The sequence below is a fragment of the Phascolarctos cinereus genome, unplaced genomic scaffold (genome assembly GCF_003287225.1).
Source record: "Phascolarctos cinereus isolate Bilbo 61053 unplaced genomic scaffold, phaCin_HiC Scaffold_726;HRSCAF=1367, whole genome shotgun sequence".
In the NCBI taxonomy this organism is placed as follows: Eukaryota; Metazoa; Chordata; class Mammalia; order Diprotodontia; family Phascolarctidae; genus Phascolarctos; species Phascolarctos cinereus.
The window spans coordinates 205,808,757-205,880,845 of record NW_027556098.1 but is presented as its reverse complement, the minus strand read 5'-3'; the positions used below and the strand labels follow the sequence as shown (position 1 = coordinate 205,880,845).

The 72,089-nt window shown below is 37.1% G+C and overlaps 1 long non-coding RNA gene across 7 annotated transcripts; it reads right to left on the bottom strand.

The window, feature by feature from the left end:
• Positions 1–34,526: 34,526 nt before the first annotated feature.
• LOC110221707 (uncharacterized) lies at positions 34,527–54,605 on the bottom strand. 7 transcript variants are annotated; one of them, XR_002328199.2, is made up of 5 exons: positions 54,262–54,546; positions 52,194–52,282; positions 42,382–42,665; positions 37,002–37,039; positions 34,527–34,836 (listed from the first exon to the last, which is right to left on the bottom strand). It is a non-coding gene; the product is annotated as an uncharacterized LOC110221707 (long non-coding RNA). The 7 variants fall into 7 exon arrangements; XR_013483031.1 differs by having other exon boundaries at positions 36,739–42,665; positions 54,262–54,604; XR_013483032.1 differs by having other exon boundaries at positions 37,002–42,665; positions 54,262–54,604.
• Between the last annotated feature and the right edge of the window lie 17,484 nt (positions 54,606–72,089).

Below are 72,089 nucleotides of genomic sequence, written 5' to 3'. Positions count from 1 at the left end.
GACCAACCTATGGACCATATGTTCAGTTATTTTTCAGTCATGTCCAACTCTTTGTGAGCCCATTTGGGATTTTCTTGGCAAAGAGAGGAGTAGTTTGCTATTTTCTTCTCTGGCTCATTTTACAGATGAGGAAACTGAAGCAGACAGTGTTAAGTGACTTGCCCAGGGTCACACAGGTATTAAGTATCTGAGGTCAGATTCAAATTCCAGAAGATGAATCTTCCTTACTCCAGTCCTAGCACTCTACACACTGCATCTTCTAGCTGCCCTATGGAAGCCACTTATTTGGACCATTCATCAAACAATGTATTAAGAATCTGATCTAGAACCTATAATTATCAATTATTATTTGTTATTATTAATTATTATTAATTACTAATTAATTATTATGTATTATATTATATTATATATTATAATTAATTAATATTAAAATGAAAAATATTTTCATTTTTTCTTCAACTGGACTTGTGACTTTATTGATGTAGGAAACTCTCAATAAGGAAATGCCCTTCATCAATGCCATTTGGCAACTGCTTTAAGCATTAAGAGTCTTAGAAAGTTGCCTGCTTTATTCCTATGGGTAGATTTTTATGCAAAATGTATATGAACAGCTTAGAGAATGTTATTGCTACATGGGTGTTTCTCCTATACTGTGGTTGCTGTTAGTGCTATTCTGACTCTTAGGTTCAACTAAATTAAGGATGTTTATGGATGCCAGAATCTTGGCTAATAGTGATACTTCTTTCTTGCTCCTTCATACTTCCTGATTTTACCCAATTATTTCATATAATAGGCTTTGGTCCAAAAATAAAGTAAAATAAAAGCAATCAAGAAGCACAAAAACTACAAGTGTTAGTGGAATTTGATTATTTTTTAAGATGGAATGGTAACTCCATTCAATTAAAAAAATTTTAAAGTACCTGGTAGGCATGAGAAGTCTCAAGATGCTTAAAAGTTGATTTTACAACATTCCTAGGGCAGGTTCAATCATTGATTCTGGACCAATAAGCATCCAACATTTTGATGGAATGGTCAATTTCAACTAATCTCCATCTCTTCTCTACAGTGGGTGAATACATAAATTGTATGAAACTGACAGTGAAACAGACAGGTTAGGTAGGGTGTGTGTGTGTGTGGTGTGTATGTGTGTGTATGCACTTATCTACTCAGGACATGAAGGGGTAATTGAGGCTTTACGCACCACTGCAGGAGAGGTTGTGGCTGACAGGACCCAGATGGCGGCAGCAGTGATGTGTATGACCCTCTACTTAGTGCTACGGACTGGAAACTAGAGAAGTTTCAAAGAATGGGGAAGGAGCTAGTGTCTTTAAGCCAGAACTAAGTGAAGAGGAATCTTAACAGTCAGGTCATTCTTAGGAAATCAGGAAGTCAGACTGGGGGTAGGGAGAAGAGCGTCAAGAATGCCAAAGCCAAATGTATGAAATACTCAGTACAAAGAGGGAAAGAAAAACGAGCAAAGGTCACACATGAGAATGGAACATGTCATTGCAAAAGGTCAAGAGGTTTGCTGAACAGGAAAATCCTATGAGGTAATCTTAGATTTTCCTTAAAGAGATTCATGTCATATTCCTGAAATAGGCCAGAATTAGGGACAATTAAGTGAGGTAGAATGGGTGTTCAGAAATGAGATATACTCACCCCTGCCTCTCCCTTCACAGCCACCAGGCTTAATCTTGAGACTGTGGTAGGGACTGATAAGAAGGTTTCTTGCTGTAGTCATGGTCCTTACAACAACATTTCCCCTTCATTGAGATGGTGATATTGATCTCATTTCTGCTATCCCACCCTGGTGGGTAGAGAGGGCTGTTGAAGGGAAAGGGAACAGACACTGAAAAAGTCAACCTGGTGGTTTTATTGACTATTGGTTACATAGCTCTGTTATGTTGTTGTTGGTGGTGGAGTTTGTCCTTCAAAGAGGACCGTGACATCAGAGAGGTGATGCCATGATATTCGAGCGAACTGGATTTGAGTGAGAGAGGCCTGTGCAAGGTCACCAGCCTCACTTTCTTCTCCAGAGCCATTTGGGTCTTTGATACCCATAGAGAGAGACCTGTACAATGAAAGAACTGAGGTACATTATCTTTGAGATCTCTGTGAGTCTATGGAGTCAGGAGAACATGCACACACAGAACTTGGTCTTGTGTTTTAGTTAAGAGCTAATCCATTATATGTACAATCATCTCCATGATCACACTGAAAGTTAGTTTTAGTTTTCTTTATTTTTAATTAATTAATTTTTAGTTTTCAACACTTACTTTTATAAGATTTGGGGTTCTAAATATACCCCCCTCCTTTCCCTCTCTCCTTCCCAAGACGGCATACAATCTGATATAGGCTATACACGTACAATCATATTAAACATATCTCCACATTAGTCATGTTGTGAAAGATGTGGTGTTACTTTTCAAAGCTTTAAAATACATGCAATTTGTAACATAACAGAGGGAAAAGAGCAGTGGCTTCTGAACCAAAAGACCTGTATCGAGATCCTGGCTCTGCCCCTTGCTACCTATGCTACCTTGGTCAGTTTATTTAACTTTTCTGGTCCTCAGTTTACTCCTCCTTAAAATGAAGGGTGGGAATAGATGAGAGGATCATAGGCTTAGACCTTGCTGCTCCTTTAGAGGTCATCTGGTCCAGCATGTCACGACCACAGTTTAAGAAGTGCTGAAGAGAGGGGCAGCGAGATGGCGCAGTGGATAGAGCACCGGCCCTGAAGTCAGGAGGACCTGAGTTCAAATCTGGCCTCAGACTAAACACTTGACACTTACTAGCTGTGTGACCCTGGGAAAGTCACTTAACCCCAGTTGCCTAAAAATAAAAATGAAAAAAATTGAAAACATTAAAAAAGAAGAGCTGAAGGAGTCACAAGTGGAAAAAATTTAAGGAGCCCTGATTCTCTTCCACTCTCACCTGTGGCTCCAAGAAGTGGCAGCATGCTCAGAAGCTACACCCTGGCAAAACTGTCTCAAGCACTAAGGCAGCTGAAGTAGGCTTTGGGAAGTTCTTAGAGTTCTGTCAGCCATCAAAAATGGCAAGGTCATCCACTGCTGCCTGGGCCACTGCCAGTCATACTGATTTATGTCCTGCAACTGGACTTTGATAACTGAAAGAGAGATTGGGGCTGACAATCACATGCAACTCTGCCCCACTTAAATCCTCTTCACACGTGAATCAAGACATCACCCCACAACATCATTGGTCCTCTTTAAAAAATGAAGGACCAGCAACACCTCCTTCACTTTACTCTTGAGGAGATTGAAGCCCAGAGGGGTGGGGTGGATCGTCATCTTAGGTTTTTTGGGTTTTTTCCCAGCTCTAGGTCTAGGGCCTTTGTAGTAATAATCTAGGATGAGTTGATTGATATAGTACCTTTTACCCTTATTTCTACATTCTGTTTTTCAGGAATTTTCAAAGGTGAAAAGCAGAGAGTAATAATAAAATTCCAGTTCTACCTTTTGTCATTTTTTTCAAACACAAGGCATATCATTTCAAAATTTAGCCATTCAGTACCAAAAGCAAAGTGTTGAATAAAAATTAGACATGTAGTCCATAAATTCAGGGAACTTCCTTTCTTTGCAACTCATATACTTTACTTCCTTCAGACTCCCAGAGGAACAGCTGCATATTTTCCAAGAAAAAATAAATGGGTTGATACATGAGACTGAAAGCAGCACCAGACTCTTACTTCTGGCTTCATCAATAAAAGTTTGAATCAGTGAAGACAGAAGTAGAAAACTGGGCCTTTACATGAGTTCCCTTACAGTTATTTGTCGGTGATACAAAAGGGAAGATTTCAGATTCTACACACCTCCCACCCCCAACCCACCATGGCAATTTTCAACATTTGATTGAAGTGTAAACTAGCATAAGTAATGTATTGTTTGAAAAATTATTTATCTTTTGTTTTTATGTTATCTATACTTTGCAACACATTTTTCCTATTTTCTTTCAGAGAAACATCCTTTTAACAAGAATTTTTTAAAACTTTATTCTTTTTGACTTCCTATTAGTGTTTTGTCCCTTTTAAGTTCTCATATTTCTATTCTGGGTGGTTATACTGGATGGGGTTTGTCCAAAGTAGGTTTGTAGCCAAAAAAGGACTGTTACACTGAAGGTCGGCTCATCTCTGTTCTGCTTATTAATATTGATATATCTCTTAAGATTATAGACTTGCAAGACTTACATGTATAAAGAAACCAGAAGTTAAAGAATTTTATAATAATGGAATAACGTTGGATTTGTTAGAGTTACTATAAGAACATTTCTTTCTTATTCCTTCCTAATTTAACACCCTGTTCTTCAACACATATGGGTTTCTTTTATTGTGGCGTCTAGCATTATTTTGCAGAAGATTGTACTTTCAGGAATGTTTTAGCACATGTGGGTGAGTTTAAAGTTACAATTACAATGGTGCTGAAGGGCAATCATGCAGTAATTATAAAAATGCAAAATAACTGGTGGCAGATGAAACACGTGGAACCAGCTGACCCACAAAAGGTCTTTATTGAAACACCGTTCTTTTGAAAACTGAACTAGGAATTTTCTAAACTAGGGCAGATTCATTAGATATGGCATGGTCATTGTACTGATTGAACAAGAAATATTTAGCTTCCTTTATGGTTTACACAATTATCTTGCCTAAACTGGAATTCTAATTTAAAGAAGGAAAGTAGGAGGGAAAAATTAACCAAAACTTTAAACTCTCTCCCCACATAAAAGTCCATTTAGGGTTAGGGGCTATAATTCTTGCCTTTTCTAATCCAATGAGTTATAGAATGTTACCCTTTGAAGGGTCATCTAGTCTGACCTTCTCATTTTACAGATGAGAATGATTTCATCCATTGTTAGGATTATCCTAGTCACTACTTAACAGGTGTGTGGTTGTGGGTTTAAAAATACTCTTTAACCTTATTTTGAGAATTAAAATAGCAAGATTTAAAAATATCAGTCTTGGGAGCTTTTGTTGGGGGGGGAAGCATCTTAACTTGTACAAAAGGGAAGGTGAAACATGTGCTGAACAGATGTTCTCCTCAAATGCATGCCAGAACAAATTAAAAATCAGACCCTAGCTTACTTGTAATTTAGATGATAAACTCATCTCTATAGTTGTATGAAGGCTTGGTGGGGGGTGGGGGGAATGATGCTTCTCCATGGGAAGCTCAGAGTTTTGCAAATTATGGGAATCAGCTTTCCAAATGCGACCTAAGCTCAATTACTTAAGCGGAAATGTCTTCTTATTTGGGGGCTGCTAAAATTGGGAAATCCTGATGTGAAGCCAGCAGTACCTGGGAACCCGGGAATGAAATAATGGAAATTATGGACAGCAAACAGAAAAGCATGAACAGCAGTTCCAAGAAAAATTGTTGGAAAGTATGATGAATTATCCAAATGACATTCAGGATGAGGATGTTGATATTTGCTTAAAGAGTGACACATGTTGCTTGCTGTCTTAGGGTAGAAGGAGAAGTGGGAAGGAGGGAGAGAATTTGCAACTCAGAATTTTTAAAAAAAGTTAGAATTGTTCTTACATGTAATTGGAAAAACAAATATTACCAAAATGAAAAAAAAGTGACACATGTACTTTTCTGGAGATATTTTGATATCACTTCCATGCAAAAATCCATTTAGGTCCCAGTGAGTTTAGCAGGCAATACTTTAAGCATCTCACTTTTTAGGAAATGTCACTTCCACTGGCCTCTTTGCAGTATCATTTGGGCAACATTTAAAACAGATATTTCCACTGGCAGTGGGAGACAGATCCTTTATCTTATAAGTTAAATAAACTGTGAGACCCACTAACACACGACAAATGTCCAGAAGAAGGAAAAATAAAGGAAGTGTAATACTGTTATTTTCAAACAAAAGTGATGCAACAACCTGGGTAATATAAACTGCTTTTTTTTTCTGAATTGAAAATAAGGACTATTTCAGAGCCATTAGTTCACTAATAGCCTTCCCCCCCCCCCCTTTTTATTTTAGAACAATGTAAGGGGCCCTGGGAAAGAGCCCAATAAAGTTCCATCTTATATACGATGGGGTGGGAAACGGAAATAAAGAGTAACCATTTAGCTCCATGTGATGATTTAGCAGTAGTGAAAAAAGTTCCCCTTGGTTGGGTTGAGACACCCAGGCTTGAGTTCATGACCACAACAGGCAAGGACTTGGAATCACTGTGAGAAGGGTAGAGAAGAAGAAAACAGAAATTGGAAAACAGTTGCGTAATCACTTTTCACCTCCCCTGATCCTAAGATCTGCTGGTTAAACGAGGGTGGTCCTGATTTTGGCTAGTGAGATTGAGAAAAGTGTTGAGAAGTAATGAAAATCATGGAATTTTAATAAGAGATTTTACTTTTATAGGGTTATTTTGCGAGGCATAAACACTATGGATTTGCAGGTTAAAAATCTGTGTAGCTAAATTTTTCTATGCAATAGTAAACCAGATTACAAATTAATATGTATGTGGGTGCTTGTGCTTATTTAAATTCACAGATTTTTTGAGCTAGAAATGACTTTATAGATAATTTAGTCTAAGCCCCTTGTTTTGCTGATGAGAAAACTAAGACTAAAGGAGGCTATATGACTGGCTCAGGATCACACAGTTAGTAAGACAGATTGGGTTTGGACCCAAGTCTTAAAGCTTAAATGCCAGTGCTCTTTGCAGTATGAAAGAGAAAACTGGTACATAGTAAGTTCTATATAAAGGTTAGCTATTAATGCTATTAAGTGTAGCAGGTTGCAGGTTCCTTATCTTCAGGGAAAGGGTAGATCATCACTTGGTAGGTTTGTAAACAATTCTTTGGGTTTATGCTGACCAGGTGGCCTCTGAGGTCTCTTCCAACTCTCAAATTCTGTGATTCTATGAATTAAACAGCAACATTGTATAGTCTGCCTTGGTAATTTTTTTTTAAGCTCCAGATTCGGAGCCATTTTAGCAAAACTATTTTGCTCAACTAGTTTTTTCAAAATCCCAGCAAGCCATGGTAGTGCTTAGTTTAACCCTGGAACGTGCAATTATCAAAAAACCATAGATACAAAGCTGGAAAAGGTGTCAGAAACCATCTAGTTCAACATTTTCATTTTACAGATGAGGAAATTTAGGTCTATGTGATGAGGTTGGGATCTGGGGCCTAGAAAGGAAAAACCCTGGACTTTCTCATATGGCCAAATCTCTGGCATTTGCCTGAGGCTATAATCCCATCAACTGGCCTTTCATTGTGGCTACACCCAATCTCCCAGTTCTGTTACCCTTAACCTAGCCTAGCCCTCCTTAAGGCCTTGGCCATTTCCCACACTTAATCCTAGCTAGGCTTTATTGTCCAGGTCCTAGGAGTCCTGTTCACCCCAGTTTATTGGCCACTCCCACTCAGATCCACTTCTAGATTCCTCCCACACTCTTTCTGTATGTAAGGTCCATCTTGTGTCCATTAAGATGCTCAGATCCCTAAAATCTAGCCACTGGTCAGATTCTTATAATCTAGCCAATAGCCTACTAATATTCAGACTCCTTAAGAGTCTGCTCAATATGACGGATATTCTAATAAGCCTTGTCTTTGGCTGAAAGAAGGCTTGGATTGAATTCTTTCGAAAAGGTCCCACATATTGTGATTTTTGGGTCCCAGGACCCCCAGAATCCCTAAACTGCATCATTTGGAGGTAAAAGTCACATAAGACATACAGGTATAAAGTGCCAGAGAAAGGATTTGAACCCTGGTCCTCTCATTTCAGAGCAAGTACTCTTTCCACTGTTCTAGGATTGACCATTTTTCTCCTTGGAAATTTTAAAATATTCAAGGGAAAAGTTTTTATATGTATTTTTATGACCTATTGCTTTCATTTGGTTGATTTTGTGATTTATTAAATGCAGTGCCATGTCCGATGAGAGCCTGAATGTGTAAATAAAACTAGTTCAAAAGTTGTTTATGTTGTTATTTGCAAAACAGAAAATTGTCAGTGATACAAAAGATTGTGGTGAGATTGTGTGGTGCCCAAGCATTGCTCTGAGAACTCACTTGAGAGGCACCAGCCTAAAATATCCCAGCCTGGAAGCAGATTTGACATCACTCCCATGACTACAGCTGTTCCTAGTCAAAAGTCAGCCAAATTTTAAAAAGGAATTTATGGCAACTATGAGGTCAGGTGTGTTACCACCTTATTCTCCTCCTGTTCTCGCTTGTGATTTTACTGGGGCCAGGAATTCCCAGTTTGCAAATTTCCTCCATGGATGCAAATTGGAAGTTCATATAGCTTTCTTTTTTTTCCACACTAAACTTTTGATTTAATAAGTGTAGGGAGCTCTGGATGATAAACTTTTCCCAATGCACATTGACCCTGTCTCTTCAACTTTTAGTTTAAAGAAATACCTGTTCATTAAATGGTTAAATGACTTGCTAAGGTTAAAGAGACATCATGTGTCAGGGGCAGGACATGAACCTAACTCTTCTTGATTTTAAAGCCAGCTCTCTATGTACTAGGCCATGGTTATCTCTTATGCATTCTCTTTTTGTTTTGTTTTGGTTTGTTTGTGTGTTTTTTTTTTTGGTTGGCCAATGGGGGTTAAGTGACTTGCCCAGGTTCACGCAGCTAGTAAGTATTATGTGTCTGAGGTCAGCTTTGAACTCAAGTCTTCCTGAGTCCAGGGCTGGTGCTCTATCCACTGTACCACCTAGCTGCCCCTCTCTTATGCATTTGTCAGCTGATTTAAAGCCAAACTAAAAAACAATATTGTTAGGGGCAACTAGGTAGAAGAATGGCCAGAGCATCAGACCTGGAGTTAGGAAGACCTGAGTTCAAATCCAGCCTCAGATACAGCTGTGTCAAATGCCCTCTTCAGGAAGCCTTCTTTGATCCCATCCAGACTAAAGAATACCTCTGAAGTCTTCATGGGACTTTGTATTTTTTGAGCATCTTTTTGTGTCATAGTCAATTGCATCTTTTTGTATTATAGTCAATTATATCTATCTATGTTCATCATCATTTTCTATCTAGAGAGAGTAGGTTTTATGTTCTCTTAGGGAAGGGAACAGGTCTGATTTTTATTTCTATTTCCCCAGAACTAGCAGAATATCTTGTTTGTTAAACAAATAGATGAATGGATTTTATCCAATGTATATAATATGCCATTTGGAAGGAAATATTTAGGTCAAGTTTTTTGAAATTTATTTTAAAAATTACTGAAGTCAAACCTTTGTCTAATACAGTGTTAGGATATGAATTTAGGGTAAAGTATGTAAATAGCAACGAAATCTTATGTCACTATGTTATAGAACTAAGGCACACAATTATTTCTATCATATGGGTGAATGAGCATGTATAGGATTTAAATCCAAGTTAAATGATATAAATTGCAATGAAATCTTCAGCTACTATGATAAAAAAAAACTATGCATGACATTTTTATCATATTTGTAAATGAATGTGAACTGGTTATTTTAGAAGCTCTATTAACAAATAGTGATACTAATTAGAGAATAACAATATCTAAACAATCATAATGTAATCCATAGAATGATGTACTATGATGATTTAGAGGAGCTATGACTCTTTTTTATATAGATTAATCTGAAATATTCAGCTACAAAAAAGGCATTTTTTCTGATACTAAAAATAGTAAAAAACCTAAAATAAATAAGAAAAATATAAAATAAGAAATGCTTACCTATGGTGAAAAATTGAAGTGGTTTTATTAATCATTTTTTATCATAAACCTTGGATGACAGAAATAACTGACTATAGGTGGAGCCAGGATGGTGGAGTAAATAAAAACAGTGACTTCCTTGAGCTCTCTCTCAAACCCCTCCAAATACCTGTAAAAATGGCTCTAAACAATTTCCAGAGCAGCAGAACCCACAAAAAAACAGAGTGAAACAAATTTCCATCCTGAGACAACCTGCATGGTTGATGGGAAAGGTCTACTTCACCAGACTAGGAGAAGAGCACAGTTTATTGTGGGTCACGATGGCAAGGATTGGGCCTCAGTGAACCTAAAGCAGTCCTCAGGGGATTGAATCAAAAGGAGCTGTAGTGGTTTCCAGACTTTCTCAACCCACAAATGCCAAAGACAACTCAGAAGGTCAGTAGGAAAGTCTGTCAGACCTGAGTGAGAGAGGAGTATGATCCAGCCCCAGTTATGGCACAGACTCTGGGTGGCAGCTCCTTCCAGAGCATTTGGCCCTCAGACAGTGTGGGGATCAAGCGGCTGATCAGAGGGAAATTGCAGGGATCTCTTTGCTGGTGGTAAGGCAGCATTCTCTTGCTTTGCCCACGCTTGGATCTTGGTCACAGTTCTGGATGGCAGTCCTGGGGCAAGGAGGAGTGCTGGCATGGTGGAGCTTGTGGCAGCAGTAGAGAGGGAATCTCCCTCACAGTTCCAAGGCAGAAAAGAGTGCTTGTGGTTACTCATAGACCAGAGCACAGGCCAGGAAAGGAGTACACACCTCGCCTTTGTTCATAACACTTCGGAAGAACTGAAAATTTACAGATCCCTATAAATATCTCTGAAAACAGCTGCACAAAAACCTTGAGGCTTGGGGCAGTACGTCTTCTACACTGGAAGCAGATCCCTACCTTAAAGAGTTTTAAAGTCAAGTAATTGGCTGGGAACATGAGCACACTGCAAAAAATTCAAATCATTGAATCTTACTTTGGTGACAAAGAAGATCAAAACATACAATCAGAAGAAGACAACAAAGTGAAAGCTCTTACATCCAAAGCCTCCAACAAAAATACAAATTGGTCCCCAGGCCATGGAAGAGCTCAAAAAGGATTTTGAGAAGCAAGTAAGAGAAGTAGAGGAAAAACTGGGAAGAGAAATGAGAATGATACAAGAAAATCATGAAAAACAAGGCCACAGCTTGCTAAAGGAGACCCAATAAAATACTGAGGAAAATAACACCTTCAAAAATAGCCTAACCCAAATGGCAAAAGAAATCCAAAAAGCCAACGAGGAGAAGAATGACTTCAAAAGCAGAATTGGCCAAATGGAAAAGGAAGTCCAAAAGCTCGCTGAAGAAAATACTTCCTTAAAAATTAGAATGGAGCAAATGGAAGCTAGTGACTTTATGAGAAATCAAGACATTGTAAAACAAAATGAAAAGAATGAAAAAATAGAAGAGAATGTGAAATATCTCATTGGAAAAACAACTGACCTGGTAAATAGATCCAGGACAGAAAATTTAAAAATTATTGAACTATCTGAAAGCCATGATCAAAAAGAGCCTAGACATCATCTTTCAAGAAATTATCAAGGAAAACTGCCCTGATATTCTAGAACCAGAGGGTAAAATAGTTATTGAAAGAATACATTGATCACCTCCTGAAAAAGACCTTCAGTGGAAAACTCCTAGGAATAATATAGCCAAATTCCAGAGTTTCCTGGTTAAGGAGAAACTATTGCAAGCAGCTGGAAAGAAACAATTCAGGTATTGCGGAAACATAATCAGGATAACACAAGATTTAACAGCTTCTATATTAAAGGACAGAAGGGCTTGGAATATGATATTCCAGAGGTCAAAGGAGCTAGGATTAAAACCAAGAATCACCTACCCAGCAAAACTGAGTATTCAATTCATGGGGGTTGCGGGGGTGGATGGACATTCAGTGAAATAGAGGACTTTGAAGCATTCTCGATGAAAAGACCAGAGCTGAATAGAAAATTTGATTTTCAAATACAAGACTCAAGAGAAGCACGGAAAGGTAAAAAGGAAAGAGAAATCATAAGTGAATTGTTAAAAGTTGAATTGTTTACAGTTCCTACATGGAAAGATGATATTTGTAACTCATGAAACCTTTCTCAGTATTAGGGTCATTAGAGGGAAAAATATGTATATGTATGTATATGCACATATATGTATATGTGTGTGTATGTATATATGTGTGTATATATGTATATATATGCATATATACATGTACATATATATAGACAAAGGGCACAGGGTGAGTTGAAGATGAAGGGACGATATCTAAAAAATGAAATTAAGAGGTGAGAGAAGATTATACTGGAAGAAAGAGAAAAGGATAGGAAGAATGGGTAAATTATCTCACATAAAACAGACAAGTAAAAGCTTTTACAGGGGAGGGGAAGTGGGTGAAGGTGAGAGGGAATGAGTGAATCTTACTCTCATCAGATTTAGTTTAAGTAGGGAATAACATACACACTCAACTGGGAATGGAAATCTATCTTATCCTACAGGAAAATAGGGGGAAGGGGATAAGAGAGAGGGGGATGATAGAAGGGAGGGCAGATTGGGGGAAGGGGTAAGCAGAAGTAAACACTTCTGAGGAACGGCAGGGTCAAAGGAGAGAATAGAATAAATGGAGGGTGGGATAGGATGAAGGGAAATACAGTTATTTTTCACAACATGATTATTATGGAAGTGTTTTGCACAACTATGCATGTATAGCCTGTATCGAGGTGCTTGTCTTCTCAAGGAGGGTGGGTGGACAGGGAGGAAGGGAGAGAATTTGGAATGCAAAGTTTTAAAAAAAAAAGGTTAAAAATTGTTTTTACATGCAACTGGGAAATAAGACATACAAGCAATGGGGTATAGAAATCTATCCTGCCCTACAGGAAAGTAGAAGGGGAAGGGAATAAGAGAAGGGGTGGATGATAGAAGGGAGGGCAGATTAGGGGAACAGGTATTCAGAATGTGTGCTGTCTTTGAGTGGGGGGAAGGGAGAGATGAGGAGAAAATCTGAAATTCAAAATCTTGTGGAAGTGAATGTTGAAAACTAAAAAAAAAGAAATAACTGACCTCATCAAATTGCTCTTCCATTGCTCTCATATTTTATGATTTTTATATATTGGATCATGTTATATGGAAAAATAAGCCAAAAGTGGGGGGGTGCAGAGGGGAAAAAAGAGGGAAAAAAAGAAATCTAAGTAATAGTCAAATTTTAGATCCATCTAGAAGGGAAAACAGAATAAAACCAATTTTTTTGTCTTTTTTTTCATGATTTTGCCTTGATAAATGGTAAAATTTCAGATTTTACCATGCGTTTTGTATGTTTGTTTCTAGTAATGGTTGTTTAGCTTATACTCTTAAAATGCTGTATGAGAGGCTAAATGACTTAAGGACATAATTTTCCAGAATTTATGCTGAAAAACAGTGGCTGATCTGTATTGGTAAAAGGCTTTTAAGAGTTTAAGACTGTTTTAACCATCCTACTTTTAGGAAAAAGTTCATAGTGATAGTTTCACTGGAGCTGGGCCTTGAGAGATGGGTAGAATTCTGATAACTGGAGATCAGAAGAAGGGGAAGGGATATTCTAAGTACAAGGAACTGGCTGGGCAACAGTAAAGCACTTGGGATATTTAAGAACTAATTAATCAATTAATAAGAATTTCCTAAGCACCTAATATATGCCTGGCACTAAGGAAACAAAACCAAAATACGTTTTCATCTATTTTTTTTTCATTTTTTTGTTTCTGTTTGACTGATTCTTGCTGTCTGATAGAGACATTAATTTCCATTTGTCCAATTCTAGTTTTTAACAGATTGTTTTCTTCTGTTAGTTTTTGTACTTCCTTCTTCAATTGGCCAATTGTGTTTTTTTGGGACTTGTTTTCTTCAGTGTATTTTTTTTTTCTAATTGACCAATTATGTTTTTTAAGGACTCTTCTACCTCTGTCATTTGACTATTAAAATCCTTCTTGAGCTCTTCTAAGAAGCCTTTTTGGGCTTCAGACCAGTTCATATTCCCTTTTGATGTTGCAGATGTGGGTTTGTTGACAATCATAATGTGTATAAAGGGAAATAATACATAATAATTCACTCTTCTCATGATATGAATGAATCTATGGTACATTTCTTTTTACTCATGGTTTCTTTATTCCCTGGCCTTTAAAGAGATTGAGCTCCCCTGCTGGGGAACAGAGGGTACTGACCCAAGCTTCTCGTGTTGGGAGCCTAAGTCTTGGTCACTGGCTTTGCCTGCTGGGGCCTCTTATGCTGGGAATTGGAAGCTGTAGGTTTCTGGCAGCTTAGCTTGTGTTGGGCTGGAATCAGCAAGGCTGGAACTTTCAGGCCATTCTAGGTTGCCTGCTTTTCCTTTCCTTTAGCTTTCTTCCACTCCTTTTAGATGGGTGCTGCAGGGTGTTTATCTGCCTGGGGCCCCCTGCAGTGTTGTCTCCCTCCTTTCTACTGATGCACTGAGAGATTCCTTTGGGGTAAAGTGCAGAGGCACCTGGTGGTTTTCTGAGCTGGTTTCCACCCGTTCCCTCTGCCCTCACTGAGGCACTTGGAGGTCCAGGCATTGGTGTTTGCCTGTTCTATCACCTGGGCTTCAGGATTTTTTCACAGTTAGAGGCTGCAGGGCTGGGACAGCTCAGCTGGTGTTGGGCTGGAACCAGCAAGGCTGGGGCTTTAGCAAGACTTTAGGTTGCTTTCTTCACCTCCTTTCAGATGAAAGCCGCAGGGTACTTATCTGCCTGGGGCCCCTTGTAGTTCTGCCTCCCTTATTTTTGCTGAGGCACTAGGAGACCCATTTGCTGGGCTCCTGCACTGCTGCTCCTTGTCTTTCTTCTAGTTCAGCTGTTCCAGGGTTTTTTTCTGGGGTGATATTTTCTAGGTTTTCAGAGGTTGATAGGGGAGAGTGATAAAGACTACCTTTTCACTCCGCCATCTTGGCTCCCGGGGAAGATTGAAAACAAAAACAAAATAGACTTTGCCCTTGAGGAATTTATGTTCTACTAGGAAATTCAAGTAAATAGATAAGGGCAAAAAGTAATCACAAGGTAATTTTGGTGGGTGGGGAACACTAGCAGCTGGAGGGGGGTTGTATGAAGTACTTGAACTGAGCGTTGAAGGAAACTGAATTCTAAGAGGAGGAGATAATGAGGTAATGAATCTTGGCTTGGGGGAGAGCCTGTGCAGAGATAAGAAGGCAAGAATTGGAATACTGTATGTGAATGCTTTAGAGGAATCATAATGTGTATAAAGGGAAATAATACATAATAATATTGGAAAAGTAGCTGAAGACATTGTGAATGACTTTAGATGCTAAATAGAGAACTTAGTATTTTGTCCTAGAAGTAATAGGGAGCCATAGAACTTTTTGAGCAGGACAGTGACTATGCATTAGGAATATCATTTTGGATAGGTAGAATGGAAAGGGGAGATACTTAAGTGAAGGTAACCAATTAGGAGGATATTAAAATAGTTCAGGGGAAACCATGATGAGTGTGTGAACTAGGATAGTAGTTGTGTGATTAGACAGAAGCAGATGCAGGGCCATTATAAAGACAGAACTGATGAGATTTGATTATTATTTGGATATTGGCAGTGAGAGACAGTCAAGATCCAAAAAAAACCAAAACCAAAAACAAAACAAACAAAAAAACTCTTGACAGGCTTAAGCATTGGGCTGAATCGAATAAAATGAAATCCAATAAGGATAACAGTAAAATATTACACTTGGGTACAAAAAAGTCAATTTTTAAAAGTACAACAAGGGAGAAGCAGAGTTAGCAATTGTTCTGAATGACATCTAGAGTTTTTAGGGGACTGTAAGCTCAACATATTGTCAACAGTCTGATATGATGGCCAAAAAATCTAACGTGACCTTGGGCTGCGTTAAGAAAGGAACAGGTTGAAAGAATAGCCCTACTAAACTCTACCTTTGTCATCAATCTTTTAGAGCAGAAGTATCAAACTTGCCTCCCTAGGAGCAGCTGACAAAACTAATGAGTGCAACCTGAACCAGATTCAAATCTAACTGAGAAATGTTAAACACAATAAAAATATATGTCAACCCAGGCACTGCTAATTTGCAGTTTTCTAAGTCATTATGTGACCCACAGGGGATTCATTTCTATTTGAGTTTGACACCCTTGTTGTAGATTATTATGTTTAGTTTTGTCTAACCAGAGTTTAAGGAAGACATCGATCAACTGGCAAAGAGTCTTGAGGATCAGTTGAAAGACCTGGGTATGTTCAATCTGGAGAAGAGAAGACCCAGGGTAGAGGAGAGAGACACATAGCTATCATATGGATGAGAAACTGGAGTTGTTCTGATTGACCCTATACCACAGAATGCAGAACAGTGAATAGAAGCTGCAAAGAAGTCAGTTTAGGTGTGATATGAGGCAGAACTTCCTAATAATAAGAGTTATCCAAAAGGGGAATGGACTACTTTGAGAAGTGCCTCACCAAAAAAAAAAGGCAATAAACAAACAAAAAAAATAAAAAAGACCCAATGGTGCTGGAGCCATGAGTTACCTAGCTTTGCATCTGTGCCTCTGTACAACTGTACTTCCACATATTTATCTTTTCAATTAATGTTCTATGTTATTGTGGGAGATTGCACCCCAGGTTTATGGGAGGAATGTTTTGTGACTATTGTTTCTATAATACCATTCCAGCAATAATGCCTTCCCTTTTTAGTTAATTGTCTCCTTAGCTGGATATCAAACATACGCACACTGATAGGGGCTTGTGAACTATTTTAGAAGGCAGACCTAAAGTATGCCATGAACCTAGGAGTGATTGTCCCATTGAGCACCCATTGAACCAAGATCTTGCCTACCACAAACATGTTACAATGACTATTTGGACATTGATTGGCTTTGCCTTTGTTTGTGCTTTTGACCTTTTTAAGATGGATGCCTGCATTCTATTTTGGTTGTATAAACTTGGTCTCATAGAAAACACTAAACTAGGCCCTTTACTTGCTAGGTCTCAATCAACATAAGCTCTAGTTGACAGACTTAAAAAGGTGGACATCCAAAATTTGACTCCATAAACCAAACTCTTCTCAGGGTACAACTTGATCAAAGTTTAATATCTGTGTCAATCACATCACTTATCAGAGCCAGTGTTATTTTATTTTTTCCACTGAACAGAATTTTTTTTTGTTTTCCTGTCTTCCTGTTTCATCACTTCATGTTGAAATTGGCTATTTCTGCACTGAAGCTTGAGGAAGTTAAATGGAAGAATTATCTGAAAACATTAGATAAACAACCAGGACAAATTCCTCCAATCCTTAAAGCTATGAATGCTAAAAAGTAAATCCTTCAACATCCCCACCCCCCCCAAAACATATGGATACTTAAATTAGGCTAATATCTGGAGTCTCTAGTCATGCATTTTATGTCATCTATCACTGAAACTTCTCAGCCCTTAGAAATGTAGGACTTGAATATAAATGAGCAGGCTGTTCCAAGTGGTGGGGGACCACCTGTCTAAAAATGGCAGCAGTCCAGAAACCCAGAGTCTAATTTATGCTTTGCCACTGATGTGAAAACTGTGGGAGCCTACCCTTGAATGGTCATTCTTAGAACTGTTTGTCAAAATAAAAGAGCATTGTGGGGAAAAAAAGAAAAACAACTTGCCTTCATGATAAGTCTAAAATGCCAAAACCCACTTCCTGCACTTGGCAATGCAGATGTAGGTGTTAGGATCTGAGGAAGCAGTTGAGGAAGCAGTTGAAGAAGCAGTTAGGTTTGCCTCATAATCTTCAAATTTTGACATCTCCTCCAGGCTTTTGATGTTAGTTTGTAACCCAGAATCTGATTGTTTCAGTAAAAGATAATCCAATAATTTAATTATTACTATTTACATGGCATTGCACCTTTCCAGGTTCCCTTTCATGCCTATAGCTTCCTTCAAAAACTGTCTGTAATTTAATCAGTTTATATCTTGTTTGCACATAATTGCATGTTGTCTTCTCTGTTAAACTGGGCACTCCTTGAAAGCAGGAAGGGCCTTCCTTTGTATTCCCAGCATACAACATAATGCCTGACACATAGAAAGGGCTAAATAAATGCTTGTTGACTATCTGTTGACTTGCTGTCTGTATTAGGTACTGTGGATGCAGAAATAAAAACCAACAGTCCCTGACAATAAGGTCTAGTGAGAAGGTGAGACATGTAATCAAATAGCTATAAGACAAGTTAGGAAATAACTAAGTACATAGGAGAGGCTAATGGCAATGGCCTGAGAGCCTGGAGTGAGGTGGAAATTGCTTCCAATTGGGGGGATCAGAGAAGCCATTGTGGAGGAAGTCACACTTAAGCTGAATCTCAAGGGAGGAGAAATGTCAGTAGAGGGACATGCAAGATAATACATTCCAAGTATGGACCAACAGTGTGCCTAAGACTCAGAAGAGAAGAGGCAGGCTGAGAGCAGAAAACAATAAATAAGTTTGGCCAGAGTGCAGAATGTTTGAAGAAGTATTCTGAAATAAGATTGGATTGATAAATTGGCACCTTGAATTCCAAGGTACAATTTTTTTAATTCTATAGGCAGTAGGAAGCCAATGAAGCTTTTAATTTAATTTAAGTAATTAATTTTTTTTTTTTTGCAGGAAAGCAAAGTGGTCAGGCCCATACATTAGGAACATTGTACAATAATGCAGTAGACTTGGAACTCTAGACTTTATTATATAAATATATCACTGCTAATAGTAATAATTGACATTTATATAGTGCTTTAAGGTTTGCAAAGTACATTAGCTTCATTATTCATTTGATTCTTACATCTATGTGAATTAAGTACTGTCTACAGGTCTTGTTATCCCCATTTTGCACATGAAAGAACTGAGGTTCAGTGATTTAGCCAGGGCTACATAATTAGGAAGTATCAGAGACAGGATCCAAACTAATTTCTCAACTGATTCCAAGTCTAGTGTTCTTCTTACTGTGGCATGCAGCTGCCAAGGTTTTACTAGCAAAATGATTTGGAGTAGTATTCCTTATCTCTCAAATACTACTCTCACCTCCATTTTCCTTACAAACTAGGATTTAGGTCTTAAAATATTTCCATGTTTATTTCTCTACTCTCTACATTTTGTGTTTTTAGACATATATATATATATATATATATATACATATATATATATACATACATATAATATATATATATGCATATGTATCAATTAGGCCCTGCCTCTTTAATAAAAATAATAAAAATAATGACAATAGCTAACTTCATATAGCACCTACTATGTGCCAGGCATTGTGTTAAACACTTTATAAATATTATCACACTTGATGCTCATAACAACTCTAGGAGGTAGGTACTATTATAATTATTCCCATTTTTCATTTGAGGAAACTGAGACAAACAGAAGTTAAATGATTTACCCAGGGATACATCCAGTTAAATGTCTGAAGACAAATTTGAACACAGATTTTCTTGCCTCTAGGGTCAAAGCACTATCCACTGCACCACCTGGCTGCCTCTTTATATATAAATAATTGGGCTCAGTTTAGTGGTCTGTCAATAATAATTTCTATGGCTCCTTTTGCCTTCACCCAGGATTCTCCTGGAACATCAGAATTTGAGTTGTATCTGTCCCTAAATGTCTATCTCTAAGAGAACTCTCAACTCTCTTAAAAGTACTCAGGTTAATAAGACATTGAATTTAGGATAGATTTTATTTAATCCAAGAAAATGCAAGACACTGCCCAAAATATTCAAACAACTCTCGCCTCTGGGAGCCTCACCTTCCACTGGAACAATGCTCTTTACATGACTATACACTGAAGAAAGGATCATTCCAATTTGCTCCTCTGCACATGTGTTCTGTGCTGAGCAGATTGTTCTTCTTGGGACAACTTGCTCAAATTATCTTGGTGAATTATTCCAAAGCATTAAGCCAACAACCCTATCACAAGATTTAAAAATTCAAAGAGTTGGGGGTGACCTCAGGGGCTATTTAGACCAACCTATTCCTGACCAAGAATCCCTTCTATATCATCTCCAATAATTATTTAATTGGTCAGCCTTTGCTTAAAGACCTCCAGTGAGAGGGAATCCACATCTTCAGAAGCAGCTCATTCTATCTTATCTCTCCTACTTTTGCCTTTTGGGGACAAGCAGCAGATCAACCCTAATTCTCTTATGTGGAAGCCTTTCAAACATTTTGAAGAGAGCTATCATGTTCCCAATGAGTCTTCCCTTTCACACTTTTCCAGTTCCTTCAATTATGTGGTATGTTCTTAAACAGTCTCGTCATCCTGGATACCCTTTTCTGGAAAGGTCATTCCTAAACTATGTCATCTAAACTTGAACAAAGTAGTCCATATGTAGCCTAACTAAAGCAGAATAAGATGAATGAATGAATGGAAAAATGAAAAAAAAGCACTTACAAAGCACTGTGCTATGTTCAGGGAATACTATTTCTTTCAATGTAGTCTAAGATAGCAATAAGCCTTTTTGGACTGCCATTTCACATTATTGACTTTTATAGAGGATTCAGTCCACTAAAGTCACCAAATTCTTCTTCATAAGAATTGTGATTTAGCCATATCTTCACATTGTGAAATAATTTCTTTTTAATCCAAGTATAGTGCTCTACCTTTATCTCTATTAGTTTTAAACACATACAATTCTGACCATTATTCTAGATTGCTGAGATTTTTTTTTTGGATCCAGACTCTATCATTCAATATGTTAACTATTTCTCAAAATTTCATCTAATCTTCAAATTCAATAAGCATTCCACTTAGGCTTTAATCCAAATCTTTGATAAAAATGTTGAACACAAGGCTAAGGACAGATAATGCCCAGGGAACTCTACCATTGATATTAACTACTTTTGGAGTCAGATTACTCAACCAATTCCAAATCCACTTACCTCTACTATTACCTATCCCATCTCATTTCATAAGCATTTAATGAGAGACTGTCAAATGCTTTGCTTAAGTCTAAATATACTATGTTTACAGAAATCCCCTGGTTAACTAATCTAGATGCCCTATGAAAAAAGGAAATGAAATTAGTCTGGTAAAGACCTGTTCTTCATACTCTCATTCGGTGACCATTGCTTCCCTTTCTAAGTGTTCACAAAGCATTTCCTTAATAGTGTGTTCTACAATTCTGTCAGCAGTAAAAGTCAAACTCACTGGTCTATAGTTTGAAGATACATCACTGTTTCTCCCCCCCCCCAATTAAGGTAATTTGTCCTTTTCCAGTCCTACAGCACTTTTCCTGCTTTCCCATATCTTTCAAAGATCATTGAAAATAGCACAAAAATCACATGTCCTTTTTTTCTTTCAGTACTCTTACCCACTTTGGTCTTCTTGCCATCATCTGTGATGATCATTCCACATACCCCACATAAAGATTCTAACCCTTCCCTGATCCTTCTTTTGTCCCCAACAGAATTAAAATTGAGTATTCACTCACTTCATTCTGGGTCCTCGCATAGTTCTTATAAGACTATACTACTCTTTCATAATCATAATGCTTTCATGAATTTGAGCTAGGCCATAATGAGTTTCTCATTGATTCTTTTTTCCTCAGCAGAACAATTTCTGCTTTAATCTTTAAATTGTTTATTATATTTTATTCAACTAACAAACATTTATTTTCTCCCTCCCAATCACCCTGTAAAAAAACCCCTATATAACAAGTATGCAGTCAAGTAAAAAAAAAAAAATCCCTCACACTGACCAGTTCCAAAAATATGTGTCCCTTTCTGCATCTTCAGACTTTCATTCTTAAGCATTTCCTATCCCTCATTTGCTGACTTCTCTGTCATTTGCCACTCTCTTCCCTAGGTTGTTTGTTCAAGCTGTGTAAAGCTATTACATAAAGATGTTGAAGTGATCCCTAGCACCAAAATGTCTGCCATTTCTATTTCAGCAACCAGTTCTGACTGTGGTCAGGACTGGGCTCAGAATAGCAACTCTCCTTGTCATCGTTTAGGTACATCACCAATTTTAAGCTAGTTTGCTTTTAGCAGAGAGTTAAGGCACCAGCATAAATCCTAGCCAAGGGTGGGGCCCCAAAACCATGTATGGCTTTCTAGGTCCTCAAGTGAAGCTCTTTGACTGAATCCAAACTTCATAGAACTAATCCCCTTACTGAAAGGATTTGTTCTATAAAACTTGGACCCAATCAAAAGACCACACCCAAGGACCTAGAAGGCCACATGCAGCCTTGAGGCCACAGGTTCCCCACCTCTGTACCTAGCTAATTGTTACTATATCATCCTCCTTCTTATACCATTTCATGATCTCTGCTCTTTTTGACTATGTATTTGTTGTTGGAAGGCAGTATGGTATAATGGAGAATGTTTTGGCTTGGGAGTCAAGAAACCTAAGTTCTTCTAGCAAGTAGCTCTGTGAGCTCAAGCAAGTCACTTGAACTATCTGGGCATCAGTTCTTCATACTTAAAATAAAGGGATTGAGCTAGATGACCTCTCTGGTCCTTTCTTCACATCCACCCCTCTGTAAGGCTATAGAGGCTTTGCTTTTCCAGGATTCTGAGACATAAAATCATAAAATGTTAGCACCACAAGAGACCTCAGACCAACCACTTTCTTTTTTAGATGTATAAACTGAGGCCTGTAGATTTTTTTTTCCAAGTGAGGTCCACAGGGATAAAGTCTGAACCAGTGATGTAATTAATTTAGTGAATTTCCTAATGACAAACCTCCCTCTAATAATGCAAGTTAGGAACTTCCCTCTAACTTACAGTCTTAGAGGGTTGTCTACAGTGATGAGAGGTTAAATTACTTTCTCAGGGTCACACAGTCATATATGTGTCAGAGGATGGACTTAAACACAGTTATTCCTGACTCCAAGGCCACTATATCAGTATTAGAAAACCTTTCATAAACTTACCAAATAAAGTTCATGGATTTGGTTTAAATGACTTGCCAAGAAGACACATGGTTAAGTGGAAGAGTTTGGTATTAAACCCAAACTTTCTGACTCTAACTGTAGTTGGTACTCTTCCCACTTCACCATGATGTTTTCTGCCATTTTTAGCTTCTTCAGGCTCCATGGCATTATTCAGTAGACTTGTTATCATCAGTAGTACCCTGAATGGAATGCTTATGTTTCAATATTTGACATTACCCTATTTGATATTCACCATCAACATTTCACCACTTGTAGTTTTGGTCATTTACTCACCAAGCTGCTTTTTAGAACTCATAGCTCCATTGACTACAAGGGCTATAATCTATAGCTCTGTAGCACTGAGACATGTCTGTAGAACTTCATTTGTGTTTCTTTGTTTTCCCAGAACTTACAATGCCTGGCACATGGTAAGCATTTAATAAATGCTTTTTGATTGATTGATAAAATTGTTACCATGGCATTTCCCTTTGTAATGTACTCTCCCATTAGGTTAGGCAGGTGATGCACTACCTTGGCTGCTTAACCCAATTCTGGAAGCTCAGAGATAAAACATTTAATACTCACACAATATTAATATTTCAAAGCATTAGTGCTAGAGGAGAAGCAGATTTATTTCAAACTTACATTTCCATCCCACAGCAATCTCTTCTCATACCTTAAGGTATACCAAACAACTGAAGGTTTTCCTTCCACTGCATTATAAGCAAAAATCAGTTTTTCTTTTTAGGATTCTGTAGCAATTTAGCATTGCCCCAGGCATGGAAACAGCCACCATAGTCACTGAGACACTAAGAAACATTTGTTTTTTCTCACAGTTTCAAGTTAGTTTTTATCATGGTAACCCACCAGTATTCAATAATAGAGGCTTCTTCCATTTCATGTGATTTATTTGAATATAACTCATTCCCTGAATACGACACTGAATTCAGACAGCATTTTCAGGCAATCTTAGTGGCTTCATTTATAACTCAAGACTATGATATCTGCGAACTTTAAACCTTCCTAGAAAAGAATGTGAATGGCCTTTGCAAGCTTATGTCTCCAAACAGTGGGATTCCACCCAAAGATATCATTTCATTCACAACTTATCTTTGGGTTGTGAATTTACAATGAAAACACCATGATGATTTGATGACAAGTATACAGTTTTTACCATAATATGATTATTATCTTTGCTTTCAGTGACTTCCTATTGCCTCCAGGATATAATGTGAAATCCTAAAACTAACATTTTCTACCTCTGGGTGTTTTTGTAGGTCAGAACTATAACTATTAATATTTTCTCCTGGGACCAAAACAAGTGAGTAGGGCAAGAGAGTGAGGACACAGAGTACTGTCATGTCAGGAGAGGGACTGGTTTGGCCCTTTCCCTCATGGGGGATTGGCAGGGGCAAGGTGGACCCTGTGACAGTACACTATAGCAGCAGGATTCTTGGAGTGTGTGTGACATGAAGAGAATTGCATTGTATGGTGGGATGGGCCAACAGAGGACTATGAGATAGGTTATAGTATGGGTACAGCAGTCATGATGAGGAGAAGGCAGCATTCTGGGGCAAAGCCCTGTTTGCCCCATGCTAAGTTACAATTTAGCTTGCTCTCTTTCTCATCACTATAATGCACTCATCATTTCTAGCTTCTAGAATCTAGATCCTTCCCTTCCCTTAAGACTCAGCTCAGATGCTACCCTTTTTTTCAAATAGCCTTCCCTGATCCAGGCAGGTTAATATGTTTTTTTTTCCTTCCTCAAATATTCTTCAAAAATACTCTGCCACTTTTCTTTCTCTGAATTTCCCCTTGTTTCATGTTTGTCTGTGTACATGTTCCCCTCCTCCTCCTCCTCCTCCACTGCTTCCACCTAATAGAGTATAAGATAATTCAGGGCAGGGAGAATTTCATTTTAATCTTTTTATGCCAAGTACCCAGCTTAGTGTTCTGCACATTCTCAAAATATTCAAATGAATCTGTGATCTTATTGACTTGGTTGTTTTTTTCCAAAGATGGAGCAACAGTCTATCTCTCCCTGCCTATCCTGTACAATTCTTACCCATGTAATCCATAACTTCACCATTGGGGGTCCATCCAATATGAGAAGGGGAGAGAATAAGCATTTATATAGTGTTTACCATGTACCAGAGATTGTGCTAAGTACTTTTACAAATATTATTTCATTTGGTCCTCAGAAAAAATCTCAAAGGTGGGTACTTTTATTATACCTATTTTACAGATGAGGAAATTGATTCAAACAGAGGTTAAGTGACTTGCCAAGCATCATACAGTTAATAAGTGTCTGAAACTAGATTTGAACTCACGTCTTTCCTGATTCCAAGTCCAGCGCTCTATCCACTACACCACTTGTTGCCTCTCCATCCAACATGGGGGATGGAGGCTTTTCTTGCTTTCTGTTGACTTGTAAGGATATAAGTGGACTACTCTGACTGGCCACCAGTTAGCCCTTTTCCTTGCACTATCACCATCCCATCTTTCTATTTTTTATTGAAGTTCCTTTTTGGGACTCCCTGTGCTTCTCTCTATCACCCTCTGATAATCTTTTGATTTGAAGACTGTCATGTTCCATGTCCTACAACCACACCATAACACTAGCAAAATATTGGTATTAAAAATACAGGCCTTTGTTTTGGGATAATCTTTGTTTCTAGAAGAAGGAGCTTTGTAGTTTCCTGAAGACAATCTAGCCCATTCTCCTCATCTGGTTTAATTCTGGGCTCAGTTTCTCATCCATTTGTACTGTATCTCCTGGTTATACATAGTCATGGACAGGATCCATAGGTTATCTAGCAAACTGCTTGTGATGCAAGAACAATGGACAGTCTTTATTTACCAGGTCTTTTGTGCGTAGATGGTTAGGCAAAACTCTTTTGAGTGGTTGCCACTTACCCAGGAGGCTCTGCAGTATTCCTAGGCATGAGGAAAACAGCAAAAGAAATGGAAGCCTAGGGAAGACTTTTACAATTCAGATGGAAGCCCTCTTAAACTTAGTGCTCCCTGGATTAGGATAGGGAGTACCTTAGGTAAATATAAGTGTACATAACATAACAGATGATTACTAAATACTTGATGAACTGACTTGAATCAAAGTAGATAGCTGACAATTATCGTTATTTAAAGAATTACAAAATCTTTGAAATCCTCTAATCCAACCCCTTTATTTTATGATGAGGAAAATGGATCTCACAGAAATCATAGCTCTAAAACATGAAGGGACCTTAGAAACCATTCTTGTCCAAGCCTCTCATTTTATACATGAGGAAACAGGGGCTCAGGGAGGTTAAATGATTTTAATGAAATGCTCTCTTGTGCCAAGGTGGCACAGATGAAGTGAATGGCTCAAAGAGCTAGTTAATAACTAACAATATTTGTGACTTGCAGTCTCATAGCTTTTTTTTCTTGAATGGCTAGAGGGAAATAAACCCCATAATGCCACTTTTCAGCATTCAAGGACTTTGAGAATAAGATTAGAAATCAAGCAAATGCTGGTAGATACTAGAAATACTGCCACCTGATAGCTGGAGGATGTCTCTCTGCTCAGCAAAGGGGAAAACATTTTCTGTTATTTTATTTTGGCTGATTCCATTCCATGTTCTGTCCCTTTAGTTGTGATTCTATCTATTTCATAACATAACCTGCTGCACACAAAGCAGCCCAATTGCAGGGAGAACCAGGTCTTTGTTTTCAATGTTTTCTTGAGGTAGTGACCTTTTGTGAATGCTGTAATTGGATTTTTATTCCCTTGATTTCAATCTTAGTAAATAGAGAAGGCCCACAGTCAAGCTGGGTTTTTTTAAATCTAAGGAGCAATTTTAACTATACACATGTGAACGTGAGTAACTTTATAACTGGACAGTAACTACAGTCACTGTAGCTCTGATGCTATGTGCAGATTAAGATTTTTTTCCTGTTTTTTTTTCAGATCTATCTGTAGAACTTTGTATTTTAGAATGGATGTGTTATACATATTTCTATATACAAACACAAATACTTTCATACATATGTAATACATACACACAAATATGTATATATATACATACATGCATATATATATACATACATATATATATATATACATACATACACACACCGAAATGCATTTGCTATGATTAAAGCATGATTTCATATCTATGAGTTGAGACATAAATTTTAGGAAGAAATAAAAAAAATACACATTAATGATTTCTTAATGTTGAAATTAATTCTACCCTAAAATTCCCCTCTGTACCATTCTAGAATTTCTGATCAAAATAACTGTGATTGATTTGATGTAATGTAATGAATTCAATATTATGAATCAAGGGACCCAGGTTCTAGTTCCCCACCCTAGCAATATGACCTGGAGAAAGTCTTTGAATCATTCAGTGCCTTGGTTGTTTTTTTTTAATCTGTTAAATGGGAACAATAATCCCTACCTCCCTATCTCACCAGATTTTGTTGTAAGAATAAATGAGAATGTCTAAGAAGGCATTTTGGAAATTATAAAGTCAATTAGTCAGTCAACAAACATTTATTAAGCACCTGCTGTATATCAGGTACTGTGCTACATGCTGGAGATACAAAGAAAGGCAAAAGACAGTCCTACCTTTCTAGGGGCTCACAGTCTAATGGGGGAGATAACATGTAAACAACTATGTACATACAGGACAAGATGGATACAATCAACCTAGCGAAGGCACTAGAATTAAGGGGGAATCAGAGAAGGTGGGACTTCAGTTGAGACTTGAAGGAAGCCATTGAATCTAGGAGGTGGAGATGAAGAAGGAGAAAATTTCAGGTATAGGGACAGCCAGAAAAAAAAAGTCAGAAGCTGAGAGATGGAATGTCATGTTTCAGGAAGAGTAAGGAGGTCAGTGTCACCAGATCAAAGGGTAGGGTTGGGGAGGGGAGGAAAGGTATAAGAACACTGGAAAGGTAAGTGGTATGTTATGAAGAGCTTTAAATGTCAAATAGATAATTGTTTGATCTTGGAGGTAATGGAGTCTACTGAAAATTGTTGAATAGGAAGGACACATGATTGGACTTGTTCTTTAGGAAAATCACTTTGGCATCTAAGTAGAGGATGGATTGGAGTGGGGAGACACTTGAGGCAGGCAAACAAGCTATTGTGATAGCTTAGGAATGTACCATTTTGGTGGTAGTATTGGGACAAGGAGGCTTATTTGAAAGATATTGGAAAGGTGAGATCCACAGGCTTTGGCCACAGATTGGATGTTGGGGTTGAGACATGGTTAGGAGTCGAGGATGGCACATAGGTTGTATCCTGGGATACTGGGAGGGTGGTGGTGCTCTAGGCAGTAGCAGGGATGTTTGGAGAGGAAGAGGATTAGAGGAAAAGATAATGAGTTCAGTTTTGGACATGTTAAATTTAAAATGTCTAGTGGGCATCCAATTTGAGATATCTAAAAGAAAGAGATATAAGACAGCAGAGGGGGTAAGGCTGGGTAAGGAAATTTGAGTACCATTAGTATAGAAATGACATTTGAATCCATGGGATAAGATTGCCAAGAGATGTAGTAAAGAGGACAAAAAGAAGAGGACCCAGGACAGTTAGTGGTTGTGACCTGATGAGGATTCAGCAAAAGACACTGAGGAGTCAGGTATATAGGAGGAGAACCAAGAAACTATGGTGTCCCAAAAACAAAGAAAAAAAGAGTGTTTCTTTTTTTTTTATTAATTTATTTTGATTTATCAACAATCACTTCCATATGCTTTTGAGTTGAAAATTTTTCTCCCCTTCCTCCCCCCCACCCTCCCCAAGACAGTGCACAATCTGATATAGGCTTTACATTTACATACCCATTAAACATATTTTCACATTAGTGAAGTTGTAAGTAAAAATGAAAACCAATAGGAGGAACCATCAGAAAGATGAAACAAAACTCAACAGAAGGTAAAAATAAGTGATAGCGATTCGACTTCCATAGTTCTTTCTTTGGATGTGGACAGCATTTTCCATCCTGAGGCCTCTGGAGATGTCTTAGATCCTTGTAATGCTGAGAAGGGTTCAGTTTAACAATATTAGTCATTGCATAACATGGCTGTTATTGTGTACAAAGTCCTCTTGGTTCTGCTCACTTCACTCAGCATCAGACCATATAAGTCTTTCCAGGTTTTTCTGAAGTCAGCCTGTTCATCATTTCTTATAGCACAATAGTATTCCATTACATTCATATACCACAACTTGCTCAGCCATTCCCCAATTGATGGGCATCCTCTCAATTTCCAATTCTTTGCCACCACAAAAAGAGCTGCTATGAATATTTTTGTACATGTGGGTCCTTTTCCCATTTGTTTGATCTCTTTGGGATATAGCCCTAGAAGTGCTATTGCTGGATCAAAAGGGTATGCACATTTTTGTAGCCCTTTGGGCATAGTTCCAAATTGTTCTCCAAAATGGTTGGATCATTTCACAACTCCACCAACAATGTATTAGTGTTCCAATTTTCCCACATCTTCTCCAACATTTATCATTTTCCTGTTTTGTCATGTTGGCCAATCTGATAGGTGTGATGTGGTACCTCAGAGTTGTTTTGATTTGCATTTCTCTAATCAATAACGATTTAGAGCATTTTTTCATATGACTATAGATGGCTTTAATTTCTTCATCTGAGAACTGTCTGTTCATATCCTTTGACCATTTATCAATTGGGGAATGGCTTGTGTTCTTATAAATTTGTCTTAATTCTCTATATATTTTAGAAATGAGGCCTTTATCAGAGAGACTGGTTGTAAAAATTCTTTCCCAATTTTCTACCTTCCTTCTAATCTTAGTTGCATTGGCTTTGTGCAAAAACTTTTCAATTTAATGTAATCAAAATTATCCATTTTGCTTTTCATAATGTTCTCTATCTCCTGTTTGGTCATGAATTCTTCTGTTCTCCATAGATCTGATAGGTAAACTATTCCTTGTTCTCCCAGTTTACTTATGGTATCAGCCTTTATATCTAAGTCATGAACCCATTTTGACTTTATTTTGGTATATGGTGTGAGATTTGGGTCTATGCCTAGTTTCTGCCATACTCTTTTCCAGTTTTCCCAGCAGTTTTTTTCAAAGAGTGGGTTCTTATCCCAGAAGCTGGGGTCTTTGGGTTTATCAAATAATAGATTACTATAGTCATTGACTACTGTGTCTTGCATATTTAACCTATTCCACTGATCCACCTCCCTATTTCTTAGCCAGTACCAAGCAGTTTTGATGATTGCTGCTTTATAATACAATTTAAGATCTGGAATTGCTAGGCCACCTTCCCCTGCATTTCTTTTCATTAGTTCCTTTGATATTCTGGACCTTTTGTTTTTCCAAATGAATCTTGTTATTATTTTTTCTAACTCTATAAAATAATTTTTTGGTAGTTTGATTGGTATGGCACTGAATAAGTAAATTAGCTTAGGTAGGATTGTCATTTTTATTATATTAGCTCGGCCTACCCATGAGCAACTGATGTTTTTCCAATTATTTAGATCTGATTTTATTTGTGTGAAAAGTGTTTTGTAATTGTGTTCATAGAGTTCCTGGGTTTGTTTCGGGAGGTAGACTCCTAAATATTTTATAATGTCTACAGTAAGTTTAAATGGGATTTCTCTTTCTATCTCTTGCTGTTGGGCTTTGTTGGTAATATATAGAAATGCTGATGATTTATGTGGGTTTATTTTATAGCCTGCAACTTTGCTAAAGTTGTTTATTATTTCAAGTAGTTTTTTACTTGATTCTCTAGGATTCTCTAAGTATATCATCATGTCATCTGCAAAGAGTGATAGCTTTGTTTCTTCTTTGCCTATTCTAATGCCTTCAATTTCTTTTTCTTCTCTTATTGCTAAAGCTAAGGTTTCCAGTACAATATTGAATAACAGTGGTGATAATGGACATCCTTGTTTCACCCCGATCTTATTGGAAATGCTTCTAGCCTGTCCCCATTACATATAATGCTTGCTGAAGGTTTTAGATATATGCTATTTATTATTTTAAGGAAGACTCCATTTATACCTATGCTTTCTAGTGTTTTTAATAGGAATGGGTGTTGTATTTTATCAAAAGCTTTTTCTGCATCTATTGAGATGATCATGTGGTTTCTGTTGGTTTTGTGTTGATATGCTCAATGATGCTGATAGTTTTCCTAATATTGAACCAACCCTGCATTCCTGGTATAAATCCTACCTGGTCATAGTGTATTATTCTTGTGATAAGTTGCTGCAATCTACTTGCTAGTATTTTGTTTAAAATTTTTGCATCTATATTCATTAGAGAAATTGGTCTATAATTTTCTTTCTCTATTTTGACTCTTCCTGGTTTAGGTATCAACACCATATTTGTATCATAAAAAGAATTTGGTAAGACTCCTTCTTCACCTATTTTCCCAAATAGTCTATATAGTATTGGAATTAATTGTTCTTTAAATGTTTGATAGAATTCGCATGTAAATCCATCTGGCCCTGGAGATTTTTTCCTAGGGAGTTCATCAATGGCTTGTTCAATTTCTTTTTCTGAGATGGGGTTATTTAAGTATTTTACTTCCTCTTCGTTAATCTGGGCAATTTATATTTTTGTAAATATGTATCCATTTCACTAAGATTGTCAAATTTGTTGGCATATAGTTGGGCAAAATAATTCCTAATTATTGTTTTAATTTCCTCTTCCTTGGTGGTAGCTTCCCTTTTCATTCTTGATACTAGTAATTTGGTTTTTCTTTCTTTTTTTTTAATTAAATTAACCAAAGGTTTATCTATTTTATTGTTTTTTCATAAAACCAGCTCTTAGTTTTATTTATTAGTTCAATAGTTTTCTTAATTTCAATTTTTTAATTTTTCCTTTGGTTTTCAATATTTCTAATTTGGTGTTTAGTTGAGGATTTTTAATTTGTTCTTTTTCTAGTTTTTTTAGTTGTATGCCCAATTCATTAATCTCCTCTTTTTCTATTTTATTTATGTAAGCATTTAGAGATATAAAACTTCCCCTAAGAACTGCTTTGCTGCATCCCATAGTTTTGGTATGTTGTCTCATTATTGTCATTCTCTTGAATGAAATTATTGATTGTTTCTATGATTTGTTGTTTGACCCAATCATTTTTTAGGATTAGATTATTTAGTTTCCAATTATTTTTTAGTCTATCTTTCCATGGCCCTTTATTACATATAATTTTTATTGCATCATGATCTGAAAAGGATGCATTTAATATTTCTGCCTTTCTGCATTGGATTGTGAGGTTTTTATGCCCTAGTACATGGTCAATTTTTGTGTATGTGCCATGTACTGCGAGAAAAAAGTATATTCCTTTCTATCCCCATTCAGTTTTCTCCAGAGGTCTATCATACCTAACTTTTCTAATGTTCTATTCACCTCCTTAACTTCTTTCTTGTTTATTTTGTGGTTAGACTTATCTAGTGCGAGAGGGGAGGTTCAGGTCCCCCACTAGTATAGTTTTGCTGTCTATTTCTTCCTGTAACTCCCTGAACTTCTCCTGTAAGAATTTGGATGCTATACCATTTGGTGCATATATGTTTAGTAATGATATTACTTCATTGTCTATGGTGCCTTTTAGCAGGATGTAGTTTCCTTCCTTATCTCTTTTGATTAGATCTATTTTTGCTTTTGCTTTGTCTGAGATCAGGATTGCTACCCCTGCTTTTTTTGCTTCAGTTGATGCATAATATATTCTGCTCCAGCCTTTTACCTTTACCCTGTATGTGTCACTCTTTTTCAAATGTGTTTCCTGTAAACAACATATTGTAGGATTATGGTTTTTAATCCATTCTGCAATCCGTTTCCATTTTATGGGAGAGTTCATCCCATTCACATTCACAGTTATGATTACTATCTGTGTCTTTTTCTCCATCCTTTTCCCCCATTTATGCTTTTCTTTCTCCTTTTTCCTTTCCCCCTTCACTAGTGTTTTGCTTTTGACCACCCTCCTTCAGTCCCTCCCCCTTTTATTATCCCTTTCCCTTTTCTTCCCCTTTAGTCTTACTGCTTCTTCCCTCCCTTCTCCCCCCCCCTTTTCTTTCCCCTTTTCCCTCCTACTGCCTATAGGGCAAGTTAGATTTCTATACCTAACTGATTATATTATGCCCTTCTTGAGCCAAATCTGATGAGAGTAAGGTTCAAACAATGCTCTCCCCCTCCCTTCTTTCCCTCTGCTGTAATAGGATTTTGTGTCTTTTCCTGTAATGTAATTTACCCTTGTCTGCCTCCTCCTTTCTCAGTACATTTTCTAAGATCAGATTGATCCACTTATTTGGATCCATTTAACCCACTTGATTAGATTTTTTTTATCATTACATCAAAGTCAACTAATATCCACCCTCTTTATGTATACTCCTTTAACAAGGTGTAATAACAATACAGTTCTCAAGGGTTGCAAGTCTCATATTCCCTTGTAGGGGTTTAAACAGCCCCCCCCTTATTAACAACATATTGTATCTTTCTGTCCCATTTACCTTTTTAAGTCCTTCTTGAGTCCTGTACTTGAAGATCAAATTTTTTGTTGAGCTCTGGTCTTTTTATCAGGAAAGTTTGGAAGTCTCCTATTTGTTGAATATCCACCTCTCCTTGAAAAATGATGCTCATTTTTGCTGGGTAATTGATCCTTGGCTGCATTCCAAGCTCCTTTGCCTTATGGAATATCATGTTCCATGCCCTGTGGTCTTTTAATGTAGAAGCTGCAAGGTCCTGTGTAATCCTGACTGTGGTTCCATGATATTTAAATTGTTTCTTTCTGGCTGCTTGCAGCACCTTCTCTTTCATCTGGTAATTTTGGAATTTTGCTATTATATTCCTTGGCATTGTCAATTTGGGATCTCTTTCAGGTGGTGATGTGGATTCTTTCTATGGTTATTTTCCCTTCTGGTTCTAGGACTTCGGGCAGTTTTCCTTTATGATTTCCTGAAAGATACTGTCCAGGCTCTTTTTTTCATCATGATTTTCAGGTAGTCCAATAATTTTTAAATTGTCTCTCCTGAGTCGATTTTCCAGGTGGTTGTTTTACTGATGAGGTATTTTACATTTTCATCTATTTTTTCATTTTTTTGTTTCTGTTTGACTGATTCTTGCTCTCTCATAGAGACATTAGTTTCCATTTGTCCAATTCTAGTTTTTAACAGATTGTTTTCTTCTGTTAGTTTTTGTACTTCCTTCTTCAATTGGCCAATTGTGTTTTTTAGGGACTTGTTTTCTTCAGTGTATTTTTTTTCCAATTGGCCAATTGTATTTTTGAAGGACTCTTTTACCTCTCTCATTTGACTATTAAAATCCTTCTTGAGCTCTTCTAAGAAGGCTTTTTGGGCTTCAGACCAGTTCATATTCCCTTTTGTTGTTGCAGATGTGGGTTTGTTGACAATGTTGTCCTCTTCAGAATTTCTGTCTTGATCTTCACTCTTCTCATAATATGAATCTATGGTAGTTTCTTTTTACTCATGGTGTTTCTTTATTCCCTGGCCTTTAAAGAGATTGAGCTCTCCTGCTGGGGAACAGAGGGTACTGACCCAAGCTTCTTGTGTTGGGAGCCTAGGTCTTGGTCACTGGCTTTGTGTGCTGGGGCCTCTTATGCTGGAATTGGAGGCTGTAGGTTTCTGGCAGCTTACCTGTGTTGGGCTGGAATCAGCAAGGCTGGAACTTTCAGGCAATTCTAGGTTGCCTGCTTTTCCTTTCCTTTAGCTTTCTTCAGCTCCTTTTAGATGGGTGCTGCAGGGTGTTTATCTGCCTGGGGCCCCCTGCAGTGTTGTCTCCCTCATTTCTGCTAATGCACTGGGAGATTCCTTTGTGGTGGAGTGCCGAGGCTCCTGGTGGTTTTCTGAGCTGGTTTCCACCGGTTCCCCCCCCCTCACTGAGGCACTCGGAGGTCCAGGTGTTGGTGTTTGCCTTCTACCACCTGGGCTTCAGGATTTCTTCACAATTGGAGGCTCAGGGCTCCTACAGCTCACCTGGTGTTGGGTTGGAATCAGCAAGGCCGGGGCTTTAGGAAGCCTTTAGGTTGTTTTCTTCACCTCCTTTCAGATGAATGCCACAGGGTACTTATAAGCCTGGGGCCCCTTGTAGTTCTGCCTCCCTTATTTTTGCTGAGGCACTGGGAGACCTGTTTGCTGGGCTCCTGCACTGCTGCTCATTGTCTTTGTTCTAGTTCAGGTGTTCCAGGGTTTTTTTCTGGGGTGATATTTTCTGGGTTTTCAGAGATAGATAGGGGAGAGTGAGAGCAACTACCTTTTCACTCTGCCATCTTGGCTCCTGGAAGCAGAAAAGAGTGTTTCAAGGAGAAGGTAATTATCAGTGTCAAAGACTGCAGAAAGGTCAAGAAGGGTGAGGGTTGAGAAAAAGCCACTGGATTTAGCAAATAAGAGATCATGGATAAGTTTGGACAGAAGAGGTTCTGTTGAATGTTGAGGAGAGAGAGTTAAGAAGAGAGTAGGAGGAGAGGATATAGAGGCACCTATTGTGGATGCCTTCTCAAGGAGTTTAGCCACAAGACACAGAGAGATATATGGGATGATAATGGGGATGGAAGAATTTAAGGAAATTTTTGTGAGGATGGAGAACACATGGACATGTTTGTAGGCAATAGGAAACCAGTCAGTACACAGGTAGAGACAGGATGGAATGGGATCATTTTTGCCGGTAGAGAAATTTGTCTTGAGAAAGGGTGGGGGTCACCTTTTCTTGTTCTTCAGAGGTGAAGGAGAAAGTTGTAGAAGGCATTGGAATGATATGATTTGAGGAGGAGGTGAGAAGAGAGAGACCTCCTGGTGAACATCTATTTTTTCAGTAAAATATGAGGCAGCTTATAATACATGAGGCTGTTCTTCGCTGAATGGGTGCAGAGAGGGAGTCAGAGGAGGTTTGGAATAACTGCTATGGCAAGTGGTATAGAGAGTTGATAAGGAAGGTATAAAAGGATTTCCCAGCAGCAGTGAGGGACAAGTTGAGTTTGTATAACATAAATTTTAGTGGACCCAATCAGAAGAGCTGTGTGATTTTCTTTCTCTGCTTTTGTTCAGTAGCATGTGTGTAGGAGTAAAGACGGGATTGTGGGAGACATCTAAGGCTGAGGCTTGGCAAAGCACAATTCTGGAGAGAAAGGAACTCAAAAGAAGATGGCACTGTAGAATTGAATTGGTTCACCAAGGGATCAACATGGGGGAAAGAGGAGCATGTAGCTACTACAGAGGTGATAGCCTGAAAGAGAAATAAGGGGTCAAGGGATTGGAGGTCATGGTATGGACTCAGAATAGGCTTTGGTATCGGAAGGCAAAAGGAAAAGTAGAAATCCAATAGATTGTGAGCAAATAATGGCATTTCAGAGTCCTTGAACATGGAGATTGTGCATTGTAGGTGATGGCAAAATCAAGAGTATGGTCATCTTTGTATGTGACTAAGGTGGGATGGAAGAGTAAGTCATGAGAAATGAGTAGGTTGAGGAACTGGAAAGTTAGGGTGTTTGAGGGAGTATCAATAATTATGTTGAAATCCCCTAGTATGAGAGAAGGAGTTGAAGAGGAGAGAAAGATTATGAGCCAGATACTAAATGAATTGAGGAAGGAAGAAGAGTATCCTGGAAATCTGTAGATAACAGATACCAGGATTTTGATTGGAGGGATTGGGAGGGCAGATGTGGATTGTATGTACTTCAAAGAAGGAGAAGTTACTAAGTGATGGTATAGGGCAAGAACATGGAAGTGTTCTTGGGGAGCAAGGAGTTTTTAATCCCCCTACCTTTATCATAAAGTCAAGTGGAACGAGTGAAAGTGCATTCAGTGCTGGAAAATGTGGTGAAGGAGGTTGTGTCATCGGAAGGGAGTCAGGTTTCAATGAGAACCAGAAGATGAAAGGAGTGGGGAAGGAAAAGATTTCAGATCGAAGACAAGTTTGTTGCCTGTGGAGAAGACATTCCAGAGGTCACATTGATTAAAGTGGGTAGTATTTGGTTGGGACTTTGGGGTAAATGGGTTGAGGGCTATGGGAATAAGGAATCAGGTAGTAGGTTTGGGGAATGAGGAAGGGAGTTTGGATGATAACCTACAGAGGTTCAGAATCACTGGGATAGAGGATGTTACTAAATCAATCATTAAGTGAAACCTTTAGAGAGATTTTCAGTCTGTAGTATCATGACCTGAGGGAGAGGCCTTCCTGTACCTTGGACTGATCAGGCAAGAAGGCAAAAACTTGGAACAGAAGAAATGGTGATACTTTCCCTTCCCAGGGCAAGAGACCAGGAGAAGGAAACAGCATAAAATATGTTATGGTTGTGCCATAACACTGCTGTGAACACAGCAGTGTTCAAGGCCATCAGGAACTCCTTGAGTGTCCACTTCATACCAGAATGTGCAGCATAGTCTCTGCTTATTGCAACTGGATTGAAAGCCACAGGCTATCTAAGGGTCTTCACAGGTCCTCACCTCTGTTTAGATGGTATAAGCTCTTCCAGATGTTCCTGCTGATAAATGATATTGTGTTAATTTCATTAAATCTTTAAATATTACAGGATTTAGTAAGATCCATAATTACCAAAAGGCAATCAACCTAATTATCCATAAAGGAAAAATTAAATTGACCAAATCACATATTGTCCAGACTACAATGGGCAGTTGGAAGACTGTTTCATTGAGTTAATAGATCAGTCCATTGATCTGGAACACACACTGTAGATGGACAGTGGTTTGGGCACAGAAATGAATAGGAGAAAAACAGTAGGATGAATTGCATTTGGGGAAACATGTAGTTGTTTCAGTAATATCAAACTGTTTTCTGGCATGTGTGCATACACACACACACACACATACACACAAATTATTTTCACACAAATGTTCCCTTGGTCATGTTGTATGGCTGCAAATCTTGGAACACTAATAGTCTCTGAAGAGTCAGAGTTTTAGGTGACCTACAAGGTATTGGAGTGATGCATTGTGGGAACAAATAGACTACAACATATTTTCAATGATGAACTATGTGCAAGAAGTTTTTATGAGATATCATTGAGGAAATGCATGATCAAGGAGAATGAAGATGTCACTTAGCAAACTGAAGACATGAAAGATGGACAGTCTTAGTGTCTCCTAGTGCGCACATAATGTAAAACAAAAAACAAAAAGTGCAGAGGAATGCTTCTAGAATATTGGGTACCTCTCTGAAAATTCTTCCTTGGGTCTACATATCTCACCTGGGCTAAAAGTGGAGTGATCACTCAGGCCCAATCTCATTGCTGATAGGCACAGAGCTTTGATTGTTTTGCTTCTGACCTGGACTGGTTTCACCTTTGTAACACCTCAAGAATACATCCCTTTCTCTCCTCTGATACTGCCACCACTCTTGTGTAGGCCCTTATCACCTCATACCTAGACTATTGCAATAACCTGCTGATGGGTCTGTTTGCCTCAAGTCTCTTCTTCCTCCAATCCATCCTCCATTCAGCAACTAAAGTGATTTTCCTAAAGCATGGGTCGGACCATGCCACCCCTTACTCAATAAACTGCAGTAGCTCCCTATCACTTCTAGGTTCAAATTTAAAATGCTCTACTTGCCATTCAGTGTCCTTCATTGTCCTCTTTCTAGTCTTTTAATACCTTCTTCTCCTCCATCCCTCCCCTCCCCTCTGTTTCATACTCTTCAATCCAGTGACACTGGCCTTTTGGTTACTCCACAAAAAAAAAAAAAAGAAAGAAAGAAAAGATACTCCGTCTCTTGGCTTCAGTTATTTTCTCTGGCTGAATCCCATGCCTGGAATGCTTTTCTTTCTCATCTCTGCCTTCTGGCTTCCCTTGCTTTCTTTAACCTCATCTTCTACCGGAAGCCTTTCATAACCCGTCTTAATTCTAGTGTGTTCTCTCTTTTCATTATTTCCTATTCAATTCAATTCAATAAACATTTATTAAGTACCAGGCACTTTGCTAAGCACTGGGGATACAAATAGGAAAAATAGTCCCTGCCCAAAAGGAGCTTGCAATCTAATAGGGAAGGAAATTGTAGAAAGGGATACCAGGGGGTATCATATTTGTGGGGGTTCAAACCTTCAACCCAAGCAGAGCTGCAGACAGTGAAGGGTTAGTAGAGAGTCTAGGTCCTGCTATCTATAAAGGAAAGCTTTTGGAGGGGTTTACTGGTCTACCCTCCAGTCCTACTCATTCCACATTGTTGTTTGTTGTTTGTTTTTTAAGAGAAGCAATGACATCACAGGGTGATTTAATTGGATTTGAGTGAGGCAGAGTTGTACAGTCAGCAGCTTCACTCTCTCTTCCAGAGTCATCTAAGTTCAGTGGCAGGACAAAAGTCAAGATGACTGGTGAAAGTCAAGAGGACTGGTGCTGGCCAGGGATGTAACTCTGAGAACTCCATGGTGCCTGCTTCAGCTGCCTTCTTGGCCATTGGAACAAATTTTCTCATCTGCCCATTCTTCTGGGGCAAGTCTTCACATACTTGGAGTAGACACCCCCCTACCTCACCAGTGGGTATGAGGCCTGTTACCTTCAACCTGGTTTAAACTGTCTGCCCAGGTTGCTAGGGTGTGGCTGCTGCACATGCTACAGCTTCTTGGAGCTACAGGTGAGAGTTGAGGGCCAGGTAGACACCAAAGGTGGATGAGCAGCCCTGAAAAGGACCAAGCCTCTACACTACAGGTGGCAGTCAGTCCTCCTTGAACACCCCACACACCCCGCTTATTGGGGCAGCTAGGTGGTGAAGTGAATAGAGTGCTGGGCCTAGAGTCAGGAATAGTTGAGTTCAAATCCAGCCTCAGGCACTTACTATCTCTGCAACCCTAGGCAAGTCACTTAACCCTGTTTGCCTCAGTTTCTTCATCTGTAAAATGAGCTGGAAAAGGAAATGGCAAATTGCTCTGGTATCTCTGCCAAGAAGCCCCAAATGGGGTCATGAAGAGTCAGACATGACTAAAAATGACTCAATGACAGCAACAACAAATTGACCTATCCTGTATATAGCTTATTTGTATTTGTTTGTTTGTAATGTCTCCTCCATTAGATTCCAAGTTCCTTGAGGGCAGAAACTATTTTTTTCCCCCTTTTTGTATCCCCAGAGCTTTACACAATACTTGGCTTATGGTTGGCACTTAGTAATGTTGATTGATTGACTGACTGGTTCACCTTTCTTTAAGCAGCCTGCTTGTCCCGCCCTCCTAGGTGCTCACCATATTGGTGCTGGATTTAGTATGAATACCCATTTGACTTATTGCAGTTGAGAATCCTCAAGCTCAAGTGATCCACCAATCTTAGCCTTCCTGGTATCTGAGATTACAGGAATGTGCCACCTGCCCAGGTCCCCTCTGAAAATTATTTGGGAGAACATAGGATGGCATTGATGGATTGTTATAACAATACAGGGAGGGTTCAAATGGATGAGATAACAGATCCATTGATATATTAAACTATAAATGTCTCATTATTAGTTCTCCAATATTTCAAACTATCTCTAGTTTTATCTCTAATTTTATACTCCCTTTACCAGTACAGATCACGTTTCCAAGATTTAATAGATGGTTTAATCAGTTTTTAAGGCCTGAAGAAACATACCATCTTTCTGGTAATGAGTCTTTCTAACCTTAGACTGAACTTTAGATGACAGACATGTAATACATTGTGAATGAAGCCTGGACTGAAAGTGTTCCCAGGTTAAAGAGAGCTTTTGGAGCTTTTACCCTACTGGCATAGCTTCAAAACCCCAGGGTTACTTCCACTGGTGTGTATACAGCACAGGGTAGCACACCCTGGTATACCTTATTCATACTTTCTGCATTCCTATGGTCACCTCTGCTCCGCAATGAGACATCAGAATAAGAATTGAATGGAGGATGGTTAACTCCTGAAAGCCTTTACAACTCTGAGATGTATGATTTAGGTGTAGAAGATTGTTGGACAAATTCCCTGATCAAGTACATTGAAGCTATAGGAGGGTACATCTTCCCAGACAGTGTGTCAAGATGTCTTCTGGCACATTGTTGAGAAGGCTGAAGACCTGTCTTTGAGTCTCTTAATTGGGGGTGAATTGATTGGTTTATACTGTTATGGTTGAATTTGGGGGTGGTTTTATTGGCTCAGGCTCTTAGAGGTCAGAGCCACTCCATAAAAGTGAACAAACTGTCAGCCTTATGGCTGTCCTATTTCTCTTTTAGAGAGATCCAGGAAGCACTGAGACACAAGAACAGATGTTACCTGGGTTAGGCAGATGGGTAATTCTGGTCCATTAACATATTACCACCATCCCCACTCCAGAGACCCACTCATCATTCCTCCTCCTGACTGCAGTCCTAGAGACGGTAGCAGCAGGGGACAGTGAGTGTTACATGTGCACTCAAGCAACAGGAAAAGGGAACGAGGTGACAAAGTAGTGGGAGCTTGTGAATCCTAGTATCCTCGGAGGAAAGGACATTTAGTAAGCAACGTTGAGTTCCTAGAGGATTCTGGGATCCATCCAGCCTTCCAGAGGGAGAAGGGAGGATTTAGACCTGCTATAGCTGAAACCCAAAATATCACCAATTCATCCACAATGGCCCAAATCAATCAGTTCATCCCCAAAAGCTGGGAATTAAGTTGATGTCTGAAATCCCCTCAACAAGGGGCCAGTCACAACAGCCGTCACAGCAGGGAGATGAACTTCCCTGTAACTTCATCAAGTCAATCAAAGGTTCTTCATCCTGGATTCATGATGCCAAGATTCAAATAGTGTTTCCAACTTGAAGAGAACTATCAGAAATTTTGCCTTACTGAAAGAACTTAAAACCACACATACACATTTTACATATTTACAGTTACTAGAATTGTAATTCAATATAGTTGGTTTCCTTTGTATTTTTTTTTCATGCATTTAAAAATGTTATTCTGGGTCCATAGGCTTCACCAGACTGCCAAGGAGGTCATCTTCTCTTTCTCTGTCTGTGTCTCTTTGTCTCTCTGTCTCTGTCTCTCTCTCTCTCTGTCTCTCTCTCTCTCTCTCTCTCTCTCTCTCTCTCTCTCTCTCTCTCTCACACACACACACACACACACACACACACACACACACACACATTCCTGATCTATGTATCTATATAATACACAAGATAGCACAATTGGAATCACCTGTACCTCTAACCAAGTATTAATGATGATCTTTAAAGTCCTGGCCAGCTCTAAAATTCCAAGAAGTTACTAGGTCCTTTAAAATGTGATCATGATATTGTTCATCATTTAGAATTCTAAATACGGATTGAGGCTGTATAACATGAACATAACTGTAATAGCATAATCTCTCTTTAAAATACCAAATGAGTTACAGATCTATTCATGATAGCGTTCTTTTTTTTTTTTGATGGGCTCAATATAGAAATAAAAAAAATAAAAGTTCTGGAATAGTCCAAAAACAGTATTAATTTCCTTTCTTTTAGATAAAATAATTCTAGAGCAAAAAATCAAAGTTTCAGTAATTGGCTGGTCTCCAGATAACAGACAGAAATGCCATCCCTCCAACCAATTCTTAAAGATTTTCTGCATGGTAAGACCTGCTAGAGATTGTGCCCCACTAGCATAGCCTTGGAGAACCCAAGGTCATGCTCACACCATTATTAGGCATAAAAGTAGAAATTTTATGGAGGACTCTGTAACCATCAATCACTATATGCATGCAAATTAGTATTATTGCCATTATAATTTTTGTTAATATAATACCAGTGTTAAATATTTTGGACAACTATTTATTATATCAAGAATTTAGGGAATATTTAGCAGCATGAATATGTTTTAAAACATCATTTTATGAGTTATCTTTCTTCAGCATTTAAAAATACACAACACCTACCAAAATCTATTTCTGCAATACATCTAATAGTTGGCTTAGAGGCAATGAAAAGTTTAACTTTCAAAGTTGATTTTCCGCAAAATGCAATGCCTTTATTCTAGAGGTCAATGGAACTTGCCAGTGTCTTTGTTTTTCAGAATTACTCAATCAGTTGCACAATGAAACAAAAATTGGTCACCATCTCATGAGAAATGGAAACAGTACATGAATTCGGAACTCTATGCTTCTCTTTTCCTTGTTTCCTCCACAGGGGAATCAGCACAAAAATCTCATGTCGCCGCATGCTAAGGGGAAAAAATAGCATTGTCATTCACTTATTTTCAATAATAGAAACTAATTTCTAAGTATATTCATTCATTTTTAATTTGGAAGTATTCCCTAGAAGGCAACATAAAACTTCTTTATTATTTCCATCACATTGCAAGTGTTTTTGTGGTTAAAATTGATTTGTATAAAGCAATACAATTTTAAAATGAGAACTACCAAAAAGAGAAATTGAGTTAAATGCTAAATGGCTTGGGAACATTGTGGGAAAATATTGTATACTACTGAAAATTAAATTATTTCCAAAATATTTTTTCTATTTTTAAAAAATTTTCTGAATATATGACTATCACAGTGTATATATATGTATATATGTAGAGTCCATCCGTATATGTGTGTGTATATACACACTCACACACACACACACACACACACACACGCATATACACACACAGAGTCCCAAAAATTATTTCAGTTTCTTATTAAATGAAATTACACAGTGGGGTTTTCATTTGTGGAAGTAAATGTTTGCCAGTGTTAGACATATACAATAATGAAGTCCATGCATGGAATCATTACTTACTGGATCCCAGAAATGACTCTTTTGAAAAACTAAAATCCAGAAATAATAGAACTTCTTGCAGAGAGTATATCAGAACACTGCTCTCCATACCCCCTGTGCTTCTCCCTACTAGTCCCTGCTCTTTTTGTCAGCTGTTCCTCAGACAGGCAGACCAGACTATATTGTAGGACGTGTGGAATTCCTTTTTAAATAAAATTTAATGTTGCCTTCTTTATCCACTGGCAGATGTTACAAGTCTTTTGGTTGGTGTTTAGGGAATCTTTACAATGGCAATTCATTTCAACACCTTACATTTCTCTAGTGCTCTTATGTCTATAATCTCCTTACTCTGACAATAATTGTACCCTCTCTATCCTCATTTAAATAGGATAACATTGTGTCATCGAGAGGTAAGTGATTTGCCTCATTTGCAAAGCTAGCCAGCAATGCTGAGACTGTATCTTGTATCTCAGCCCCAGGGTCTTTCTGTTAGACCATTGTACCTTTCGATTTTTGAATGGCTTATGCAGTGATGTACATCACACTAGAATCTGATCATAGTAGAAACATTCTAGATAAATGGGTGAGGAAAATAGTTTCCATCCAACATGAAGAGCCAAAAGATGAGAAGTGGGAAAATATAAAAGAGTACACAAAAACTAAATATGAAAGCATAAGGGATTAAGACAAATGAAACATGAGGGGGAAAGCCAAATGATAAAAATAGATACATTAATATAAGATACACAGATATAAAGGTCAAGAGAAATATTAGAAGGAATGACTTAGACAAAAGCAAATATGGTTAGTCTTAAAGTCAGGAAGACCTAGGTTGAAATCCTATCTCTGCTATATATTACTGTGTGGATGTGGCCTAGTTCCTTGGGGAGATAGAGGTCAAGATGCTGGTGGTGTCGGTAGTTTGACTTGCTTGGAATATGCTATACCTTGCTGCTTTATCTGGATCAAAACACCAACTAAGGAGAGGACAACAATGTCAAAATGCCTATGTGCAAAGCCTCATAGGGTAATATGAATTGGTCTGAAGCTCAAAAAGTCCTCTGGTAAGAGCTCAAAAAGGATTTCAAAAATCAATATGAGAGGTAGAAGAAAAAATTGGGAAAAGAAATAAGAGTTATGAAAGAGAATTATGGAAAAAAATGTTAACAGCTTGAAAAAGGAAGCACAAAAAATTGATTGAAGAAAACAACTCTTTAAAAATTAGAATTGGCCAAATGGAAAAAAAAATCCACAGAAGAAAATAAAAGTAAATAGTAATAAAATAAAATAAAAAGTAAAATTGGCCAATGGAAGAGGAGGTACAAAAGCTTACTGAAAAAAATAATTGCTAATGACTATATGAAACATCAAGAATCAGGCAAATAAAATCAAAAGAAGAAAATAATAGAAGAAAATCTAACATACTTCATTGGAAAAAAAAACTGATTTGGATCCAGTAGAGATAATTTAAGAATCATTGGACTAGCTTAAAACCATGATAAAAAAAAAAGAGCCTGGATGGCGTCTTTCAAGAAATTATCAAGGAAAACTGTCCTGATATCCTAGAACCAGAGGGCAACATAGTCATTGAAAAAAACCACTCATCAGCCTCCTGAAAGAGATCCCAAAATGAAAACTCCAAGAAATATTGTAGCCAAATTTCAGAACTATCAGGTCGAGGAAAAAAAATACTACAAGCAACCAGAAAGAAACAATTCAAATATCAAGGAACCACAAGCAGGATTACATAGGAATTAGCAGCTTCTACATTAAAGGATCAGAGGGCTTAGAATATGATATTCTGGAAAGCAAAAGAGCTTGGATTACAACTAAGAATCAACTATCTAGCAAAACTGAGCATAATCTTTCAGGAGAAAAGATGGCTATTCAATGAAATAGGGGACTTTCAAATTTTCCTGATGAGAAGACCAGAGCTGAACAGAAAATTTGATCTTCAATACAAGACTCAAAAGAAGCATAAAAAGGTAAACAGGAAACAAAACAAAACAAAACATGGTATTCAATAAGGTTAAATTGTTTACATCCCTACATGGCAAAATGATGCTTGTAACTCTTAAGAACTGTATCTCTTGTAGGGCAGTAAGAAGGAGCATATTTAGACAAAGGGTGTGAGTATAAGTTGACTTTGATGTGATGACTAAAAAAAAAAAACAGAACTGAAAGAATGTGCTATAACATAGGCGCAGAGGTATGTGTCTGGGGGAAGAGATGGAAAACTAAGAGGAAAGAAAAGAGCACTGATAAGGGATGTGGATACACACACACACACACACACACAAAACCAAATTTGATCTACTTGATGGTTTTACTTAGGTTGGCCCTGCTCTGAACAAATGAAAATTCTTATAACAACTTTCAACATAATCCAAGTTTTTTGTGTTCACTGTCACTGGATTGCATTGCATTTCCATCAGGCTACTGACAGTAAAAATCTATTTAATCTCCATTTAAATCCCAGAATAGTGGCTGTTGAAATTTGTTGTGGAGAACTTCTGCCACTGACAAAGATTTAGTGCTGGAAGTTGGACCTAACAATAATACTCAACATTTATCCATGTTGTGTTTCATCTTTATAGTTTTATACAAATTAAATCTCTAGTCATTCATAGGAAACTATATATATAATATATATATATATATATATATATATATATATATATATATAAATCATATTATGTTATGCCAATTCTCAGATTTTAACCAGAGCCACTTTTAGAAATAACAGTAAAAATTAATCTTCTCTCCTTAGCCACTTACTCTCACAAATAAATACCTTTTTATCTGCTGGCCACTAGGGGCTATTTCTTGTACTTAAATAGCAGAGTTGCTTTCTTGGCTGGGTCAGAGAAGCATGGAAATATTTCACAGATGTTTATTGGTATCTTAGTTTCTAAACTGAAATTTTAGTTTCTAAATTGATATTTTAGTTTCTATAAACTTCTATGAGTATAAGGAGGTGTTAAGGAGTTTCCTACAGCTCCACAATACAAGTTTTTTAAAATAAATTTGAAAAATTTAACTTGGTCATTAGATAAAGGTAAATCATGCTACCCAGGAAATAACTAGTAACTGAAAGATTCAATCATACCCCTTGGGCCAATAAAAAAAAAATTGACTCATTCAGCAGTTTGAAAATTTGGTAATCTGAGCACAAGTTAGAAGCTGCATATGGAGGAGATCCCTTTAAGGGAGAGAGTCCCTTTTTCCACATTGGCAATATAGAGCTGAAGGAAAATTACTTGACCAGTAGGAGACATTGCATGCTGCAGAAAGCAGAGACTCTCACTCCAGATGGACTTGGGTATAGAAAGGCAATTATTCAAGGGAAGAATCAACTTCCAAGGGTATGAACTCTGGTAGCAGAAAAGGCACCCAGTGTAGACTTGTAAGAGAGCTAGCCTTACATATTGAGAATTATGTTTTGAAGAAGAATCAACCCTACATATCACATGAACACTACACATAGGGAGAAGGAACATTGTGGCCCTGCAGTAGTTAAGTTGTAAGTTGCCTTGGCCACATGTATTATCTACATGTGTGCCTTATTACCACTATACTCTAAGTTGGTGCCCACATTCCACATGGATATCATGTGTTTTAGTGGGAGAAGGATATATATAGATATATAGATATAGATATAGATCCTAATTATATATTATTATATATATCCCATATTATAGGGAAGGATAATGTATAATGTCTATACTTATTGTCACATATTACTAAAATGCCTTTTCTAAGAGTTAATTGGTCTATTTTTAACGGAAAGTTCACTGGTAGGGATTTAGGAGTTATAATGTTAGAAGTGTATGGTCACAGGGCACGTTCCAGAGCATGGGAATAGCAAATGCCCTCTGGATATTTAAATTGTGAGTAGGAGTGCAATTTGGGGAAGTAGCTCACTTGGTTTAATGGGTTAATGCTGATATTTAGATTAGTATCATGCATAATTGGGTTCTCTTTTAGAGAAAGGAAACTTTTATATTCCTGAATTCTCATTCTTTCTCCCTGTATTTAACAGTTTTAATGCTGTCAAAGAGAAATGGTTCCAGGATTTCCTGGTTAAATGCTTCAGGCAATAATTCCTGAAAAGTTCCATTCATGTCAAAGATTAATTTCTGTCTCAGTCAAATAAGCTATCTTGTCTTGCTATGGTGCATTTCCTCTGTCAGCTGGCTCTGATGGTATTGAAATTCTGCCTAATTTAATGCTTTATTCTCTCACAGTTCATATTTGTGTTAGGTAAAAAAAAAAACCCAAAACATTTTGACCTATTTGTCAAAATGTTTTAGGTGCTATTTATTTGATAGGAAATAAAGTAAAGTTTGAATATAAAAAATTGGCATAAGGGAATGAGAAAATATAGGATGTCATTTCCATTCAGGAATGTCTTTACAAGTCACAAAAATTTTGTAATACGTTCACTGGAAAACATTCTAAATAATTCAATTATTTATTTAATTAATAATATTATAAATTAATGACCTGATAAGTTAATAATTAGACAAAATTTCTATCAAACTCTATATGTTTCAATCAGGTTAATTTGGAGAATGTATCATTTCTTGGATGAACTCCTAATTTTCCTCCTTGGGTATGAGTCTTCTATAATTACAGAAGGAGGAGTTTCCTCTCCTCTCCTCTCCTTCCTCTTCCCACCAAGGGAAAGTCCTTTCCTCTAGCACTACTTCATTTTCTTTAACTTACCAAACTTTGGATGGTATAAGACCTACTACTTTTGCCCTATCATTTACTCTGTAAATGTCAGTACCCTTGAAATTTTTCAAGCAGAGTCGTTTTAACTACAAGTTTGATTTCAGTATTATTTGAAGGTGCTTGACTACCCTAGAGTAATGGAGAAAAGAAATTAGCAATCATTTCCATTTGGATCATGCATTGCAATAAGAAATGTAAATGGTCAATCTACTACAAACCAATATTGATCATCATTTGTTAATAGCTTCTTTGTGGAGATAAAAAAATAAAACATGTGGTAGGTTCTCAGTTGATTTTATAGATTACAGGTGATATATTGATGCATAAAAATCACTTTTCATATACTCTAATTGTTGCTTATTATTAAAGGCAAAAGATTTTATTTCCATCGTTCATCTACAGTGGGTAACAGCATATAGTTGGTAAACATTAAAAAAATAGAGATTTCATTTTTTTTCACTACTTGTGTCACTACAGTTGGGGTGAAGGGTTGGTGAAACAACAACATTAGCAACCTAATGTTCAATACATTTTGGTAAAACTGCTGTCTGGTATCTAAATTATAAGAGAATATATACCTTAGTTCTCTCTGCTCTGAATATGTGCTGCTTTGAATAAACACAAAAGGGACTTCAAAAGGCGGTCTTTGTCCTAAGAGCAAAAGAGGGCATCACTGTGGACTTAGAAATCAATGAGGAAATTCCCTTAGCAAACAATTACTATACAACCTGCAGAAGTTGGAGATGAGGTTTTGAATAACACCTTATGGCAAAAGGTTGAGTCTTAATCAAAGTTAAACAGCATATGATTTTACCATTATATGGATTACTTAGGCTTTTGGGGAGGAAAATGGTCCAATTGAAATAGCAAGGGTTATGGCTTTTATTTAAATACAAAGAAATGTTGGTTTGTTCTTGAGAAACTATTAAATGACTGATATTTAGTAGGAGCCCTCTGACTTCAGGGCACATTGGAGGTCCAATATAGAGGGTTAAAAAAGGCATACTGGACAAAGAAAATGCAGATGCTTTAGAGTTCTGCCTACGAGTTGGGAAACAGACACTAAGGCAGTCTTCTGCTTAAGGTTCTCATGGTTTTATTTCAAGAGAAATATTCTCAGATATAATTTTTGGCACACAGTTTGAACTTAAGGCAGAATATAAAGACAATTATGCATTATAATCAATATTATTTAGGAAATAACAGTTGCCAGACTTTAAATGTTGTGGTTAAGAGAATTAGGCAGAAACATATTGCTGTGGAGAGATAAAGTGCATGTCGGGAGCAGAATGCAATGTACAAAAAAAAAAAACCCCAAACCTGTCTATGTACTCATTTGTTAAAGATAGATCATGGTAATTAATGTGGATGTAAAAGAATAAATATGCCTTTTGAAGTTACAATTAATATAAACAAGAATTATTTTAAAATTTTTGGAAGTAATTGAAAAGGAAGGTAGAGCCCAGTTCAGACATGCATGATAAGGAATTCCAGAATGTTATGAAGGAATGGCTATAATATTATTGGATTTTTATGGGAAATGGCCTATCAGTTTACAAGATTTCATTAAAATATATACATGACTAAACATTAAAAATAAATTGCCATTTGCTTCTATAATAAATCAAAATTTCCCTGTAATCAATAGAATGACAAGTAGAGAGAAAGGCTGATTAAACAGACATTACTGAGGATACTGTCATAATTGTTGACCTAATTATATAGCCTAAATAAAAAAAAGAAAAAAACATGTCTTTATGTTTCACATAATAGAAAAGATGATGCTCCACTAGAATTGGAATTGCAATTGGATTTGGAGTTAAAAGGCCTGGGTTTGAATTCAAACTTTGCCACTCATTACCTGTGTGACCTTGGGCAAAGTTCCTTCCCCTTTCTTGGCTTCAGTTTCCTCATCTATAAAAATGAAGTGATTAGACTAGCTGATCTCTAATATTCCTTCTTGTTCTAAACACTATGATCTATGATCCCCAACCCAATTTACTTGCACTATTACATTTCTACTAGACCAAAAAACCAAAGCTAAACAAAACAAAAATCCATCATCTTATCTTCAGCATTTAATGAGGGAATATTTATTCCATTAATATCAGAGCAAAATGTTAAATTCATCTACCGTTTTGTTATAAATATGAAGCATTGGCTTACTAACAAAGAATCCAAATTCCTAACTAGCTTTTGTGTGTCCTCTTAATGCTACTGGAAATGTGATCATGCAAATACATTGAAAGTGTCAGATTTAAAAAAAAATGTCAGATTTTAGATAGTCATCTTGCTGATTTTCTTAAATCTTCAACTGCCTAAGAACTTCTCAGTCAGCATCTACCAACTATCCTGAGATTTCATGTCATGTTAGTTTCCACCCTAGTCCCAGTGGAAATCTTGAGTATCTTGTTTTTTCTAGCAAAAACACGAACATAATTCCACTCATTCCATTATCATGTGCATCCTGCCCTCTCTAGCATGTGCCTTTAATGCCAATCATCTTAACTGTTCCAAGAAGATTTCAGTCTAATGAAGTTAATGATTCTGTAGTTGGCTGTAGCTATTAAGTCAGGGTTCATCTGTTTTATAACAGAGACATTTACTATGTAATATAGAGTAAATGAAAACGAATTGTTTCCCCTGTGAGAGTGCCTTTATGTATGACTATTGGTATAGTTGATATTTGTTCATAGCTTTAAAGTTTCCAAAATGTTTTTATACATTGTAGCCTGGAGGAGAAAAAGTCAAAATGTCTTAACTAGAATTCATATTTGGACAGATTGGAATGATAATTCCATGGTACAGAAATGGATCAAAAATGAAATCATAAGATCATAAATAAAGAGTTAGAAAAGACTTTAGAAGGCAACTAGTCCCATCTCTTCATTTTGTAAGTGAAAATCTGAAGCACAGAGAGATTAAATAATTTGCTCAATGTCATTCAGGTGCCCAGGGAAACAGGTTTGAATCTACCTCTACCAACCCTAAATCCAGTGTTCTTTTCAACGTACGATATTGCCTCTCATAAAAGATGTGATGACATGACCAGGATTTCTTGTGTTTGTTTCTTTCACAGAAAAAGAAAAATGCAAATTTTCTGTGGTGTGTGTAAATAATTAGGTATGTTTATCCAACTGGTGTATTGTTAGGGGTTATGATAATCACTGATTAGATGTGACCTCCCTGCTGATGTTGGCATTATTTGCATTCAAGGTTCAAGTTTGAGTTGGTTTGAGTTTCCAGTTTAACTGGTGATGAATTTAATTCAGGCCAATTTTATTCATTGTTCATTTATTAACTAAATGAAAGGCAGAGAAGCAATGGAGTATAATGGATAGAGGGCTGACCTTAGAATTAGCAAGACCGAGGTTCAAGTCCTGCCTCATACACACATTGACTATATGACCATGGGCAGTATCTTAACATCTAAGGCTATAGTTTATGGCCAAGTGGTTAATCATTTTATTGTTTTCATTCAGTCATTTTTCAGTCATGTCCAACTCTTCCTGACCCCATTTGGTGTTTTCTTAGCAAAGATACTGGAATGGTTTGCCATTTCCTTCTCCAGCTCATTTTTTACAGATGAAGAACTGAGGCAAACAGAGTTAAGTGACTTGCCCAGGGTCAAACAGCTAGTAAGTCTCTGAGGCCAGATTTGAACTCAGGGAAATGAGTCTTGCTGACTCCAGGACCTGCACTCTATCCAGTAAGCTGTGGCTTCTGAAACTTTTTCCACTCATGACCACTTTCCAAACCACTGCCCTAGTACTTACTCTGCCATAAAGCAAATTCAGGAATAATCAATACAACATATTCCACATATAAACCTGGGTCACGTTCTCCTACTAATGAACAGGGGGAAAAATGTACTTATGTCAATTTACAATTCACAACTCTTGACTGAGGGTCTTGATGTCTTTCAGGATTAATATGCCCCAACCTAAAATTAATTCTCTCTAGCTTTTGGTCCTCCCTATCCTCCTACTGGGACAATCTTCTTTCCATGGGGATTAGAGATTTAGGGAGAAGAAGGAAGCTTAGAGGCTATTGAATTTAATGACATACTACTTAGTGCTTTACATATGCTATCTCATTTGATGTTCACTACAACCCTATGACATGGGTGCTATTTTTATCCCTGTTTTACTGGTGAGGAAACTGAGACAGGTTAAGTGGTATGCCCAAGGTCATTCAGCCAGTAAGTGTCTGAGGCAGGATTTAAGGATTTCTTTATTCCAGTTCTAACCCTTTATCCATGATGTTGTTTCCACTTGCTCCTTGATGTCCGGGACTGTTTCATTTTTGACTTTGTATCTTCAGTACGTGGCACAGTGCCTATAATATAATAAATGATTAATAAGTTACATCACATATAGAGATTTATCATCTCATTTTGCATAGGAAAAAACTGAGTCTGAGAGGTTAAATGATGTGTCCAGGGTCACACAGCTAATAAGTGTCTAAGTTAGGATTTGAAGTCAGCTCTTGGAGTCACCTAGCTAATGAATAATGGTTGGTTGTTTATAAATGAATTTTTAAAAAATTGCTGAGTGTTTACAATGTGCTAGGCAATGTTTTAAGCACTGAAGATACAAATATAGAAGCAAGACATTTTCTCCTCTCATAGAGCTTAAACCCCACTAGGTGAGAAAACATATACAAAGGAATAGTCACAAAGGAAGGATTAATTAATTTACAAAATGTAATCTGATTCTTAACACCTTAACCACATTAGGTCCCCAACTTTCTATTAAAATGTTGCCATTGAACTTTGATGAAATTGTCTATTGTTTCTAAAACATGGCCTTTGATCAACCAATTCTTTAGGATTAAATTATTTAGTCTCTAAGTTTGAATTATTTCTTCAAATCCCCCCTTGTTGATTATCGTTTTCATTTTGTTGTGGTCAATAAAGAATGTTTAACACTTTTGCATTTACTTATGAAGTTTTTATGCCTTAGCACATGGACAGTTTATGCAAAGGTCCTATGTATATTTCTTTCTTTTCCTATTCAGTGATCACCAAAGAGCCATCAAAACTAACTTTTCTGAAATTCTACTCATGTTCTTAACTTCTTTCTTATTTATCCTTTTGTTAGATTTGTTTAGTTCTAGAAGGTTCCCAGCTGTTACAATCAATTAAGGTCTCAAACTATTGTAGTTTTGTTGTCTATTTTCCTCTATAAGTTGATGGTATTTTTCCTTCAACTATTTACACTGGATGCCATTTGGTGCATTATGTATTGATATTATTACATTATCTATGGTGCCTTTAAGCATAATGCCGTTTCCCTGCTTCTGTCATTTAACTTTGTCTATTTTTACTGATGCCTTGTCTGAGATGATGATGACTACCCCCACTTTTTAAAAATCCACCTGAAGCATAATAAATTCTGGAATAGCCCTTCAATTTAACTGTGTGTGAATCAAACTTTTAATAATGAGATTTAAGCAGTTGCTGTAATTTAAGGGCAACAGATATGTAACTGGGGGGGAAAAGTAAATCAGGATAGCCAATGGATAGCTCATGTGCTCCATTAATGGCCATGCAATGCCAAGAGGCTGAGAAGAAGGCCTTCCAAATGCTGGGTGATCCCTGTGGAGAATTTACAGGACATAGAGAAGATTCACATTGGTTAGGCAGGCACATCTGGCTGTGATCTCTTCCCTTAAGGAAGTATTCAACTCCTTGATCTCACAGGTACATTAAACTATCTAGAAGTACTCTTGTTTCTAGAATCACATTCAAATTCCCTGCCATTACTATGGATGCAGTTTCATTATCTGAAATGAGCTCCCTCCCCCATTATCTTTCGATATTTTATTTTGTCAGGTCACAATTTAAACAGTATAGTAAGAAAGTTTTCCAGAAAGAAATAACAAATGATAGAACTTAACACTTCCTCCCCTCCCCCAACCCCAGAACAAACCTCTTTGACTCTAGGATTTTCTTCACTTCAGCTAGTTTTCTGCCTGTTATTAGCTCCTGGTATTAAGGACATATTTTAATGAGAAAGTACTTCAGGGAGAAACTAATTTTTCTTTTTGTTGGAAGCATAGCTGGGACAGTCAAAATAAGTGCCTATTAATTATAGCTTGTTGTTCCAGACACTTTAGTTCAAACTGTGGACAACTTCTGTCTTTCATGAAATCTCTCATCAGAAAGAATTGAACTTAAAAAACCCCAAGTGTAAAGATGAAGCTTTGCCTCCTGGGCTCTGGGAGATCATTCGTTGTTTGCCAATTCATTGTAGAAAGTATAGCCATGTATGTCCATCAAGTCTAATGTATAAAAGAATGTGATTCGGTCATACCTGAAGCAGCCATGATAACCGATAGTGATGTCCCTGGCTTTTAGCCCCATGTCAGAGGGCTTGAGTGGGTTGTTAACAGAGCAGAAAGGAATCTATCGACAAAACAAGGCTGAAAGATCTCAGTTGCTCTCCTTACATTGTAGAACTGTCATTTGTGGCTTGCAGGAAGCTGCTACAAAAAGTTCAAGGCTTTTATAGAAATTTTGTATATGTCTTCCTGATGAAGTGAGTGGTTGTTTTCCTTATCTTCAAGGGTAAGCATTTCCGCAGTTGAAGTATGTTGATAAAAATACAAACCGTATGTAGTAAGAATGCCCAAATCTTGACATTTCCTCCCTCTTGTGGCTTGTACTCAGTTGGCACCTGAGAGCTCTGATAAAGAGCGGTATAAATGCCCCACCACAAAGCAGCTAGCTACTGAAGAAAATAAGGCCCCATATAGATTTATTTCTAGTTTTCACCTGCTCTTAGCAGCTATAAAGCAGGAAGGCCAAGTTTTCTATGAAATTGACTAAAGTTGATAGCTTTTCAGGAAAACTCAATAGAAATGTAATTTCACCTTACAAGGAGATTTCAAAGGAGATTTTCTGAAAAAGTAGATTAGAGTTTGTATATTAGTGGTGTTTATTGATTTATAGGAGCAGTGAGATGGCCCAGTGGATAGAGTGCAGGGGCTGGAGTCAGGATTACTCATCTTCCTGAGTTCTGATCTGGCCTCGGACACTTACTAGTTGTGTGATGCTGGGCAAGTCACTTAACTATTTGCCTCAGTTTCCTCATCTGCAAAATGAGCTGGAGAAGGAAATGTCAACCCATTCCAGTATCTTTACCAAGAAAACCCCAAATGGGGTCACATAGAGTCAGCCATTACTGAACAACAACAACAACATTGATTTATATTTAAATCAAGGGTATTTGGACAAAGTTCTTACTTAGGTAAGTCTCACTTTCAATGTGAAGAAGAGTTAGATTAAGCAGTGCTGCTTTTCAGTACCTTTTTTTTTTTTGGTCTGTGAAGCTAAAGTATTTGTGTTTGGGGTTTTTTTTTTTGATTTTTTTTTTGTTTGTTCTTTAGCAGTCATCAATTCAAAGCATCAGCTGCTGTGGAAAGGTCAAAGAAATTTGAGTTAGGGGACCTGGGTTCAAGATGCAGACTATGTCACCTCCAACTTGTGTGACCTGGGGCAATTTACTTAACTTCTCTTGGCCTCAGTTTCCTCATCTATAAACAAAGGATTTCGATTAAATGACCTCCGAGATTCCTTTCAGCTCAAAATCTATGATCCTATATACAAAAATTATAAAATGATCTACTTTATCAATTAGCTCTCATTCCCCCCCCCAAAAAAAAAACATAAGACTACATTATGTGAGATATGCACATTTCAGAATTAGCAAAAATAAGCTTATTTTTCCTTGTGGTTGAGAAATCAACAATCAATGGTTTTGTTTCACCAAAAAGGAAGGAAAAGGCCCACTTGTTACTTCATATGGGATATTATCATTGATTTCCTCAGTTCTGTTGAATTTTATTTTGGTGGCAAGGCTACTGGATGGATGAATTTCCCACATAGCTTCCACTCCCTGCATCAGTGACCCTTGGCAGATAGCACTGGACATGTGAGCAGAGCTGCTATATGGTTTCCACAGTGAACACACCAGAGTCCTAAGATATTTGCCATGTGGAGCAAAGACTCTGGGCCAAGACTTGTTTAGAGATTTGAAGAAGCCTTGTGATTCCTTGGAGTGTCTCAGTGAACTTTAAAAGCAGCATTCCTAGATATTGTGACAGACTTCAGACTTCAGAATAATAAGGCATGGGTATGTAGTGAAGCAGGACATAATCTTTTTTTGGGGGGGTGTGGAGAAGATGGTCCTTCTAATAGTATTTTCCCCCAATTACATGTCAAGACAATTTTTAACATTCATTTTTTACAAGATTTTGAGTTCCAAGTTTTTCCCCCTCCTTCCCTCCCCTCCCCTCTTCCTAAAATGGAAGACAAGTTGATATAGGTTATACATGTGCTATCATGTAAAACATATTTCAATATTAGTCATAGTTGTGAAAGAAGAAACAGATCAAAAGAAAAAACATGAAAAAGAATAAAGTAAGTGAAAAAAGTATGCTTCGATCTGTATTCAGAATCCATCAGTTCTTTATCTGGATGTGGATAGCATGTTCCTTTGTGAGTCCTTTATATTTGTCCTGGATGATTGTGTTGCTGAGAAGAGCTAAGTCATTCATAGCTGATCATCACACAATGTTTCCAGATTCTGCTCATTTTGCTTTGCATTAGTTCGTACAAGTCTTTCCAGGTTTTTCTGAAATCTGCCTATTCATCATTTCTTACTGCACAATAATACTCCATTACATTCATAAACCACTACTTGTTCTGCCATTCTTTTTTAGAATGTAAGCACCTTGAGGCAGGGACTGTATTTGCTTTTGCTTTTATATTTCCAATTCTTCATATAATATTCATCACTTAATAATTGCTTTTTTATTCATTCATCACTATTCAATGAAAACCTATAATTTACAAAGGGAAAGAAAAGAAAAAGAGTTTAAGAAAAAAGATAAAGAAGGTGGGAAGAAAGGGTACAGAAAAGATGGTCATGGGTATATGTGAAAGGGATGAAGGACTTTTGTGGCATTTCTCAAGTCTCAAAAATCTCCTGGTTGTAATATTTTGCTCTTTTGAAGCAGGATATACATTTATAGACTGTTTACTAAGTAACTGAAACTTTTATTCTTCTCTTAGAAAAAAAGTGTGAAATTGCTAAGCTTATAAGGGAGAGCTTCATCTCTAGGCACTTTAAAAGAAAAAAATTTACAAAAAACAAACAAACCCTAAAACCCTCATGTGATATTAGTTGTGGTGTTTCAGAATATTTTTAATGATTCTTTAGTGACTTCAAAATAATACATAAAGTCCCTTAACTGCAAAGACTTCTTAGAATGTCATCTGCAAGATGGTATTTTGAGCTTCAGCAACTTTTCAGAGACTAATATTTTAATAAGTATTCACAATCTAGATATGAAAGGTCATATCATAACAAATTAGAAAAACATGGGGGGGAAGTTACCTATGAGATCTATAGTTAAGAGAAAAGTCAAATACTACACAAGGGATAGAGATGGAATGCTAGATGGAATCACCATATTTCCTCTTCTCTCATGTTTTCCTACTCTGCCACTTGAGACTCCCAAGCCTTTAGGATTGCTAATTCCAATGCTAAGGGAAACACTTATGATCCTGCACAGGCTTTTGTAATGTCTATTTGTAGGCCCACAAAGAAAAATATATCAATCTATTTTTTAACTGAACTTGCATTTTGATTGGTGTTGGAAAATCTCAAAGAGGAAACTTCTTCTACAACTGAAATGCTAAAAGTCTACCAATTTCCAGAAAATCTTATAATTTTATTTCTCCTTTCCCAGGCTACTGCATCTACTTCCTATTCCACTTTCTCTCTTGGAATCCATTGGCCACATGTATTTGTGAAATTGGCAATGTGCAATCCAGTTTGGGTAAAATGAGAAATGCCCCTTATGAAAGTTCATTTTGTATTTCATGCTGAAACAGAAGTGCTTGAGTCCCATGAGAATGGGTTTAAAGGGAAATAGGAAGTGCTGCAAATGAAATGAAACCACATGCACATTATGTCAGAATTCTTTATTCCAAATTTTTCTTTGTAGACTTTTTCTCATTACAAATAATGAAGTTGGATTGAATGAAGCTCTAATCCCTTCTGGTGAACATTAACTGTATGGTGCAGAGCATGCTGGGGCTATTTTTAAACACAAGAAATTTTGCTATTTAGAGTCTTGGATGAGCCCAGCTTCAATGACTCATTTGTGGTAGTGGTTCTGGGACATATTTATAGGGAATGGGATGGGCTAGTGAAATAAACAAAGTCCTCACAAATCTAAATCCTAGTTCAGGCTCTGCCATTGATCTTTTTTTCTTTCTTGCCAATAGTTTTCATAAGTCAATCGCTTGAAGGATTACATTTTCATTAAATATATTTTATTTTTCCTCATATCATCCTTACATTGATCCTGCAAGGGGCTATAATATATTTTATTGTCATCATATTACATGTGTAGAAAGTGGGCCATAGACAGTTTAAGGTCAGGTGACTAGTTAGTTAATGGCAGACCTAGGACTAAATATCCAAGTTTCTTGACCTCCACTGAAATATTCATTCCATAAGCCTTGGCCTCCCTCAGTCATGTTTGGCAAATACTGATCCAACTTCTTCCTGTTACTTTTCTGTAACACCAGGCCAGGAAAACCTAAGGGATCACTTACCATAAATATACTTGCCACAGACTTTGTTTCCTCTCAACCATTCATTTATTAACTAAAATATTTATTGAATACCTATCATATGCAAAGCAATGTGATATATTGGAAAGAACATTGCTTTTAGAGTCAGAAGACTTAGGTTTACATCTTGGCCATTATTTTTAAAAATTATTTATTTTTAGCGTTCATTTAAAAAAAATTCAATTCCAAATTCTCTCTCTCCCTGCATGCTTTCCTTTACCCATTGAGAAGTTAGGCAACATATCAATTATACATGTGAAATCATGCAAAATGTATTTCCATACTATTGGATATTATTCCTATTAGTTGGTGGCACAGTGGATAGAGTGCTAGGTCTGGAGTCAGGAAGACTCATCTTTGTGATTTCAAATCTGGTCTCTTACTAGCTGTGTGACCCTGGGCAAGTCACTTAATCCTGTTTGCCTCAGCTTCCTCATCTGTAAGATGAGTTGGAGAAGGCAAACCACTCCAGTATCTTTACCAAGAAAACCCCAAATGGGGTCACAAAGAGTTGGACAGAACTGAAAAATGACTGAATAACAACAAATAAAAGAACCAAGATTTAAATCCCAGTTGTATGACTCTTAATCTAGTCCTCTAATACCATTCAGGGCATCCATTTCCTCAGCTACACAATTAAGTGGTTGGGCTAGCTGGTGATGGCTAAGATTCCTTCCTGTCCCTAAATTTTTTGCTTTCTCTGACTGCCTGACTGCTGACATTGACTTTCCTAATCTTAGTAACCTGGCCTTGATTTTTATGCTGCTAACCCTGATTAGCATTTGGATTTTAGCCTTGCAGATTAGGGTTATAGATTTAGAGCAGGGAGAGACTTTAGAGGCCATCCACACATTTAAAAATAAGTAGAGTGAGGCTGCCCCCCGAAAGTTAAGAAATTCTCCTAAGTTTACACAGACAGTAGGTGGTAAAGCCTGGTTTCAAACCCAAGTATTGTGACTCCAAATCTGTTGTTCTTTCTAGGATGTTATGCTGTTTCCATTATAGATTAACCCCATGATAGGTGCTCAGAAATAAAGGCAGTGATATGGTCACCCTATACTTTTGGAATATCCATTTAGCAGCTGCATAGAGGGTGTATTGTAGAGGGGAGAGTCCTCTCTGGTTTGGTTGTTGAGCTCTATCAATTCTACATGCAAGGTTTCTCTCACATCTGTGGCCTCTTTTTTTTTTTTTTCCACACAGAAACAACTTAAGTTTAGGCCCTAATCATCTCTCCTCTGGACTGCTCCAAAAGCCTCCTCACTGATCCCCCTGCCTCTTGACTCTCTTCTCTACAGTCCATCCTCCATGCACCTGCTAAATGGATATTCCAAAAGGATGGGGATGAACATCTCACACTCTACTTAAGATACAAACTCTTCTGTTTGGTACCTAAGATCACAATTTTCCCAATAATCGATCTTCCTAAAGTTATTTTGCATTACTCTCTCTCATGCACTCTATCCTCCAGTCAAAATGGTATTCTTGCTATGACTTATGTATGGAAATAAGGCAGCTAGGTGGCTCAGTGGATAGAGCACCAGGCCTGGAGTCAGGAAACCCTGAGTTCAAATCTGGCCTCAGACACTTACTAGCTGAATGACCCAGGGCAAATTATTTAACCCTGTTTGGCTCAGTTTCCTCATTTGTAAAATGAGCTAGGAAAGGAAATGACAAACCACTATAATATCTTTGCCAAGAAAACCCCAAATAAGGTTCATGAAGAGTCTGAAATGACTCAACAATATATATGGGATTCCATCTTCCTAATCCAACCTCCCTGCCTTTGCAAAGACTGTTTTGCGTGCCTAAGATATTTTCCCTCCTTACCTATACCTCTTGAAATACCTAGCAACTTTCAAGACACAGGTCAAGTGTCATTTTCTGCAGTGGGTCTTTTTTGATCTTTGCCTCCTCAAAAGTTGTTAGGGACTTCTTCCCCACCCCCAAATGACTTTGCATTTACTTTGTATCAATTAGATATTTACTTATCTGTATATATATGCTGTCCCCCCCCCACACACATATACAATCAATTGCCCTCCTGGAGGGCAGTGATTTTTATCTTTGTGTCCCTGATGCTTAGCACAGTGCTTCCCACATAATAAACTCTCAATAAATATTTGCTGAATTAAATTGATAGCTTGGTATAGTGGGAGACAAAAACAGTAGACTTGGGAAGCATAAGATTTCTGTTTTAGTCTTGCTTCGACCTCTAACTGTATGTCTTTGGTTAAGTCATTTCCCTGTTTGCACTACAATTTCTAATTCTAAAGTTGGGGAATAAGGGGGGAAGAGTATTAGGTAATTTCTAAGATCTCTTTCAGCCCTAATCTACTATGACTCAAACTCAGTCAACATGATCCCACAATCCCAATCAACAGTTAATAGAAATATAACAGGAGAGAGACAGAGAGAGACAGAGACAGAGAGACAGAGAGAGGCACAGAGACAGAGAGAGGAAAGAACTAAAACTTTTTTTTGCATTGGTGTTTCCCCTTTTCCTCAGCAGTCTCCTCAGTCATAGTTAGCATTACACAAATTTTAAAAGTGTCTCATAATCTGCAGGAAGCTCACAGTATACTGCGCTGTGGCAGTGAATATAAGCTATATGAAAACAGGGATGTATGTACATCTGCTTAAAGGAAACATTAAATATTGTCAGTACTTACTGAATCTCAAGTGAGAATCTCCTCTCTAGGGCTGAGGAGTGGGGCTGTGAGTGGGGTGTGGGTGAGAATAGGTTGCAAGAGTTTTACATAAATGCTTCCTGGTCTTCACGAAGCCAAACCACAAAAGGTGGCTGGAGCTGGCTGAGAAAATTAGAGCCCCCAAAATGAGTTACTTATGATCTGTCTTTTGAGAGCAAGAATTCTGGGGAAAGCACATGTCAATGCAGCTGTGGGAAAGCAAAAGAGGCCACCAAAGGGGCAATGGTAAAAATGTCCCCAGCCCTCCAGCACTAAATGGAAAAGGGCAGCAGCTGTGCACCGAATTGAGGAGATATGGCAATCTCATGCACCTGCTCCACACTCACATCTGGAAGCCACTCTCCCTTCCCTCTCCCCTCCCCCAACTCATTTCTCACTCCTGAAAATGTAGTAGAGAAGTGAATAGGGCAGTCTCTCCTGAATTATCCACATTCCAGATGTCTGGTTTTCAAGGAACGATAGGGAAATGGGAAAGGAGGAGGGAGGAGAGAGAAAAATAACCATTGCTATTCTCAATGTTTACTTTCTTTAGCTTTAAAAAAGAAATGCTAGGGTGATTTCTAGTAGCATATGACAATTAATGGAAAAAATAAAATGGAGTTCTCTTCTTAAAAAGAAAAAAAAAGATGATGGCTCATAGTGACATGTTTTTATATCGATACCTACTCTGGTTTTTAGATCTCTCCTTTAATGTGCTAGTTTGCCTCTCAGAGGTATAATAAAGAAATAAATACTTACAAATATGTAAATACTCATATATATATACACATACGTATGTGTGTGTGTATATGTATGCATATATGTGTGTGTGTGTGTGTGTGTGTGTGTGTGTGTGTGTGTGTGTATTACATATAGAGAGACAGAGACAGAAACAGAGAGACAGAGAGAGTTCACTTCCCTGTTTAGGTGACCTGTTCAACATCTTTTCATGTCTGATTATGACATGTGGACACCTTAGAGATGTTATTTTTCTAATCCCAATCTAATTCCCAAAGGGCTGTGAAGACCTGTGAAATCACACATTAGCTTCTAGAGGAAAATAAAACCCATTTCAGCAACACAAGTAAAGAGCATCAGTGTGGTATCTTATGATCTGGAAATGGAATATTGATATGCAGATAACTTGATTCATGGTAAAATTGCCCTTGGTGCCAGTGTTTATGGATTTTTTTTCTTTCCCTCATATTTGGATATATATATATATATATATATATATATATATATATATATATATATATATATATATATATATATATATATATATATATATATATATATATATATATATATATATATATATATATATATATTCTATTTTCAACTAAAAGAACCAGTTTTGTGTCAGTCCCTGTTTGGTTTATTCCTCTCGGCATAGTGAAAGAAGTTCAGAACTTGGAGGAAGGTTGTCTCTGATATAGGATTTTCAGAGGTTAACTCCATGTTACAACATGGGGAATAACTGCAGATATTTTCAATAGATAAAATGTAGGTTAAAGAAATATTTCAGTAAGACAATCTTGAAAACTAGTTCAATTCAATATATTTTTGTTAAGTGTATACTATGTGGAGGAACTGTGCTAAGTGCTAAAGATACAAAGAAAGGCAAAACATAGCCTGTCTGTGTGTGTGTGTTCCATTTTAAAAAACATTTTTACTGAAAGTTTTGAGTTCCAAATTCTATCTCTCCCTCCATTTCCTCCCCTCCCTGAGACAATAAGCAATCAGATATACAAATATAGGTTATACATGTGCAATTATGTGAAACATTTCCATATTAGCTATTCTATGCAAGAAGATTCAAACAAAATTTTTAAAAAATGAAAGTAAAAAATAGCATGCTTCAGGCTATATTCAATCAATATCAGTTCTTTCTCTGGAGGCAGATAGTGTGCTTCATCATTAGTCCTTTGGGATTGTCTTGGATCATTGTATTGCTGAGAATAGCTAAATCATTCAGTTCTTCAAAAAAAGTTGCTGTTACTGTGTACAATGTTCTATTTACTTCACTATGCATCAGTTCATGTAAGTCTTTCCAGGTTTTCTGAAATCATTGTTTGTCATTTCTTATAGCATAATAATATGCTATTATAATCATATACCACAGCTTGTTTAGCCATTCCCTAACTGATGAGTATCTCCTCAATTTCCAGTTCTTAGCCACCACAAAAAGAACTGCTATACATATTTTTGTCCAAATAGGTCCTTTCCCCTTTTTATGGATGTCTTTGGAATAAGACCTTGCAGTGGTATTGTCAGAGGGTATGCACAGTTTTATAGCTCTTTGGGAATAGTTCCAAATTGCTCTCTAGACTGGATGGATCAGTTTGCAATTCCAGCAACTCTGCATTAGTGTCACAGCTTTCCCACCTCCCCTCCAACATCCAACACTTTTCTTTTTTCTCATATTGGGCAATCTGATTAGTGTGAGATGGTACCTCAGAGATGTTTTAATTTGCATTTCTCTAACCAATAGTGATTTAGAGCATTTTTTCACATGACTATAGGTAATTTTATTTCTTTGAAAACTGCTTGTTCATATTCTTTGACTATTTATAAATTGGGGAATGACTTGTATTTTTATAAATTTGACTCAGTTCTCTATATATTTGAGAAATGATGCCTTTATCAAAGATACTTGTTGCAAAATTTCCCCCCAGTTTTCTGCTTTCCTTATAATTTTGGTTGCATTGGTTTTGTTTGTGTGAAAACTTTTTAATTTTATATAGCCAAAATCATCTATTTTATATTTTGTAATGCTCCCTATATTTTCTCTGGTCTTAATTCTTCCCTTAAATGGATCTTGTTTCAATTTAGCATAATTCACTAAGGATTCATAAAATGCCTACTACGTACATTAGGGAGAATAAGATATTTCCTTCTATTATTATGTAAATATTAATCTGTTTAAACATATGCCCTTCCAATTCCCAAGCAGAATGGAAGATTGTGAGACCTGGGATTGTTTTTCCTTTTGTTTTTGTTTCCCCAGTGCACATAGCAAAGATTGTTGGATTAGATTATAATAAACCAACATAGTCCCTGCTCTCAAGAACCTTCCATTCCCCCATCATCTTTCTCTGGCACTTTCAGAATTTCGTCTTACTTTTACCCTTCCCCTTTTCCCACCATCTTCTGTAACTAGTACCATAATTTTTATCAATTCAAGATTCAAAATACAGAACCATCTACCATAACTGTAAAGGAAGAAAGATAATACAGACAGTTCTTCGTTATGCAGGGCTAAGGTTTTTTTTGTTTTTGTTTTTGTTTGTTTGGGGTTTGTTTGGCTATTTTTTAAAACAAGATGATATTTGGAAAAAATCTGAGATGATCCCTGTCATGCACAGTAGATCTCTACAAATAAAATTATTTCATAGTTGACTTTCTTTGCAATTTCATCCATTGGGCATAATGTTTCTGGGTACTTAGCCTCTTACTCCTTTTCAACAGGAAATCTCTTTATGTATTGAGAATAACAATGCCAGAAAAGGAAGCAGGTGTTCAAAGCTTCAGCACCCATAATTGGAGGAGTGAGGGGAGGGAGGAGGAAGGGAGGGAGAGAGGGAGACAGAGACAGACAGCCGAGAGAGAGAGAGAGAGAGAGAGAGAGAGAGAGAGAGAGAGAGAGAGAGAGAGAGAGAGAGAGAGAGAGATTATGCATTCACTTCTCTGTTTAGGTGACTTTTTCAATATCATTGTCTCATGTCTATGTGATTATGACACATAGCATGGACACTTCAGCGATGTGATAAAAGATCACTTCTAGAGGGAAATAAAACCCATTTCAGCAACACAAGTAAAGAGCATTAGTATTGTATCTTATGATCTGGAAATGGAATATTGATATGCAGATAACTTGACTCACAGTAAAATTGCCCTCAGTGCCAGTATTTGTGGATTTCTTTTTCCTTCCCTCAGATTTGAATATATCTTCTATTTCCAACTAAAAGAACCAGTTTCTTGTCAGCCCCTTTTTGGTTTATTTCTCTTTGCATAGTGAAAAAGGTGCAGAACTTGGAGGAAGGTTGTTTCGCATACAGGATTTTTAGAAGTTAGCTCCATGTTATATCATGGGGAATCACTTTACATATTTTCAATAGATAGAATGTAGATCAAATAAATATTTCAGTAAGATAATTAATCTTCAAAAATAATTCAATTCAATTCAATAAATATTTATTAAGTTTATACTATATGTCAGGCACTGTGCTAAGTGCTAGAGATACAAAAAAGGCAAATGGTGGTCCCTGTCCTAATGGAGTTTACAATCAGTAGATATTCTTTAGTGGAAAAATTGTATTATTGAAAAACTAATTTATATTTAATATAAAATTAAAGCAGCATAGTGTGACAGATTTGGAGACCAAGAATCTTGGTTCAAATTCCCACTCTGATATTTATTTAATAGTTCTGTGATCTTGGGCAAGTCACTTAACATCTGTAGGTCTCATGTTCCTCACCCATAAAGTGAGGAGGTTGATATAACTATATAGTATAACTATATAACTATATACTAACTAAAATAGTTAGTATAAATAGTATTGTCTCCCTCACCCCACATTTTACAAATGAGAAAATTAAAACAGAGAGAAATTGTGACTTACCAAAGTCATGCAAGTAACAAGCGAAGGGAACATAAATGAAATCTCAGTCTTTTGATACCACGTTTAAGATTTTTTAAAATTACACACTACACACTTTTCACTAGTATCAGCAAGAGGATACAGTGGATAGCGTACTGGGCCTGGAGTCAGGAAGATTCATCTTCCTGAATTCAAATCTGGCTTCAGACAATTATTAGCTGTGTGTCCCTGGGCAAGTCACTTAGCCCTGTTTACCTGTTTCCTCTTGTGTAAAATGAGATGGAGAAGGAAATGTCAAATCCCTGAAGCATCTTTGATTTAAAAAACACCCAATAGGGTCATGAAGAGTCAGAAATGACTGAAACAGATGAACAATAAAAAGGGAACTGAGAAGCTAATATATCACCAGTTTGAGGGATGTATTGTATGCTTCTTCAAAAAAAACCCCAAAAAACCACCACCCTAAGGGAAAGTAAAACACAACTACAAAATATGGTGGAAGAAATGTCATAAAAGATATGGTATGCTCCCTTAGACATCATATATAATTAACATATATTATATTATTGAATTTGTATTGTATATTAATATATTGATTAATATACAACTGATATATGAATGTAATTAATAATTATACATTAATAATTGATTATATATTAATATTAATTTATTCATATATATCTTGAATTTGGTATCAAAAGACTGAGATTTCATTTATGTTCCCTTCTCTTGTTAGTTGCATGACTTTGGTAAGTCACAACTTCTCTCTGTTTTAATTTCTCATTTATAAAATGCAGGGTGAGGGAGACAATACTATTTATACTAACTATTCTACAGCATTTTTGTGAGGAAAGGGCTTTCTAAATGGTCAAATGCTTTGTAAAACGGAGGCATTGATGATGATGATGGTATTGTTGATATTGATGTTGTTGTTGTTGTTGTTATAGGACCATAATACAACATATTAATATATATTAAACATCACAAATGAGGCTTGCTATGAGGAACCTATCCTATTTTCCCACTCATTTAGTTTGAAGAAGTTAGCAGTTTTGCAAGTGAGACTTCTTCCCTTGTATTTTGGGTATAAATTATATTTGAATAAGTATAAAGGGAATTGCCATGGTTTGAATTTCTCCATATAATATTTTTTTCTGAAAAATCCACATAAATCCCAGTAGGTACAATACATTGCTCTCAATATAAGAGGGCAGATGAGTACAGTGGAAAGATCACTGGCCCCAAAGTCACTGAGTTCAAATTCCAAGTCTAGCGCTTACTACTTTGGGCAAGCCATTTCTCCCCCCTAGGCCTTCATTTCCAGTTCCAGACAAGAATACTGAAAACAGGTGGACAATCTACATCAGTAATATCAAGCCCAAATAGAAGCCAAACATAAGAATCTCTGCAGGCTGCCTGTTGACTTGGAAAACTATACATTAACATTATCTATGTTCTACTGTATTTTTATTTAAAAAAAATATTTACCAATTACCTTTTAGCCTGTTCCTCAGCTGTGTGTTTGTTGCTTCTAGTCTACAAGATACAATGGGAACCACCAAATGTTTAAGACTCAGAGGAAAGCCTCTAGCATGTTGGGTATATATTCTATAAAGGATTTATGTAAAATCAAGAATTTCATAAAATAAGAAGACATAGATAGGTGGTAATCTATGTGAGAGACTACCACATTGATACGATCATGGATTTGTGGGTGAATTGAAATAAAATATACAATATATGAGATTATGCTATTATCACCAAGGAAGAGAGACCCTATATTTGCAAACTGATCTTGTCTCAATTTAGTATGATTCATGAAAGATTAATGAAATGCCTACTATGTGCAAGGCATTATGTTAAATATTAGGGAGAACAAGATATTCACTCAGATTATTATGTAAATACTAATCTGTTTACACACACCCACTCCCAACTCTCAAGGAGAATAGAAGATCCTGAAGACTGTTTTTCCTTTTGTTTTTGTTTCTCTACTGCACATAGCAAAGACTTTTAAAATGATTGTTGGATTAGACTCTAATAAAACAAAATTGTCCCTGCTTTCAAGAACCTTACATTCCCCCATTATCTTTCTCTGGCACTTTCAGAATTTCCTCTTCCTCTTACCCTTCCCCTTTTCCCACCATCTTCTGAAACTAGTGTCATGATTTTTATCAATTCAAGATTCAAAAGACAGAACTATCTACCATGACCATAAAGGAAGAAAGAGAACATAGGCAGTTCTCCATTACATAGGGCTGGGTTTTTTGTTTTTGTTTTTTTGTGGGTTTTTTTGGCTACTTTTTTCTTTAAACAAGATGATATTTGGAAAAAATCCAAGATGATCCCTGCCATACACAGCAGCTCTCTACAACTGAAATTATTCATAGTTGACTTTCTCTCTTTACAATTTCATCCTTTAGGTATAATGTTTCTGGGTACTTAGCCTCTTACTCCTTTTCAACAGGAAATCTCTTTATGTATTGAGAATAACAATGCCAGAAAAGGAAGCAGGTGTTCAAAGCTTCAGCACCCATAATTGGAGGAGTGGAGAGAGAGAGAGAGAGAGAGAGAGAGAGAGAGAGAGAGAGAGAGAGAGAGAGAGAGAGAGAGATCCTACGTCCTCAATTGTATGGAAGATATTTTACTTTTTTTAAAATCATGCTTTCTGAAGTGTTTTATTGACAGATTTACTGTTTGCTTGTCTTTGAGAAAATGATATCGTATGTCTTGTATCCTTGTTATTGATAATAATAATAAAACCCTAGATGTCATAATCTTTCTGTGAAGAACACATCCCGATTTAGAATCCAAGGACTTGACTTAGGAGCGAGGGCAAGATGCTCTCTCAGGAAAGTACACACTGTACTCTGGAATCCATCTTTCCATAAGTCCTTTTGCCAGATGATCATCGCATACAAAATCTTAATAATTTGGGCCCTATTCAATTGAAGTCTGAAATCTTGTAAATTTTACTTTTTACTGTGAATCAAGATTTTCCATTTGTACACAATATTTTGCAATATGTGATCTATTCATGAAAAACATCAGTACTCACTTGCTCCAGTAGGTCTGCAATCTCATTAATGTGGATACTACTTGTAATGGTGATCTGTAAGCCATCTATGCCTGCCCATCCTGTATGTCTTTTGTCCATTTCCTTCTACAGGTTCATCACAGGGAATAGACTCAAAGTGGTGACAAGAAATAAAAGGCACTACATGCCAGCTATAGGTATAATATTTACTATTTAGGTAGAAGATGTGGTCCAAAGTACATTAAACTTGCAATTTAAAAAATATAAAATTATTAGATTTGTTTTGAATATCTCGTGTCAGTTGCATGAGTCCTCTGTATACAAGGCTATGCTTCTTAAAGTTAGTTATCATTGGATCTATTAAGATGATGAAAGTTAGGAAGAGGCAATACTTTCTTTCCCTGTCTCACTTCTCTCTCGATTTTTCTAATTGTTCTATACTTGACATTTTAAAAGAAAAATCAGGATTTGAAGAAAAAAATTTCAATTCTTCCCCTCAAATATTCTAGAAAAAAGAATTTCTTTATAATCAACATTATTCTAGCATAACTTTCTTTTTCAGAGTTTATAAAAAATAACCTTTAGCTGAATAGGTAGCATAAATATCATTATTATCATAATTATTGTTGATAATCAATACGTTAATGTAGCACTTCAAGTTTTACAAAACTCTTTAAGGTAGGAAGTTCAATCACCTCGACTTACAGATGAGGAGTTAGAGGCTTAGAGAGATTAAGTGATTTAACTTTTAGGTAGTGTAATGATTCTTAGACTTTTTTTTCAAGATATCTGAGAATGTAGAAGACATGAGTAGCTGGAGGAGATTGGGGAAGACCTCATATAAAAGGTAGAATTTGAATTGGATCTTAAAGAAAGGCAGGCATTCTTAGAAGCAGAGGTGAGGAATGACAGTATCCCAGAACTGAGGGGAAGCTAGCTCAAAAGCATTTGAATGGGACACAGACTTGCTAGACTATATTATAGACTTTGCAAGTAGTTGAATATGGAGCGACCAGACCATGGTTGGGGAACTTGCAGTCTCAAGGCCTCATGTGGGTCTCCAGGTCCTCAAGTGCAGCCCTTTGGCTGAATCCAAATTTCACAGAACAAATACCCTTAATAAAAGGATTTGTTCTGTGAAACTTGAACTCAGTCAAACGGCCGCACCCAAGGACCTAGAAGGACACATGTGGCCTTGAGGCCACAGGGTCCCCACCCCTTGACTGGACCATAGGGTTTCTGGAAGAGAGTAGTGTATAAAGAGTAGAAAGAGAAAAAGGTTCAAGGCTGTGAAGAACTTTACATGCAAGGGAAAAAATTGCGAACTTTCAGTAACCCCAAAATTTCTACTATAGCAAAAGCTCTCTTTGAAATGAATATCCTCCCAGTGAATCTATGTGGCTGAGAATAATAAAACACCATGATTTTTGAAAGGATAAACATTATAAATAACCTGAAGGACAGTGGAAATTGGCCAGTATAATTAGGTTGCAATGTATTACCAGTAACTACTTGCATACCAGAAATGACCACAAGAAAGGCCAGTCATGTACCAAGAATGAACTATGACAGATCAGCAGCCTTGAACAGTACTTTAGCACTGACATAATAATAAAAGTTCAAGACGAAGACCTCCAGTGTTATGGATAGATACTCTTCGGGAGATTTATAGAAAAGCCTGGACAAAAATTGTGCAGGATGAAAAGTCCAGGAGGACATATGACAGCAAGTACTCATAATAAAGAAATATAGGGCTTAGCCAATGAGACATTCTTAATCTAAAAAATACAATGGGAATTTTCTTGATTTGTTCCCTGTTTAAATTTTTGGGTGAATAACTATGTTTGGGGCTTTTCCCACAAATGTGGTCAGGAGGAAACCTCTCCAGCACTTGGGTATTCAAAACTTTGAAATTATCACTGTCTTCTTGCCCAATTAAATTAGATGCAAAAAGAGTAAAAAAAAGAAATGGTTGCCAAAACTCATTTTGATGTTCTTATGGTAGCAGGAACAAGTGATTTGGGGTCTTTTATCAATCCCACAACCATGAAGATAGATTAGAGTAAATAGGACTAACCAAATATGACTCCTGTCTCTGTTTCTGGCTCATAGATTTAACCAGCAGAAGACTATTCCTTATCATATGCCACTTTGAAGCATATGGTCAGCAATCCTAAAGTCACAGAAATGTTAGCATTGGAAGAATCCTTGGAGATAGTCTATTGCTATCCCTTAGTTTACAAGTGAAAAAAGTGAGACTCAGAGAGGTTAGGCATCTTACATTAAGTTACACTGCTAGAGGTTAAATTCTTTCTATAAAGGTTCAACAATCAACTTTCTATCAAGTCCTGGTTTCTAGAACTGTTTAGATGTTGAGTGAGTGAGATATGGCTAATTTATAACACAATTTGGACCTCTAAAAAACATTCAGCAAAGCTGTGTAACCAGTTGCCTGGATCAACATAGTTGTTTTTGAAATCTAGGATTGTTTTTTTGGCCTCCTTTCTATTAGTTCTATACCACAAATTAAACCACAAGGCTCTCTCAATTGCGGAAATGCTCTTACTGCATTATGAGGTAGCTTTCTTCTTGCTTAATTTTTAATTGCATTGGTTCCACAAATATTAATTTACTTATTCTGTAATTTTGTAAAATAATTGACCTTAAGAAGTTTTGAAAAGTGTTTTGCGTAGTCGGCATGTAATAAATGCTTTCTGGATGAAAAATGAAAACCAGAAAATTAAAAGTTCTGTCTCCTAACAATAGCAGAGATCCTTTTGTTGTACAAAATAAACTCCCTTAGGCCAGGAACTCTTTTTCATTTTTGTCTTTGTGATCCCAGGGCCTAGCAGAGTATCTTGAACATTAACAAATGCACATCAAATTGAGTTAAATTCCTTAGTGAAAAAAACGGAGGGGAGTTTCTGTTCTAATTTGGTCACTTGCCATTTTGCTTTATCCTTTCTGTGTGTCCCAAAATAAATCCTCCAGCTGTTTATTTATTTTGCTGAAATTAGTTAAAAACCTTTTCTAAGTTTGACTTTAGTTTTCAATTGCCATCTGTAAACAAAATAGCGGCCACTAAAACTATATAAGAAACACACATGCTGTGTCATAAAATGGGATAGGTATAATAATATCAGGGCATATTGTTGGCTGCATT